Raw genomic sequence first — 72089 nt, forward strand, 5'->3', positions numbered from 1 at the left:
TATAAAGTAAAAAAATTGAATGTAATGTCTTTATTCTTTTCCCTTTATGACCCAGCAACAATGTTGAAAATTTTCAAATATAATATTAATATTTATTTGAATTACATGTTTAATTTCCTTAATTTTATAAAGGAATTAACTTCAAATTTGTGGAGAATATATTAAGAAGTTTAATAAATTTAAAAATAATTTCAAAATAAAAATAGATATAATTACAATAAAAAATAATAGATTAAAACTAGTACATCATGAGTCGTGTCTTTAATGTTTCATCTGTACACATAATTATATTTTCTAAATTTTCTCATTAGGTAAATAGATTCTAAACTAATATGTAATTAATGATTTAAATTATTTAATTTTAAGAATAATTTGAAGTTCGAAAAATCAATCAAATTAATTGTAAGTTAAATTAAAGAATTCTAGAATATTGTCCGTAATTGAAAACTAAATGTGCGTTGTAGACATCAAAATTTCTAGTGAATTAAATTATCACTAAATTGGTCTTTAAAATTGTAACTTCTCAATTCAACAAAATTTGGATTTGACAAGTGAGGAGTCATACACACATTTGACATGACATATATTCAAAAGGTGACACGAGGCAAAATTGGGAAGAATACAAAATTTGATCTTACAAATAAAATTGAATTTTCCAATTGAAGTCTATATATATATTCTCTTATTGACGATTTTCCTTAATGGATAAGGCAAGTTACTAAAAATCAAGGAAAAAAAAATCTTTGAATTAAGCAAATCAAATCTCAAGGATTTCAATTTTAATTCCCAATTTCACCTATAAATAATGGTGACCTCCTTCAATGAGAGGGATTCAAGATCAACAAAATAGTTCCACGCAAGACAAGAGGTTTCATAAATAAAAAAAGACTTCACAAAATCTCCTTACAAGTCCGAGAAATCATAGAAGAACTATACACGTGTTTTTCGCCTTTCAACAAAGTAATTTGAGAATAAGCCACATTAGGCCCTTGATTGATTTTCAAAACAAATAAAACATCTTCATCATCTACACACGCGATCTTTGTTGTTCAATGAGTTCATTCAAAAAACAAACCACTTGTGGCCCTTGATTGATCTTTGAAATTAAGAAAATGTGTTCATCGTTTTTCAAATTGTGATCAAGGTGGAAGAATTGCAGGAAAATATTCTTTTGTAAAAGAATATTATCATAAATCTTCAGCAAAGATAGCAAGCGAGCACACTTGTTTGTTGAAAACAACGGAGACATGCAATAATTACTAGCTAGTCATTACCTTGGCTTCTTTGGGGGCAAAGAGTCAAAAGTCTTTATGGTAGGGAAAAACACTTTTCCATAATAAAGGACTCTAGGAATAAGTTCCCCTCCTCTATTGTCGATGCCAACTCCAGCACTAACTCACACTTTAGATCACCAATTAGAATGTAGAAAGAGAACAACTCATTCAGCCATTCCGACTCTTTTACTTCTTCCTTCACAATGACTATGCTGGTAATGACAATGTACATTACATCCATAGAAGAACAATTTGTTGAGAGGACCCATGCCATTGCCAAACTCACCAAGACTATCAAGGAGAAAGATCTGGAAATAGCATCCCTCATGAGCAAGATTGAGGCATAGACACAAAATACAGTTGAATCAAGCTAAGGACTTACTCTCCGAAGATTATGTCTCTAGGCAATGCACCAAATGCATTGAAGTTAGTGCAAATCGAGGGGTAAAACCTTGAATCTATCTTGGTAGCGTCACTATCTATCCAATAACTTCAAGACATGATAACTAATACCATCGAAGTGCAATATGGTAGACCCTCATGAAGTACACTCATGTACTCTAAGCCTTACACCAAGAGGATTGATAATCTACATATTCCTATGGATTATCAACCTCCAAAGTTCAAGTCATTCGATGGAAAGGGAAATCTGAAGCAACATGCTACCCATTTTGTCAAAACTTGCAACGATATAGGTATAGAGGGTAACCTATTGGTCAAACAATTTATTCAATCTTTCTAAAGGAATGCCTTTGATTGGTACACTAACCTTGCACCCTAGTGTATTGACAATTGAGATCAAATGAAACACAAATTCCTTAACTACTTCTATAGCACCCGAAAAACTGTAAGCATGATGGAGCTTACTAATACCAAACAATGGAAAGACGAGCCAGTTGTTGACTACATCAATCATTGGTGTTCCTTGAGCCTTGATTGCAAAGATAGATTATCTAAGGTGTCTGTTATGGGGATGTGCATACAAGGCATGTATTGGGGTCTTTTGTACATTCTTCAAGGGATACAACCTCGCACCTTCGAAGAGTTGGCTACACGAGCAAATGACATAGTGTTTGTTATAAAAAAAAATATAAGTGAAAACATGTCTATTAAAAAGCTTGAAGATGATATTATTGGAGGTCAAAAACGTTACCAATGACTTGTATCCTTTGTGCAACTCCTAATGCATCCAATTCATGTACAATGTAAGAAATATGGTTGAATGCCTAAATCAATATCAATACATAAAAAAAGATTACAAGGGGATGACTTTGTGACATCAAGTCTTACTTTTAGGGGCTCAATCCCAACAAACTCCTACTAAGCCCAAAAGCAAACTAGGTGTTGTAGAAAGAATTACTCCACAGTCACATCACCTTTCTTAACTATCTCACAAAGCAAGTAGTACTTCCTCTCTATGTGCTTTTTCTTCAAGTTTGGTTCTTTAGGTTGTGCCACTATCCCATGTTATTAAAATAATAATAATAATATTAGACAATATAGCCAAGGAACTATCCTTAACCCAAATGACTTCCTTTATTTTTTCAAAAGTAACAAAAACCACTTAGAGAATTCACATACCCAAAGGTAGACCTATGAGAGTCCTTATCAAATTGAAAGTCTAATTCCCGGTATCTAATGAGTATCAACTCATCGCAAAGACTCACAAACATATAATCCTTCATTCTCCAAAGATACCTGACTATATGTTTGACATCCACCCAAAACTCTAATCATGAATTAAACTAATATCCACTCATCATCCCTACAAGAAAGCAAATATCTAGTCTAGCACGTAGCATCGCATATATAAGGCTACCCATTGTAAAAGTAGACAATGCTAACTTAATATGATTTCTCTCCTTAAATCTTCAAGGACATTGATCCTACGAAAGACAACTCCAAACCTAAAGGATAACAAACCTTTTTTAGAGTTCTGTGTATTGTACTTAATTAAATGTTTCTCAGTGTATGTCACATATGGCAATTTTCCTATTCTCGTAGTTCCAAAGAATCTTAAACCCAAAACTATATTGTATCACTTCTAAATTTTCATCTAGAATTGAGTAGACAAATAGATCTTAATTGATGAAAATATGCCTATGTCATTCAAAATGAGTATATCGTCATATGTTTACAAGATCTAAGAGCACTACCATGCTTCCCAACGCCTTCTTGTACATCCAAGGTCCTTTGCTATGAAAATGTCTTGTTTTTGTATCTCATTCATGAGATGCACCGCAATAAATAGGAGTACTTCGATGGATTTGAGTGTGGCTATTGTTGAAAAGGTTTTCTATAGTTGAAACAAAGTTTCAAAATAGAACCTTTAGTTACAAACTAGCCACATATCCTTTATCTAGTTTTTTAACAAGGCAATCTTGATAATCAAATTATTTATAAAAAAATTGTACTTTTTTTCTTTACTAAGTTTTCTCCAACTAGGTGATTTTTTTCTTAATAAGGTTTTAATGAAGCATATTCTTGTGATCATCTTATTATGAAATAAGAAACTTGTTACGGAAATCTATTAAAATGGTTGATCATTTGATTTTTGATACATCTCAAATGCTATTGTAAACTTTCTCTAAACTTTCTATAAAAGGGAAACCTACTAATGGAATAAATATGTTATTCCCACTATTTCTTCCTATTTTACAATAAAAAATAATTTTGTAAAATAAGCATTAGAAAACATGGCTAAATGGGTCCCTTTTTATATAAAAAAAATATTGCAAAAGAAAAAAAATTGTGAAACAAAGCTAATTTAATTAAGCAAAACAATCAAGAAGGGAAGTGAATTGGGTTATAAATTTTTTTTCAAAAAACATTTAATTAAACAAGTAACAGTTTAATAAATGTAAAGAGATAGAGTTAAAGAGATGCAAACTTGGTTTTGTAATGGTTTGACAAATTCCACCTATATTCGCTTCTCCTCAACATCTTTCCTAGTGAGGGTTCCACTATATCAAGGCTTCAATCCAAACCTTGAAGTTTACACTTAGATTCAATGGCTCCAATGGGCACATGCCCAATTCCTTCAAGTTCAATACCAACTTGTAGTTCCACACTCAACCTTACTTAAAAACAAGAGTTTAAGAACACTTAACCTAGCACAATAAATGTTTGAATATAAGAGAAGATAGAATGAACACAAGGATGCACTAAGAATGAATTTACAAATGAGAGTTTAATGCACCAAAGAGAAAAGATAATTTTGAATTATCAAAATACGTAGTTAGAGAGTTTAATACAGATACTCTCATAACAATAAAAGAAACAAAGCTCTCTATTTATAGGTTTGCAACCTCGAACACCTAAAAATGCACCAACTAGCCTTTCCCAATTGAGTTTTGGTTTGATCGGTTTACTGGCCATAATGACAATTAATGCATAGTAGGTGACTATTTGTCCTTTTTAGGGTTCGATAGGACCTCGACCAAGAAAGGGATTACCTCAATTGGGAAAGATTTTACCTTGACTAGGAATACAAGCTCTTTAGAAGAGAGAGAAAAAAATTTGCCCCTTGATTAGTCCTCAATAAAGAAATGATAACTTGTTGAACTGATTCCCAATCAGTTGAGTCGGTTCAGTCCACCCTTGATTGATTGGACCTAAAAAGGCTCAAAACCTATCTTTTTTAAATCAAAAACCTTCTAACACTTGGGCAAAACCTTTAGGTACCTCTATTGGTCAATCGAGGATCAACTTACCTAAGGTTTTTGAAAATATACTCAAGTTTATATAAAATATGATCTTTAAAGTTTAGTTTCAAGAAAACCGAGTATGAAATAATGCAAGAAAATGTAAAAATCCTAGGGTGCACCCAAGTATTCATTTTACATTGAGTTCTTAAACTTGAATCATTTTCATGCACTTTTGACTTTGCTTTCCTTGATTACTTTTAAGTAACACATGTCTTTTATTGTGATTTTCTCTATTAATACCTGACATTTGTCTTAATTTAAAATTATTAGCACACTTAACAATGATTTGTTATCATACATACATAGGAGAACCCTTAAGCTAACAGTCTTTTCATTTTTATGATGACAACTTGGTTATCTAGGAGGAAATGAAATCCCCCCTCAAACCATGCATATATAAATCAAATATCTTAAGCTCAAATGATGTATATAACAAGTATAATATAGAATGATCAAACATTTATATAGGATAAAAATAAGAGCATGATCATACTATGATATCAAGAAAAAGATAATGACAATTCACAATCAAAAGATCATATCAACGAATAACACGTAATCCAAGAATGATAATCAAAACATCCATTGTATAAAAATTCAAAGCAAGCGATGATCATCCATAAAAAAATAAGAATATCTCATGTTATCCAAATGATAATTAGCAAGTCAAGTAACTAAACCATCTAAAATTAAATCAATACGACCAAAACAAGTAGAATATTCAAGATGTATATGACATGTATGACTTATCAAGTGTATATTCCTATAAACCTCCTAGATATGCAAAATGTCTCCCATTTTGGCAACATAAAAAAGAAAGTAGAGGGCACCACAACCAACCATCAAGGCTATCGAGGAGGTAGAAGAAACACCAATCGAAAAAAAGCCTCAATACTGATAAGACTACCCTAATCTAATCATACTATGTTGCTACCTAATCCTCATGTTGATCTATACAAGTCCCAAGATGCTCAAGTTGTGAAATGAACCCTACCTATTATTGATCCATACGATCCTCGATTAAGTAGAATCGACAATCACTAATAACAACAAGTTTCTCTATACACATGCCCAATGAATTGATCTAGGCTGACAAGTCCATCCAAGGAGCATAAGTAGCAAAAGGGGTCTGAGGATGTCAAATTTCAATATAAGCATACTCAATATAGGTAGGCCCAATGGACAATGCCTCAGTGTAGACAAGCTCAGTACATATCTACTTAGTAAATACCCCCTCAACAAACTAATCTACCTTAGCCTGAGTGGTCTATGAAGATGATGCTTTGTCTACAATGAAGCCTTAAGACTTAGTGCCAACACCCCGATCACCCTACTTGTCACCACCACCCCCGATCGCTTGTATCTCATCATCATCTTCAACTCTCGAAGGTGGAGTGGTGCCAATCTTACAAACCCAAGAGCCATCAACAAGCTTCTTGAACTTCATCCTATTTTTAAAAGTTATCCTCAAAAATTAATGTTTGAAAAAATGTTTGCTCAACAAACCAAAAGGTCCTATTTGTGTAGATTATTTTCTATTTTAATTTTCAAAGAAAACAAAAACTAGAAAAAAAAAATGTTTGGATGTTATAAAATATGAGATTTTATCTGATTATGAGAACTTGTGGATGATCATCTATATTTATGCATATCGCTTTGTGACTTCCTATAAAAGGGGAGACTTCTAATGTAAATCGATTCAGTTGTCTTCCATTCTACTTCCTTTTTTTTTTTTTTAGGGTTTTTGTTTATTCTCTCTTCTTCTTTTTTTTTCATTCTTTTATTTTATAACACATTATCAATTTAACACTTTGAGTATGTAGAAAAAGAGAAGAATGTTCAGGATAGAGAAATAGAAGAAACCATCTATAAAATTTCTTATAGGTATATAGCCTTATTTTCTTCAAATGAAATATGAAAAGTAGTATGCATTGGATTCTATTATTATAATTTTTATTTATTTTATCTCATGGTCAAAAGCTATGTGAATCATATTTCATATAATCAAGCTAAAAACTTGTAATTGTAGATATTTTAATTATTTAATAACTAGAAGTTATATAGAAAAATTTTCATAACCAGAAATTATGAAAAAATATGTACAATCCTCATAACCAGAAGTTATAGGGTAAATTACAAGATTACAAATACATAGCCAAAAGTTATACATATGATCTCCAATTACTTTTTAATTATATTATATAATTGGAAGTTATATAAAACAACATTATATGACCAAAAGTTATATAATGAATAGTTCATAGCTTGAAGCTATGTACATATCTATGCAATGAATAATTCATAACCTGAACCTATGTACAGATTAAAAATTACAAATACATAGCCAGAAGTTATGTATATAACTCCTAATTATTTTTTTAAATTATACAGTATAATTGGAAGTTATAGGAAATAATATTATATAGCCAGAAACTATAAAATTAATATTTCATAGCCTAGAGTTATACACAAATTTACATAAAAAATAGTTCATAGACTGAAGTTATGTACAAATTTGCATATTTTCTTGTTTTAATTATTCATAGCCTAAAGTTATGATGAAAAAGTTAATAAATTAATAATTGTTAAAACTCGTATAGCCAAAGGCTATATGAAAAAAAAATATTTTATTATAAACTTATATTATATAGCCAGAAGTTATATAAATATTATTATTCATAACCTAAAGTTATAAAAATGAGAAAATTAATATTCTTTGTACTAATCAAAGGTTATGCCAAAGTTGTTAATATGTACTTTCTTATAGCTAGATGTTATACATAACAAAATTATTAACTAACAATTTTGTACAACTTTATGAAATTCATATAACCAAAAGTTATAATGAAATATATTATAATCTAAAGCTATGATAACAAGTACATAGATAATATTTACATATTATCAAAATATTAATATTTTGTATATCAAGCTATACAAATAGGTAAGTGCATGATAATTTTTTTTATGAACTCCTATTATTTGAAGTTATATTGTCATTAGTAGAAATTTTTACATATAAATGTGGAATTTTGGATTGCATGAAAGTATAATATTTATTCGTATGTTAGAGGTGATATTTTGAAAAAAAAAAATTATTCTAGTTTTTTTTTTAATACACAATAATCTTTTGATATAATAGTTGAGACTAATCTTAATCTTTATTTTCCAATATCTAATGTAAAAATATGCTTGTTTCATATAAAAAGTTGAGATTTTTGGATAATATATGTACTTGTTGAGAATATAATAATGAAATTATTTGGATTTATTTGTTGAGAATATAATAATGAAATTATGTGTTAAAAAATTTGATTATTTGTTTTGGATACATGTGAAATATATGACTTGGTCATATGATTAATAATTTGATTTTTCATGTCAATTTTCTTTAAGACATGTTTTTATGATTGAAAAATTTTGAGTTGTATAAAATAATATATATTATTGTATATTGTCATATATGGTATTTTTATTAATGCAATAATTTCATTATTTAAGAATAATTTTGAATTTACAATAGGTTGAACTATTGTTTTTAATATATTTTGTTATATCTTTGGCTTCCTAAGAAACGTTGCAATTGTTTCTTATCCTTAATCTCATTAGGAAACTTATGAGTAAACTCTATTGACCTTTGAATTAAGGTAATGGTTCCTTGGTAGATATGATGACCAAGGAATCTAATCTTGGTTCCTGAAGTATACCTAACCAACTTCTCTTGGTTATCATCTCTTTGCTTAAGAATCCCACCATAACCTATGTTTGAAGCATCAGTCTTAACAATCTTAAAGGCTTCTGGATTGGCTAAGGCTAAACATGGTAGGGTCTTGACTCTGACTTGACAATTTTGACAATCTTGGTGTGTTCCTCATTCCAAGGTACTGGATTCTTCTTAAGTCTTTGTCTTAAAGGGGGCACAAAGTTGGCTTAGATCCTGAATAAAGTCTGACACATAATTAATATATATATTTGTAGTGTTTGAATTAAAGTTTTGAGACATGGTTTAAATCATGATATATTCTCTTAAAATTTTGATCTATGAATTAATTTTTGCACATTGATTTAGATCATAATAATATTTGAATAAAATTATTGATCTATCACTACAATTAGTTTGATTATTAAAATACTTCCTAATTATTTCATGTATAAATTACTCCACACTCATAAAATCAAATGTGTAAGATATTTAAGAAATATATAACTTTAAATTATTTTTTCTATATTTTTTTGTGATGTTATATATGTTCTTGTTGCTTTTACAAAACTTATTGAGGTAACTCATCATTGACGACTAGTATTTTTATGTTGATTTTAACTCTGCTTCTATAATAATATTTCTTCAACTCTATAAGTATGAGGTCTTTGTGACATGTTTTATGACTTGTTGTTTTGATGAAACTCCTGTCTCATTAATTGTACAACATTGATGACAAACAATGTTAATACTATATCAGGTGATAGAAACCTAAGTAAAGACTCTAGAATAGTTTATATTATGTCACTAGTATTATTTGATTTTATGTGAATGACACTTTATACTATACTAGTTCTAAAAAAATCTCGTAAGACCAACTTGGTCCCTCGGGGTAAATGATGATGCATTAATTCATTGTAAAGTCATATGAATGTATAGTACAAAAACCAAAAGTTTTTATCTAGTGACTAGTCTACTTATAAACTTGAAATGTAGAATGACATGTTGTGCAAATTATCATTTTGATGAGACAATTTTACTGTTGTTAGGAGAAAAAGAGTCAATTCCAAAATAACGATATGAAATTATTTGGAATGCATTGACTTTGACTCATCTTGATTCTCATATTAATCAATGTGAACTGAAAGTTCAAAAGATTATTTATTTGCAAGGACTTGCAAATCAACTACCAAATGCTTTCATTGATGTAAAAAAAAGTGACAAAATCATTTTCATTGATCGAGAATATTTCAATCCAAATTGATGTCCCTAAAGGACAATTAAATAATGAGTTGATGTCCCTGAAAGACAATTAAATAATGAGTTGACATCCCTTAAGGATAATTAAATAATGAGTCTAAGGCACGTTTGAAGTGTGGTAGACCCTAAAGAGGCAAACCCATTCCCTAGAAGAGGAAAACACAAGGAAAGATATATGAAAGGTGGCACTCTTGAAGAAGTTGCATATAAAATGGGTTATTAAAATAATTGATCAATCTCAAGCAGCCCCTGAAGAGGCACAATTTAAACAAGTAGCTCTAGGAGAGGCATATATTTTACAATTAGTTCTTGAAAAGGTACAAGTAATTGATAATGATGAGATCTCAATTATCTACTTATATATGGAGAAAAATGGGATTGAAATACTCTTATCATTGACAATATATTTTCTTTCCAAGTGACTATTGACATCATAAGAAATGATGAGGATCCCAAACCAAAAACTATGGATGAATGCCAATATAGAAAAAATTGGCCAAAATGGAAAGAATATATCTCAACAAAATTAAACTCATTAGAAAAATGAGAAGTATTTGAACCTGTAGTCCAGACACCTGAAGTTGTCAAGCTTGTTGGATATAAATGAGTATTTATAAGAAAGTTTAATGAGAAAAAGGAAATCACAAGACATAAAGCGTATATGACTCATAGCTCAAGGTTTCCTGCAAAGTCCTGATATTGATTACGAGGAAACATATTCTCCTATGATGGACGCAACCATATTTAGATATCTAATTTGTTTAGCAATCTTATAAGGACCGGATTCACATCTCATGGATGTCATTACTACATATTTATATGGATCTTTAGATAATGACATATATATGAAAATCCTTGAAAGATTTCAAATGCCTAAAGCAACTAATTCAAAATACTATAAGATATACTCAATTAAGATACAAAGATCCTCGTATCGATTAAGCAACCCAAAGGTATGTGGTACAATCACTTCAATGAATATTTGAAACGAGAAATATATATGTATTAACTTATCTGTCTTTGCATATTCATTATGTTGAACATTTGCAACTATTATAGTATATGTGGAACATTTGAATTTTGTTGGAACTTCTAAAGAGCTTACAAGAATAGTTGACTATTTGAAATGAAAGATCCTAAAAAATAAATTTTTTCTATATTATTATTTTAAAATAATTTAGAAAAATATTCTAATATAATTATTATTAATCAAATAAATGATTCTAAAAATATCCACTTATAATAATCCATAGTTTAATAAATAAACAAAATATTTATACCCAAATTTTGAAATAATGTTTGATTTTAAATATATAAGAGATAATGCTTTATTCATATTAATATTTTTATATTTTAAATCTCGTATTATTTTATATGGTGTGCTCCATGATCCGTTTGATATTTTGTGATTTTATTCCTATTTCATTTTTTAGAAAACAATTTTCACTTTTATTTTTTAAAAAAATGTAAACACCAAATTAGTGTCACTTTTTCCATTTCTTGAGCTTAGTTTTTTGAAAAATAAAAATGAAAAAAAAATATTGTGAAAACGGTATAATTGATGTTCAAAAGATTTGATCATATGATAATCTAGTAAATCTATTCACAAAAACATTTTCATCTACTAGATTGAAAAAGTTAAGATATAACATAGAATTTGGTGATTAAGAGATCTACTATTGAAGTGTTAAAAAAAAAAAAAAAAGGCATCATTATGCCTACATAAAGGGGAGCATATTGATATGGATACATTATACTCTTTTTTCTTTGGTCCCGATTGTGTATGCCCTACCATGTTTTACTAGCAAAGTTTTTTAAGGAACACAACTATAATAATTAGATCATTTAAAAAATATTATACTCTTTTGCCCTTACTAGAGTTTTTTCTACTAGGTTTTTCCTAACAAGGTTTTAATGAAATATCAAAGGAGGAATGTTTTGAAATAAGAAATTTGTGCCCAAACATATTAATTTGAAATTTTGTCATATCTCTAGTACTCTTATCATTTATTAAATTTCATTCAAACTTAAAGTAAAAAAAGTATTTGATGAAATTTGAAATTAATAGAGATTAAATACATTTAACCCAAACATCAGAAGATGTAATTGAAATCAACCCGAAAGAATCTTGTAAGTGTGATTATTTAATTATTTTAAAAATAAAAATAATTTTTTTCCTAGAAAACCAAAATTTTTAGTTTCAACTTCTACTCAATGAAGGCTATGGCTGCTAACGTTCTTACTTCTTAGAAGATTTAAAATTCATATGAAGTGCAAAACAACCTCATTACCTTGATTGGAAGATTAAAGAAAAAAAAAAAGATGAAATTGACATTCTTTAGCAGGCTAATGATCATCAACAAGTAAGCCCCAATATTCTTTTTATGTAGAAATGCTCTTGGATATATTACATAATCTCCATTGCTAATCCTTTTATCTAGGATGGAAATATGGGAACTTATTTCTGAAAATTCTTTTTGGCAGTTTGATATTATGCCATGAAAACATTTTTGAGAATAGTTTCTAAAATCAATTTCTAGGAACATTCTTCAAAATTGTTGGAAATTATTAATAATAAAAACAAAATTGTAGGACCTTTTTAAAACTATCCTTGAAAACTAGGGATGTAATTTGAACTCAATCTGATTTGGAACATATTTAGGCAACCCTTTTCACAATTTGGATTAAGAGAAACACTAACCCAAATTTAATTTTGTTGAACTTGGATTGAACTTATATTAGAAATTGGGTTGGATTGAGGTTCAAGTTGAACTTTACAATCCTATTGAAAACAATTTTCTAACTTAATATACATACATATATATATATATATATATACATTTAATAACAATATATCTATGTTATAAAGAAAAAAAAAACTTTTTTTCATTCTAAAGACATAACAAATAAATACTTAGTCTATAAATACTTTATCTCAGTGTTATTGGTACCCTCATATATCTTACAAATTGTGCATGACCAAATATAATATTTTTTATCAACTTAGAAGATACAATTCTATAACAACTTGAAGACAATGGAATGCAGTCAAATATATACTATAATATCTTCGTGGAATAAATGACATGATTATTTTATTTGAAATAAGCAAAATCTCAATTGTTTGGATATGTGAATATGGATTGTAAAGCTTGATCTCAAACAAGGTATATAACAAATCATAGAGATTTATCAAACAAATAATGGTAGTTATCTTTTCAAATTATTTAAAGATACTCCGCAATTCATGAAGCAAGTCATGAATATGGCTAAAGTTAGTGATCCAATATATTCAATAGATCATATGGGCTACCCTCCATTACAAATAATCTGACCAAATAATATAAAGATAATGTTGTTTGTGTGGCACAAATCAAAGGAGGCAACAAAATTAAGTTTATCCCTATTCTTTTATGCTCATGAGCTCCAAGAAAACGGTAAAACTAGTATTCAAAAGATCTTATCATATGATAATCTAGCAAATCTATTCACAAAAGCATTTCCATTTGCTAGATCTAAAAAATTAAGATATAACATGGAATTCGGTGATTAAGAGATCTAAGTGTAAAAAAAATATATATATATATATATAGCATCATTATGCCTACATGAAGGTGAGCATATTGATATGGATACATTATACTCTTTTTTCTTTCGTCCCGATTATGTATGTCCTACCATGTTTTACTAACAAAGTTTTTTAAGAAACATAATTATAAAATTAGATCATTTAAAAAATATTACAATCTTTTGCCTTTACTAGAGTTTTTTCTACTAGATTTTTTCCTAACAAGGTTTTAATGAAATATCAAAGGAGGAATGTTATGAAATAAGAAATTTGTCATGAAATATCTCCTCCTACTTTTCTATTAAAAAAGGACAACTAGTAATGGAATGAAATAAGATTCACACCCTTTTAATTTATTTCTTCCCCCCTTTCTTCTTCCCATACAACAATTTCATATATTTTTTTAGACAACTTGTTGGCAATGCTTATTTGGAATACAAATTGTCTTTTTAGAATAATCTAATTAAAAAGTGAAAACAGATGCATAAAAGTACACATTATCTTTATGAAAAATAAATAAAAATACATATTTTCCATATTTAAATTTACAAAGAATTCTATTTTTGGGACAATTAAAATTGTTCTGAAAACAATTAAAAATCACTTTTAAAATCAATTGTCAAAAACTATTTTTAAAAACCCATTTTAAAAAATACTACCAAACTGCCTTTTAAAAACTATCTTAAAAAATATTACTAATAAATCTTATTTTTTGTTTTATAGGACATGACAACATGAAAAATAAGTAAAAACCATTCCTAAAGGTACCTACCGTCTTTGTTTCTCTTTGTTTCTCATTGTTTCTCAAGTCTCAAAGTTTGCTAGCGATTTTAGAAAATGTTTCTAACATTTTTAACATTTAAAAAATTTTATCTTTCAAGTATTAGAAAGATCATAATCGCTTCCAAGAATCGATCTCAATCAAAAGGACGAGAACACCTTAAATAAATAAATATATATATATATATATATATATATATATATATATATATATATATATATATATATATTTAAAAGTCACCTTAATTTGGGAACAAATCTTCAAAAAACCGTTCAGTCAAAATGTGTCGGTGCTTTGAAGTCTGTACTAAAAAGCAGAAAACTACTTACAAAACCAATTTCCAAGCAAACTCCAAGCTTTCCTCATTTCCTCCTTCCTTCAAACATGGTTTCTATGATCAATTCAACAAACACAGTTCACTACTAGAATTTCATGGCAAAAATTCCCAAAATGCCAGTCAAATTCAGAACTTCAAAATTTTCTGCTCTTATTCATTCCAAAAAATGGCTGAAGGAAGAGATGGAAGAAGTAAAAGGAAAAAAAGAAACCGTATATGATGGGAAAATCACCCAACAAATCAAATAAATACACCCCCAAATCTTTTTGGGAGCCCTGGAACCAAAATCATCTACAATCAGCACCAACTGCCTCATGGATGGACTTGAAACCATCCCTTTCCAAATATTCGGCCAGTTCAGCCTACAAAACAAATGAAGACCATAACGCGTTAAGAACACTAGACAGAAAAAAGAATCACATAACACTGAGGAATGCATTTGAAATATCGTCTTAAAAGTTTAATCACCTATGCTCATCATGGGTGTTAGAACATGATATACTTGTGAGTCGAAATCATAATAGCTTAAACTTTCAAGTAAATTAGTAACTCAACATGGTATCAGGCATCTGGTTAATTGGAAGTCTCAGGATCAAGTCCTCCATAATTTATTTCTTTGTTTAATCATCTCTAAATTACAAATTTGTGATTTGTATGTTGTCAGTGCCTCCCACATGCAGGTAAAGGCCTAAGGTGAATGTGAACCAAATCCTATTAACTTAGGCTTTTAACTAAATTGGCAGATTTTGAAATCAACTGATGAATTTCACAAAGAAAGCTGCATCTAAGCTTCTGTTCAAATCAATTCTTCGTAAGGTATCTGAAATTCAGAACAAATTTTAAAATGTTGTCTGTATACTAACTGCCTCAGGATAGATAAGGTCTAAAACTTAATATTTCTAATTATTTAGTTTACTTGATTGAAATATTAATATTTTAGCTCATTATGGTTTGGCTTTCCTGGCTAGTAGAAGAACCTTAGCTGACCTCACTCTTGTGTTAGGTATCATCCAACTGATGTCTATATGACAGTGGTAAAGAGTTTCCAATTCCCAACTCAACAAAGCTAAGTTTCTGGATGTAAAAGAATATCCCGTCAATCCCACCTTGGACAGAGAAGATTCCATTGCCACTGGTTATTTTCTCATCACCAGACTCAGCTTTTTTTTTTTTTTTTTTCTTTTGATCAATAAGCAGAAAATTGTATTGCAAAGAAGCACTAAAATAGCGACCCACCGAATTACAGTATAGAGAAACTCACTCCCTTACAAAAGGACCCAAACAACAAGGAAAAAAACAAAAAACCTTTTCCCTCATCGCAAACACACCCAATCTATAAAATCTATTAAGGTCGAAGGACCATCTTTTATCCACAATTTGGTTTCCGACCAAAGTAAATACACAAAAGAAGCTTTCAACCTTTAAATGGACAACACTCCCTTCAAAAGCAATTGTATTCCTAGCCTTCCAAATGACCCAAAACAAGCATAACGGTCCCACTTGCCACGCCACCTTCCTCTTCATACCCACAAAAGATCCCCTCCATCCTAAAAGGGTTTCCTTTACCGAATAAGGAAAAACCCAAGAAACTCCAAAAAAAAAGGAGTAACATCCACACTTCCCTTGTTTTTTCACAATGAAGGAGGAGGTGGTCAATCGACTCCTCACACGTTTGGCACAGAAAACATCTATTTGCCAAAGTCCAACCCCTCTTTTGTAGACGGTCCAAGGTTAGAACTCTTCCCCACGAAGCCTCCCACGCAAAGAAGATTAATTTGGGCTGCACACAAAATTTCCAAATAATCTTCGAAGGGAAAGAGGCAAGAGACACCGGCTGCAAAGCCCTATACAAAGATTTTACCGAAAAAACCCCATCCTTTGAGTCCATCCACCTCACCCTATCCTCCTCATCCACCCTAACCTTCTTCCCATTCAAGCAACAAAGCAACCTTCCCACTTCTTCCAATTCCCAATTATTAAAAGGTCTATTGAAACGAGGAGTCCAACTTCCCCTCCTTTCCCCCTCAGCTGTCCAAACTTCATTTACCCAAGCCTCTTTGGACGTTGCTAGAGCAAATAATGAAGGGAAAACCTCACACAAAGGGGTGGTTCCACACCACTTGTCTTTCCAAAACCTCACCTTCTTACCATCCCCCATTACAAAGCCAAAAGAAGGGGTTACTAGATGTCCCATCTTACTTATAGCTTTCCACAACCCAACTCCATAGGCCTCCCTAGCCTCACAAGATCTCCACCCTCCTCTTTCCTCCTCGTATTTCCTTCTAATCACTTGGTTCCAAAGGGCCTTTCTTTCATTTTCAAAGTGCCAAACCCACTTGCCAAGTAGAACCCTATTGAAAGTCCCAAAACTCTTAACCCCCAACCCTCCTTTACTTTTGTCTACACACACAATTGTCCACCTTACTAAGTATGGTTTTTGCTGAAGAGCCCCACCACTCCACAAAAAATCCCTTTGAATCTGCTCCAATCTCATCCTAACCACCCTAGGCAATTGGAAAATAGACATAAAATAGATCGACAAATTGGACAAGGTACTTCAAATTAAGGTAATCCTCCCCCCTTTTGAGATGTACTGTCGTTTCCACATAACCGAGCTCTTTCAGAATCTTTCTTCTATTCCATCCCAAGCTGCAGTAGATTTAAAAGGAGCACCCAACAACATTCCTAAGTAGGTGGAAGACAATTTTCCCACCTTATAACCGAACTCATCAGCCAACTCTTCCACATTCTCAACTCTACCAACCGGAATCAGTTCACTTTTTTCCAGATTCGCTCTTAACCTTGAAATTGCCTCAAACCACATTAACAACCAGCACAAATACGTCAACTGCTCCTCCTTTGCCTCACAAAAAATCAACGTGTCATTAGCAAACAATAAATGAGAGACCTGGACCCCTTCACCCCTTCTTCCCCGAACGAACAAGGCGTCAAAAAACCTCCAGAAATGACTCTCTTCTGCATACAACTAAAAGCCTCCATCACAACTACGAATAAGTAAAGCGAAAGGGGATCTCCTTACCTTAAACCTCAAGCTCTGGAAAAAACCAGTAGGGCTTCCATTCACCCTAACTAAAAACCTAACAATGGATAAACACCACTTTATCCATCTACACCACCTTTCCCCATCTTCTCCAACACCACTAAAAGAAACGACCAGTCCACATGATCATAGGCTTTCTCAATATCTAATTTGCATAGAATCGCCCCTCTATTGCTTTTCAAAATGGAGTCTATTGCTTCATTAGCAATCAGCACTGCATTCATAATCTGCCGCCTCTCCACAAAAGCATTTTGAGACATTGAGATTACCTTAGCTAACACTCCCTTCATTCTGTTGGCCAGCACCTTAGCTAACCACTTGTACAACCCTCCCATCAAGCTAATTGGCTTAAAATCCTTCAAATCCTCAACCCCTCCTTTCTTAGGAATCAACACTAGAAATGTTGCATTCAGACTTCTAACAAAACTCCCAATCTCATGGAACTATCTGAAGAAATTCATTACCTCCTCCTTTACAAAATCCCAAGAAAACTGCCAGAATGCCATTAAGAAACCGTCAGGGCTTGGCGCTTTCTTTCCGTAAAAACCTGACAGCACTCCAAAAACCTCCTCCTCCGAGAAAGGCTTCTCCAGCCCCTCCACATCCATCTCTTCTAGCCTCTCAAAATTCAAACCATCTATACCGGGCTTCCAATCACCAGGATCTGCCAACGGACCTTGGAATGCTCTACTCACCTCCTCTTTGATTTCACTTTCCTCAGTGAACCACCTCCCATTCACTTTTACTCTAGTTAGATGACTCCTTCTATGAGCACTAGTCATCTAATGAAAAAACCTTGTGTTTCTATCCCCCTCTTTCAGCCAAATTTCCCTAGACTTATGCCTCCACGACACTTCTTCTAAAAGAACCCACTTTTTATACATCTCTCTTACCTCCTTCCTAGCTTCTTCTTCTTCCAAAGACAAAGAGCGAACACTCTCTTCCTTATCCCAAAAATCCATTAAATGTCATGCCTTATGCTTCTTAGAATCAATCTGACCAAAAACCTCTTGATTCCAACTTCTCAGAATCAGTTTTAATGCCTTCAATTTTTCTGACAAAATGAAGTTGGCCGACCCACTAACTTGAATCCCCTCCCACCACTTTCTCAACACCTCTTCAAAGCCCTCCTCCTTCAGCCACATATTCTCAAATCTAAAAGGTGTGGGCCCTCTCCTCATTCCTCCCCCATCAAGAAGAATCGGAGAGTGATCAAAAACCAGCCTAGCTAGAACAACTTGAATGGCCCCCTGAAAATGAACTTCCCAATCTTCAGAAATGAGGAACCGATCAATTCTCGACTTTAACCAATTATTAAGACCTTCACTCCACGTGAACAGCCCCCCTTGAAGAGACAAGTCCCTTAGTTCTAAATCCTCAACCACCTCTGAGAATCTCCTCACTGTCGGGGACAAACGGCCTCCTCTACTACGCTCAAAAGGGAATCTTATCATATTAAAGTCTCCTACTACACACCACGGCTCATTCCACAAACCTCTAATGGCCCCTAGCTCACTCAAAAAATCTCCTCTCCACCTTCACAGTGGACCCATACACTCCTGAAAAAATCCAGCAAAAACCATCCTCACAATTCTTAAAGTGACAAGAGAATGAATATTTACCCACCTCCATCTTCTGCAGCACCCTATTATCCCAGAACACCACAACCGCCCCGCCGCACCCCTTGAATTCAAAGCCCCCCACTCCAAACATCTTCCTACCCCGAGACTTCTCACAACTCCACTAGTCATCTCCTGAGTTTTTGTTTCCTAGAGACACACTAAGTCCACCTTCTAGGTTTTAATCACATCCTTTATCAATTTTCTCGTCTCTATCATTTAGCCCCCTTACATTCCACGAAAGGATTCGAAGCCTCATCTAACACACTACTGATGACCCCAATCCCCTCCTGACCCACTGTAATTTACCGACCATTCAAGTTTCTTCAGCTTGCGGTCAAATCTCGATGGTCTCTGTCCTTTCCTCTTTTTTCCGCTTACCCTCTCAAAACGGTCTCTTCTTTCCCTCATTCTATTAAGAAGTGTTTAAAATCTCACTTTCAAAACCCTTAGTGGGCATTCCCAAACAAAGACAAAACTTCGCCAAACAATTGTACCTCCACGACTCCACATCCTCCCTCTTTTTCAACCCTTTCATCTCTCCCCTCTTTTAATGGGAAAGATCCGCCAACAACTTTCTCACCGAGCCTTTCTTCCGCCGAACACACACTCAGAGGACTTACCGTCAACTCCCCTTCGGTTTCCTTCAAAAAGGCATCAACACCTTGGCTCTCCTCTACCTCAATCAAAGCCCCCTCCACCCCAGAGAAAGAAGAAGAAGAAGAGACTCGTCCCCCCCCCAAATGCAAACAAAAGAAGGCTCAAACAGGGAATACCTGGAAACTTCCTCCAAAAGGCACGCGTCCGCTAGGGAAAACCTTCCTGACGCCCCTTTCTCTACTTCAGAACCATCCCACCGGCCAGAAGCTCTTCTACAAACCACCCTTCTAATCGCAGTCGACAAAACGAAGCCCTAGCCTCTTTTAAAGGTTCATCCAAAAAGGCCCTCTGAGGATTCGAAGCCCAAATAGCTCCAACACTAGTCTGCCCCTCTTTCCAAACCGACTTGGGCCTGCTGTCCACACAGCTCAGCCCATCCCATAGAATGTTTGAAGGGTCGTCACAAGAAGCCCGCTCCACACCTATGCTGGGTTGCCCCTCCTCCCAACATGCCTTGGGCCCGCTTGTCTCCCTTTCTTTCAAAGCCCAACCCATTCTAGAACTAGAAATGATTGCAGGGCCTTCACACTCCAGGCCTAAGTTTCCTTGGGCTTGAACAACCTCACAAACGAGCTTGCAACCAACAAGCCTAGCAGACCCCTCCTTCTCACTTAAGCCCACCCCTCCACTCCCCTTTTCTCCAGCCTCCTTCCCAAAGCCTGAAAATCCATCAGTTGAACCTACCGTCCTGTCTCCATCACCTTTTTCTTCCCGCGCCCCCACCCCCACTAATTTCTTTCTAACTAAACCTGCCCCATCAGCCTCTACTGCATGCCAACTCTCCTTCCCCATACCACCGCTACTCCCCGCGCATGAGCCCACATCCCACTCTTCCCTAACCTTTTCCCCCTCACTCCCTTTCAAGTTCTTCATCGGCACCACTGCAGAGATCCATGGCAGCACCTCCCAGCACAACTGGATTGCATAACAATAAGAATTCACCACTAAATGCATTTTTCCCGGAAAAAATTTCCCCCCATTCTTCACCAAAATTCTGGCCCATTGAAGCTGAGAACAACTTTTTGTTTCATCCACCTCAACAAAACCTCCACAGCAGTCATCAATTCTTTTAAACATCTCTCCACTCCAACAGTGAAGCAGAAGTCCCACCACCCTCACCCAAAATTCTTTTCCTTGGCTTCCTACCTGCAAGCACCCCGCCTCCTCACTCCATCTCTCTAAGTGCAGCACTTTATCCTTAAAGCATCATGTCCCCCTCTTTAACACTCTCTCTGCCTCCTCTTCATCTTCAAACACCAGCAAAAAGAAAGGTCCTCCCAGCTTCAACACTTTCACACTTTTTTTAAGATTCCAGCTGCGCTCCCCCCATTTTCTAAACGAAACCATCTCCGTCTCCACCACCGACCCAGCTTATTAGGTGAGCCAATTCACAAGATGAAACTTATATTATACCAGAGCTGTAAGACAAAGTTGAGAACAAACTACTAGTGGCCCCAAAGGAATTTGATTTAGAATTTCACCCTATGGATCCTAAGATTGGTTCAAGGAGAATCAGAAGAACGAAAATTTCCCAGTTCATAATGGATCTGTCCGTATTTCCATGTCAAAAGTTAACCCAATTAGTTCACCCCTGCAAAGCCACACATCCTCAACAGATAGATTTTGATAACCTACATCCTTAACTCATAGATAATGCACAAAGCTGAAAGTCATCTGCACATAAAAAATAATCAATTATAGAATGACATTTAGGATTACTCACCTTGATCTTATTCATAAGTTAGAAATATGATGCAGATGACTGTAATTGAATTAAATTTCTGGCTTTGCCAACACCAACTACATATCATGCTCGGATTCTCCAACTTCACCTTATGTACCCGTGTCGACATAATTTGCCATAGGTGTGGGCATGGGATCCTAGTCAGATACTTCTAATTTGCTTAAGTTATGGCTGTTTGATTTTGATGTGTATTATTTTTTTTAACTTTCCTAGTGGATTATTACATTGAAAAAAGAGAGAGTTTAAGAATATTAATGGATAAGAAGAAAGATAAAAGATAAAAGAAAAAATAAAGGAAATTCCTCGCAAAGATATCTTACTTTTAATTGGTTTTTCCTTATTCCATTTATAACATCCTGTCCCCATGTCCATATCTAAATTCTGGATCCATTTTATCTGATTCCATGTATCCTAAATTTGGGAGTTCAAAGAATTTGACTCCAAGATATGCACCTGCCCTCAAGTCCAAGCAACATAGCCAACCACTAATAGGGATGGGAGTTGTGAAACTGAAATCAACCCTACAAGATCTAATGAGTACACCCAAGTCCAAACAACATAGCCAACTGCTAATAGGGGTAGGAGTTGTGAAACTGAAATCAACCCTACAAGATCTGATGAGTAGAAACCAACTTTTTATGTTATTCTTATCATGCATGGCAATGAAGGAAAGTCATGGCTGAGAGAGCCATCTTTCATTCAAGTGATTTTGTGTGGCCATATATGATGGAATGAATCCCATATAAAGATTTTTCACCAGGGAACATAACCAAAAAGTTTCTTCACACAAACCCCACAAAGGCAACATGTATACACATATAATAATTAAGTTCTCATAGATTTCCTTGAAACCCCAAAAATTTAGAAAAGCATCAGAGTAAATACCTTTATTTGAGGAATAAGGGCAGGACCCTCATAAGCAAACTGTGTATAAAGCTGAACAAGAGTTGCTCCTGCTCGTATTTTTTTATATGCATCTTCACCACTGAACCAAACATATCAAACAAAGTTCAAAAAAAAAAAAGACTTTAGAAAAGGTGAATATATATATATATACACATATGACCCACAGCTGTCATGATGACAAGGTTGTGCCGATATTTTACCTGCTAATGCCCCCACAGCCTATTAAAGGTATTCTTCCCTGGTAAAAATAATTAAAATTTTGCATCAGGGATTTATGCATGACAATTTAAATTCACTGGAAAAGGAAAGGAACACAAAGATCGAACAATGAGCAATTCTTCAAGCTGATCCAAAGGAAAATGATAAACTAACATCATCACTACAAATACGAACACAACAGCATCTATGTTTAAGGTGACCCTTTGTCACCTTATTTGTCCTGGCATTGAAGACGCTCAGTTGTATTTTAAAAAGAGTAGAGGAAGGCAGTTTCATTTCAAGCTTTAAGGTGGGAGGGAGGGGTGGTAAGGGGATAGAGGTACCCCACCTCTTGTTTGCAGACAACACTCTATTTTTTGTGATACCTGTGAGGAGCAATTGAAGTACTTGAGCTGGTCATTCATATGGTTTGAAGCAGCATGATGTAAGACAACCCTAGGATGGTTGCCTACACTCAAATAGGTCGGCTAGAGTTTTTATTTTTACAGTGTAAGATGAGGAACAAGGAATAAAGTTTATGATAGAGAAAGAAAAAAACAAAAAAACAAAATAGAGAAAAAGACGAAATGACAAAGATGAGATGGAAACCTTGAGTCTTACCAAGGCCTTCTAGGAGTCTCATCTAGAAGAAAATCAATGGAATCTCACCATTGAGGATTACAACACTTGCAATAAAACAACATAATATTATTAACATTAATCAATTCATTCATTTGATTAACATTGATTAGCCTTATTTATAAAATTATCTAAAAAATTCAAAGTCTACTAGGATTCTAATAACTCATTATGATTCTAATTCTAATTGTCTTATAACCTAGTTAGCTAATCCTAATTTAACTCCAACAGATATTAATACTAATTTAATTCTAACTAATACTAATACTAATCCTAATTTAATTCCAAGTAATATTAATCCTACTTTAATTGCAACTAATACAAATTCTCTTTCTTGATGTATATCTTAGAGATCCATCCTCATCACAACATCTGGTTGAAGATTATTTTGGAGAAGAGCGTGTTAATTCTTGTAGGGAAAGTGCCTACTATAAAGGGATTGGCAGCTTTTTTGGGATGTAGGGTGGGGAAACTCCCAACAACCTAACTTAAGACTTCCACTGAGGGCCTCTTTTAAGTTAGTGGCAACTTAGGATGTGGTAGAAAAAAGGTTCCACAAAAGGCTCACTATCAGGATGCATCAATACCTTTCCAAGGTAGGAGGCTTAAATTGATCAAAAGTAATTTCCCAAGCTTACTAAATTTACTTTGTCTTTTTCCTCCTTCCAAAAAAGTCAAGTTTGAGGCTTGAAAGATCCAAAGAGACTTATTTTGGAAGGGGGGAGCCCTTGCAAAAAGCCCCACTTGGTGAAGGTCAATTGTCTACATGGAAAAGAAGAAAGGAGGGTTGGGTATTGGGGACTTATCCATGCTCAATAAATTGTTGCTAGGTAAATGGAAGTGGAGGTTTGCTACTGAAAGGGAGTACTTGTGGAGGCAGGTTATAGGACAGTATAGGGAAGAAGTGGCGCTTGGTGTTGCAGTGTTGTGTGGGAAGACTACATGGTAGGCTTGTTGAAGGCTATTAGTAGTAGGTGATGGAAAAAAAAAAAAGTCAAGTTTTGAAAGGATTTTTGGTGCAGGGACTTTGCCTTGAATGATGCATTCCCCACTTCGTATGCCTTGACCAATTCCAAGGACACTTGGGCGGCAGAGGTACAAGAGGACTTTGAGGGGGATGATCATTAGGGTCCTTGTTTCTAAAGAGAGTTCCATGATTTGGAGTTAGAGGTGGTTGGAGATTTCTTAAGGATCCAAAAGCATCCAGTGATGCAAAACAGTGAGGAAAGGTTGATTTGAAATAACTCAAAAGGAAGGAAAATTTTGTGAAAATTTTCTACACTTTTCTTAAGCCAGAGGAAGAAGGTGATTTCCTTATGGAAGTGGTCTGGAATTCTAGGGTTCCTATGAAAATAGCATTCTTTGCATGGGAGGCTGTGTGAAGGAGTATTTTGACCTTAGATAGGTTGAAAAGGAGAGAATGGTCTTTGGCAAATCGTTGATCTCCACAAATGGAAGAAGAAACAACTAATCACACCCTCCTTCATTGCGTCAAAGGTCTTGTGGAACCTGCTATTTTTGCCTTTTGAAGTGGAATGGGTATTACCAAGGAAGGTTTGTGGGGAAAAACCCAGAGGGAAGTGTGGAGGCAGCCCCACTGTGCTTATTTTGGTCCTTATGGGAAGATGGGAATAGCACGTCTTTTAAAAATCAGGGACAGTTCAAGCAAGCCCTCAAAATGTTGTTTTCATATGCTCCTCTATTGTTCACTGAGAAGTCCATGGATGCAAGCTCCATTTCTATTCTAGATCTAGTTGACTAGTTAGGATCCATATAAAGGAGGGAAGATTTTTTGTTTCTTTCTTCTTTTTTCGCTGTTTTGATGTCCTTGTATACCTCATGTCCCCTGTATTTTGTTGTGCCTTTATTTTATCAGTGTTGTTGATATAATTTTGTTTTCCTGTCAAAAAGGGATTACAAATACAAACAAGACTAATAGAGCCATCCTCTATAGAAACAAAAAACTCAAAAAGGAGAAGTGAATTAACCTGCTCATATATGTACAAAGAACCTCTAAAAGGGCATTAAAATCAACTCATAAGCGTAAACAATACAAGAACTCACAGTATCAGTCCAAGAAAAAAAAGCAACATTTTGGGTACTTAATGTGCGAATGAATGTTGCTGATAAACAAGCCTATGGGTACTTGATGTTAAAATGACTGATGCTATAAACAAGCCACTTTTCAAAGCTGTGTATACTCAATGATAAATGCGCCGACCTTGGTGAAAAATCCATGCATTCAGATGACTAATGTCAATAGGCTATCCGCCATGTGGCAATAACTGACACACGGCAATAAAGAAAATGAGAAGCGACATAGAAATATGAGCTTGCAGTTCAATTAGCAAAGCTATTAAAGTGGGGCCTATCAGACACCATGCATGGAATAAGTGTGCCCACTAGGTACAAGGTATACAATGTGGCCAACAACCTCTTTATCCTTACACCACTGCTTGATGCCTGCCCAGATCTACTGCAATGACTGAGAAGTCCTAAAATCTTCTAGACATGATAGCAAGTTTTCTTGGTTGTGGTTCTGTGACAGACAACCTCAATCCATTGAGATTGGCTTCAGGTTGTTGGCATGATAGCAAAAGCAAGGACTGACTGGACTGGCTAAGTGTCCCATCTCATAGCCAAGGTAGGCCACCTTATTGCTTCAGTCTTTTAAGGGGAGTCCAGGAGCAACTTGGATATAACTCAAAAGTAGAACCAAGGCCACATGTCCAAACTCAAACTCAGTTCTGTTATTTTTCATTTTTTGTGTACTTTTTGTGATAATTAAAAAAAAAAGAGTAAATTTCACTCACTTACTTGAGGTTTAAGCGAAATATACTTAACAACCATAAGTTTGAAATTTCATCAAATACCTCTGTTATTTTAAATAAAAGGGTGGTGAGTGAAAATAACAATGAAAAGGGGAGGGGAGATATTTGATCAGATTTCAAACTCATGGTGGCTAGGTGTATTTAGCCCCAACTTCAGGGGATTTGAATGAAATAAACCCTTGAAAAAAATTAAAATTAAAATCAAATTCTGATAATAGTATTGCATGTAGTCATTATTATAAGGTACATTATATGTTACTAAAACAACACAAAAACATCAATATCTAAAAAAAAAAGGGAAAGAAAAAAATTCAAGGCATATCTATTCAAGTCCTGAAATGACACAACTCATCAAAATTCTAAATCATGAAGCAGCCTTTTGAAAGGAATAAAAATTATAGAGAATGAACAAAGAAAACAAATTATGACAATTCATTTACTGACAGATAATGCTTGTGAGAATTTTGGGAAAACCTTTTATAATGCAGGCATCCAATCCTAACCAAAAAAAAAGTAGCCTATGTTTATTACAGGACAATTGATGAATACGAGAAGTGCTGTAGCTGAAAAGAATAGCCAACATACCCGTGTCAAAACATACATCTCCTTCAACATATTGGTTGAGAGATTAAAGAGAGGCTTTCCACTTAAGCCACCTGATTCCTCAGCCACAGGGTTTTGCCTGACAGAATCTGGTCTTGAAATGGTGGTATTGGATATGATCTAGACAAAAAAAAATGTAAAAACACAAATAAATTGCATTTTAATAATACTTCTGTGGAACAACTGGAATCTGTACAAGCTGATAAAATCTTTGCTGGACAAAAATGGACTAAGGTTACTTCTCACACTGGTAAAAATGCCATGAACAGATTTAGAATATAGAGTGTACATCTAACAAGACATCAAGAATCCTAAGCACCAAATGGTTCTAATCAAAGCTACAGAGCGTAAATAGTCTAGGTTTGTGGAAAAAAATACCAATCCATCCAAGCGAAGAGCAAGAGAAACCTACAAACACAGCAAAGAAAGTATAACTACTTTGTATGCGGAAGTGAAATATCTATATGTGTGTGTATGTGTGTGTATGTATGTGTGAGTGTGTGTGTGTGACGAAGCACAAGCTTATGCATACCGCCGCAATATCTTCAAGGTCCTCTTTAGACAAGTCTGGAGCAATTTTCACAAGCAATGGAGGTGGGCCCTCCTCACCCCATTGCATTTCATCACGAGCACCTTGAACCTTGATGGAAACAAAAGATCTAAATTCAATATCAGAATATGATCAAATGGATAAACAGAACATTAATTTTCTGCCTGCGGCAAAATACCTTCTTAACCAGGTCCTTCAATTGTTTTCTTCCCTGAAGCTTCCGCAATCCAGGGGTATTGGGTGATGAAACATTGATAACCTACGAAAAAGTACCACATAAAATTGTAAGATTAGTAGAAAAAGAATTACTATACATCAGGCATATAAAAAATAAAAAATACTAAAAATATTAAGATCATGCAAATGGTAGGAGAAATTGTTCAGAGAAATAACATTTAAAAGAGATGCAAGAATATGGACAATCCACTTCATGATTAGTGGCTCTAGCAACTAGACAGCACTCAACCTCCATCACAGACAAATAAATGGAAATTTCTCAAAGGAGATGGGAAATCTTCCAAAATCCTGAAAAAGTTGGATCTATTAATAGTAGTTAAAGAATCTCCCTCCAACTATAATCTATTCCAACACAAAATGACAAACTTCTCTGATGCCTTTAAGATGGACTAAGATCCGAAGTCATAGAAATCATAAACAACCAGCATACAAAAAAACCCACAATATAGCCTCATGGTCTGATGTAGGACAACCCTAGGATTGTTGCTTGCAATCAAATAGTTGGGCTATGGTTCTTACTTTTTAGGGTTTAAGGAAAGGAACGAGGAATAAACTTTATAGTAAAGAAAAATAAAAATAAAAAATATAGAAAAAGACAATACGAAGAAGAAGAGATAGAAACATTTAAGTCTCACTAAAGCCTTCTAGGAGTCTCACTTAGAAGAAAATCAATGGCGTCTCACTATTAAGAATTAAAACACCTAAAAAAAACAATAATAATATTAATAATAATAATATTTAATCACCAATCAATTACTTTGGTTTACATCAACTAGCCTTATTTATAAGTTTCTCTAAGAAATTCAAAGTCTATTAGGATTCTAATAACCTATTATGACCATAATTCTAATTCTCCTATAAATTAATTAGCTACTCTTAATTTTACTCAAATAAACACTAATTTTAATTTAATTCCAACTAAAACTAATGTCCATCCTCATCAACCCCCCCAAATTGAAAAAAAAATTGACCTTAAGTCTTAGTGATTTTCCATGATCAAAACTAAAATCCTGAGCAATATCTTCCAACCTTTTTCCCACCCTTTTTTTCTTCATCAACTCTACACCACGTTAAGATAAGATCTCTAGAACTTCTTCAATTTCATGCAAGACAACTACCAAATTTTGAAAGACTCTCCAATGTTGTGAAACAAATTGATAGTTCACAAAATAATTGTGTATTATCAACAAGCTTATGGTAAGTTATATGTCACGAATAGGAGGAAGTTGATTAGATAATTCTACAATCCACAAGTCATCAAGAATATTACGTACTTCTATTGGATATTCCTTCGCTTTTTAAATTCATCCACTTTTCGAGCCATTAGAGCAAAAATAATTTTTGTTGCCATGCTCTCCTTTTCAAATTGACGCATAGTAAGCACCTTTTTTGGTTATGCCCCCTCCAGCTTCTTAATTAGGAAGACTTCTTTCATTAGATAAAGGATCTTACACACATTGTGTATGAGTACATATATTTTTGTAGCCATCATTTGAACCCTTCTATCAAAAAGTCAAGGTCTTCCAAGCAAGATATAACTTACTTTTATTGGTAAAACCTCACACCATACTAACTCTTCAAAGTCATTACCAAAAGAGAATGTGACCAAGCAATGAAGACTTGTCGAAATAGAGGTGTCGTTAACCCATGCTACTCAACATGGATTTGGATGTTTCTCTATTTTAAGGTTTAGCTTCTCAACAAGCTCTTGCAAAGCCATGTTCAAACTACTACTTCCATAAATGATCATGGTAAATAACCTCCCTTGACAAGAGATATGTGTATGGAAAATGTCGGTCCCTTGTTAATCTTCTTCTCTTTTCACCTTTTAGACAGCTAACAAAGGTCATACTAAAAGACAATGGTTTTCCGTTATACCATCATAGTAATCACATTCTTCACTAAATTCATCTTATTGCAGATCTCTTCTTCCTTTGGATAACTCTCCAATTCAAAATTTGGTTCTTCAACACAAAAGTGTAAACCTTTGCTTGGGCATACAAAAACATAATGACCATGTCCACTACACTTAAAGCATAAAGGAGTTATGCCTACCTATTTATCTCCAATCCTAATTGAAGTTTTACCCTAATTAGCATCTCTATTAGGCACATTCGAAGCTTGTTGATAGTTGTCCTCGCCATCTACATGGTTAGAAGTTTGGAATTTTCTTGTGCTTAATGGTTTGCTTGTTGTTTGGTTGGAGAAAATGCTCCTAATTTGTGAGCTTGGACGTTTAGAACCTCGAGAGCCCTTCTTCTATTTTAAGGTCTAGTTGATATATATATATATTGTTGAGTTGTAAATAGAATAGGAGAATTATTTTCCTATTATGTTAGTTTCCTATTTCTGTAAATAGATAGTTTTATGATTTAGGAATAAGTTAGTTTCCTGTTATGTCTCTTGTTTCCTATTTCTTCTCTTGTAATCTCCTATATAAACTATGTATAGTCAATCTAATAGACAGAACTTATTATTTTTCATCTCATATTTCGTGTCATGGTATCAAAGCTGTAGGTTTTTAAGACTTGGGCATCATTCTGACCTTCATCGCCATTTTTCTGGCCCTCATAGCTGGATTTTTTTTTTTATTCACGTGTTCTTTACAAACCTACTGGAACTTGTTCAATAGTGAAGAAATGGAGAAGCTGAGAAGCTTGTTGGGATCTCTTGACAAACCTACTAGAACTTGTTCTTTGGCTCTTTCAAGTACACCTTCACTCTCTTTTTGCATAAATGTCTCACACAGGGTTTATGATGACTCTTGGATAATAGACTCTGGTGCCACAGATCATATGACCTTCAAATCTCAACTTTTCCATACCTATATCCCAAGCCCAAATAACAAGAAAATTGCAGTGGTCAATGGCTCTTGAGCTACCGTTGCAGGTTTCGGAGACATACATCACACCTACTCTTATTCTTAAAAATGTCCTCTATGTACCAAAATTGTCGGCCAACCTTGTTTCCATTCAAAAGCTTACCCATGATCTTAAATGTTATGTTATTTTTTTCCCTTCTTATTGTGTTTTTCAAGAACAAGGCTCGAGAAGGAGGATTGGACTTGCAAAGGAAAGGAGCGGTCTTTACCACCTTGAATCATCTTAGAAAACTAGTAATAATTTGGCGTTGTCTTTTCTCAGTTCCTCAAATAAAGATACCATTTGGTTGTATCACCTACGTCTAGGTCATCTATCTTTTAGGGTTTTAAATGTCATGTTTCCTCATTTGTTCCAAGGATTAAATATTTCTGAGTTTCATTGCGAAACTTGTGAATTGGCAAAACATACTCGTGTATCTTTTCCTATTAGCAATAAAAGAAGTTCTCATCCTTTTCATTTTATTCATAGTGACATATGGGGTCCTTCGACTATACCTAATGTTTCTAGGGCTCATTGGTTTGTATCCTTAATCGATGACTGCACTCGGGTTACATGGATCTTTCTTCTTAAAGAAAAATCTGATGTTAGCATTATTATACCTAATTTCCACTCAATGGTAAAAAACCAATTTGGGGTTAAAATAAAAGGCTTTAGAACAGACAATACTAGAGATTACTTCAACCAGATTTTGTCACCCTATTTTTAATCACAGGGCATTCTCCATGACTCATCATGTGTTAACACACCCCAACAAAATGGAGTAACCGAGAGGAAAAATGGGCATTTACTCAACACAACCCAAGCCTTACTCTTTCAAGGGAATGTTCCTAAGTCTTATTGGGGGGAAGCTGTTCTTACTGCCACATACATGACAAATAGAATTCCCTCACAAGTGTTAGACAACAAAAGCCCTATAGAGATACTTAAGAGTTTCTATCCACACTTCAAAACCTCAAATGGGCTCACTCCTAAGGTATTTGGGTGCACTGCATTTGTTCATGTTCACAACCAACATAGAGACAAGCTAGACCCCCAAGCCATAAAATGTGTCTTCCTTGGTTACTCATCCACTCAAAAAGGATACAAGTGTTACAATCCCTCAGCCAGAAAATTTTACATCTCTGCAGATGTCACCTTCACAGAAAATAAACCTTTTTTCCTCAAGTCCTCTCTTCAAGGGGAGATTTCAATTATGGAAGATAGTCCTTGTGAGTCCTTTGAACCTCTTGATCTTCCTCATGTCTCAACCCATGGTGATGAAGAACCTGAGTCATCTAAGTCAATCTCACCTGAGTCACCCAATTTTACCATTGAACCCGTGTCATCCCTTGTTCCAGCCAGTGTCACTGGCAATTTTCCACAGTTTCCTAAGGTGTATTCAAGGGAAAAAGTCATTCCAGAACAAAAGCATGTCCAAGAATCAAACTCAGACCTTGGGAATGAAATCACAGTAAGATCAGACCCACCTTTACATACACAACCTGGTGAAACTTTCACTGACTCAACAGACAACCTAGACCTAAACCTTCCCATTGTTGTCAAAAAAGGCACTAGAAAATGCACTAACCGACCACTCTATCCACTATCACACTATGTGTCTCTTAAGCACCTACCACCAGCCCACAAGAATTTTATTGTGAGTCTAAACACCACTATCATCCCTAACAATGTTTCTGAGGCATTGACAAAAAGGGAATGGAAGGATACTATGAGAGAGGAGATGAGTGCATTAGAAAAGAATAAAACATGGGAGATTGTTGAAAGACCGAAAGGGAAAAACATTGTTGATTGCAAGTGGATTTTCACACTGAAATATAAAGTTGATGGATCTCTTGAGAGACATAAAGCAAGATTGGTAGCCAAAGGGTACACTCAAACTTATGGAGTTGATTATCAAGAGACTTTTGCTCCAATTGCAAAAATGAATATTGTAAGAATCCTGTTGTCACTAGCTGCCCACTACAATTGGCAACTCCTACAGTATGATGTTAAGAATGCATTTCTTCATGGTGATTTAGATGAAGAGATTTACATGAACATCCCACTGGGATTTGAGGGAAACACAGGTAACAAGGTGTGCAAGCTGAAAAAGGCCCTTTATGGGCCAAAACAATCTCCTAAGGCTTGGTTTGGGAGATTTGCAAAAGTCATGAAAGAGTCTAGGTACAAACAAAGCCAAGGTGACCACACTCTCTTCTTTAAACACTCAGTTGCAGGGGGGGTAACTGCTTTTCTAGTCTATGTTGACGACATCATAGTGACTGGAAATGATGAGAGAAAAAAGCATGAAGTGAAGCAGACATTAGCAACAGAGTTTGAGATAAAGGAACTAGGGAAACTGAAGTACTTCCTCGGTATTGAGGTGGCATATTCCACACAAGGGATCTTCATCTCTCAACAAAAGTATATGATTGATTTATTGGCAGAAACAGAGAAGATTAGGTGTAAACTAGTCTCTACCCCAATGGATCCAAACCACAAGTTGGGAGAAGCTAAAGAAGAACCAGTGGTGGATAAAAGAATGTACCAAAGGTTGGTTGATAGGCTCATATACCTTGCTCACACTCGGCCAGACATTGCCTACTCGGTGAGCGTGATCAATCAATTCATGCATGATTCAAGAGAACCTCATCTTCAAGTTGCTTACAGGGTGCTGCATTACTTGAAAGGCAACCCCGGGAAAGGAATTTTGTTCAAGAAGAACAATACTCTTGCTCTAGAAGCATACACCGACGCTAACTATGCAGGTTCCCTAGTGGATCGAAGATCAACTACAAGGTATTGTACTTTTCTTGGAGGTAATCTGCTAACATGGAGAAGTAAAAAAGCAGAATGTGGTAGTAAGGTCGTCTGCAAAATCAGAATTTAGGGTCATTGCTCAAGGGTTGTGTGAACTACTTTGGCTAAAGATTATTCTAGATGATTTGAGAATCAAGTGGGATGGTCCTATGAAGCTCTATTGTGACAACAAGTCAGCTATCAATATTGCTCATAACCCTATACAACACAATAGGACAAAACATATTGAGATTGATAGGCATTTCATCAAAGAAAAATTGGAGGAAGGAGTAATGTGTATGTCATATGTTCCATCAGAACATCAATTAGCTAATATCCTAACAAAATGGCTAAACAATTCAATGTTTCACGATCTTGTATTCAAGCTGGGAATGGAAGACATCTATTCCTCGGCTTGAGGGGGAGTGTTGAGTTGTAAATAGAATAGGAGAATTATTTTCCTATTATGTTAGTTTCCTATTTCTGTAAATAGATAATTTTATTAGTTTTCTATTTCTGTAAATAGATAGTTTTATGATTTAGGAATAAGTTAGTTTAGGAATAAGTTAGTTTCCTATTATGTCTCTTGTTTCCTATTTCTTCTCTTGTAATCTCCTATATAAACTGTGTATAGTCAATCTAATAGACCAAACTTATTATTTTTCATCCCATATTTCGTGTCATATATCTTAGCATCATCCACAATATAAGTGTGTGCAACTATCATCTCGAACTAAATCTCCATTCAAAATCCAATTTTACAATAGACTACAAGTTGAGCATCACTTTTCCGCACTTGCTTCTGAATGCTTCCCTACATTCTTCAATTGACTTAGTACCTTGTTTAAGGGGAAAAAATTTTGTGTACATGAATTGTTCATAGTCAGTGGGAAAAAAGTGCTCCATCTTCAACGTCATCTCATCCCATGTGTCTATAGGTGGTTGTCTAGTTCTATAAAGCTGATTCTTAATATTATGCCACCACAAATGCGTTGCTCCTTTCAACTTTGTCTTCACAAAATGAACTTTTCTACTTTCAAACATAGCATAGCAATCAAAGTAATCTTTCATTGACACAATCCAATCAAGAAAAGCTATTGGACTTAATTTTCCATAAAATTCAGAATTTTTTAAGGCATACATTTTTTGTCACATCATTATCTTGCTCAAAGATTTTGCCCTTTGTTTGATTTTCGTTCATAAAATTGCCTTGTTCGTCACATAATCTACAAGGTGATTGTCCAAATTGATGGATGGAAGTCTCATCTTCAATTGGGCGATTTTCTCAAGTCTTTTCTAATAACTTCATGATCTCATCAAGTTTGCTATTTAGTTGTATTATAATAGCATCTTGATGGGATTGTTGTGTGGAAAAAATTTCCTATAAGCATGTTGTAAAAGCATCTTGATTGTTAGAAGTATTTTTTGAACTCATGCTTGCATAAGTTGCTCCGCTCCTCAATTGCATACACCTTCAGGCCAAGAACTTTTGCCCTAATATCAAAACTGATGTAGGACAACCCTAGGATGGTTGCCTACAATCAAAGAAGTGGGCTAAGGTTCTTATTTTTTAGGGTTTAAAGAGAGGAATAAAGGATAACGTTTGTAGTAGAGAAAAATAAAAATAAAAAACATAGAGAAAAAAAAAATACAAAGAAGAAGAAATAGAAACTTTAGAGTCTCACTAACGCTTTCTAAGAGTTTCACCTAGAACAAAATCAATGGAGCCTCACCATTGAGAATTGCAACACTTGCGAAAAAACTAATATTATTTAATTACCAATCAACTACTTGGTTTACATCAATTAGCCTTTAACCTATTATGACTCTAATCCTAATTCTCCTATAACTTAATTAGCTACGCCTAATTTTACTCCAATAAATGCTAATCTTAATTTAATTCCAAACTAATGTCCATCTTTACCATGGTCTCTTAAGATTCTATGTCAATTTAGCACAGGATTTCCTTAGGAGTGGCGGTCAAAACATAACTTTGTCAACCTCAAACAGATAATGGAAACCACCACTCCACTTGCTTTAAGCACACACTCCTTTCCTCTTAATCTTAAAAAGGCACCAAATGGATTCAAGTTCCCTCCAAGTGCCCAAAAAGATCACACACCTAGACACACCGGTATCCTAATTCTGGCAACATAGTTCCAACACATAGACAAAATCAATATGAGGCAATCACTAGATACTTAAACCCCCCCTCCCCGCTATCACCGATCAACCACCAAGAAAAAAGGAAAACAAAAATTCACAAGAGACCTTGCATGAAACACCCAACTAAAGGGTTCAAAAGTACCTATATTAGATTTCTTTTAAATATAGGAAACATGAAATAGTATTAAGGTACAGAAGAAAGCCCAAAAAGAAGATATTCTTCAAAGAAAGATAAATAGAAGAATCCAGCATTCATACATAGAACACAACAGAAAAGCACAACCTCAAACCTACGAACCTCAAGGAGTGTTGAAGTCCCTGAAACTTCTTTAGATAAAGTGACTTCTCTATTGCAAGATTCCCAGCTTATCTAGGCCACCAACAACAAGGGGAAAATGCAACCTTACCCAAATCAAGGATCAGATCCATCTAAAGAATGTATGTCCAAGAATCTCCACATCATACTAACACCTACAAATCACCATAAATGGATCCGTTTTCCCCATCCAAGGGGTATCATAAAAACCTTTAACTAAGGCTGATTTTACTTTAACAGCAAACCTACTCCCAATCATCTAAAAGAAGGCCCAAAAAAGATCACCCTTATGATCTATCCAATTAACAAGAATTTCCCAATCAACATACATCAAAATTAACCCCAAGACAAGCTGAAGGGGGCAATAAATTACACCCAACATCCCCTTCTTTGATTGGCTCAGAAACAACCTTTCAATCCATGATAATCATACTGATGGTGAAGCTAGCAAACTCTTTAGCAACAGACCTAATTAGTTCTCAAAAAATCAATTTTGCCCCACAGCCCATTGCTATGTCTCTGCTTTCTTTAGATATCCCATGGATTTGTCCTAGACATCCTTACCAATAGGAATATTCTCTGATAATATACATACAGGTATATATCTATGTAAGAACATTCTCCACCAAAGCTCAAATGAAATAGAAAGATAAAAACAAGAGATACTTTGCACTCTCCCCATTTTATTACTGAGTACATTAATCAGGGCAGAAGATACTTTGTAAGCTCCCTGAATGAAGCATGTCTTCCAACCAGATGTTGATAGAAGCATGCATGCCTTAAAACCTTCCTCTCTTTCCCACAACCTGATCTCCCAAAAACCCCAATTTTATTGTGGACTATTTGTCCTCCTTGATCTTGTGGTCTAGGGACAAAAGAGACATATGTCAATTAAAAGTGAGTTATCTACATTGGAACCTAGCACCAGTAAGTTAGTCATGAATGATAAAACCAACTCCAATATCATTCAGAAAAAATTAAAAAAAAAAAAAAAAAAATCAGAGTGACTTTTGAGTAGGATCAGATTAACAGTAGCATGTCATCTTGTTTTTATGTTTTAAGACCTTTAAATACAGAAAAGTGTTATATACACTGCAACTTTAGCAATCAAGATACATGTGCAAACAAGGGAGTGCATCCATCAAGTTGCAAGCGAGCAGAACAAACAAATTTTCCATGTCCAAAATCAAAGAACTGAAGTCCACTATCTTTGTTGCATGCAGGAAATCCTAAGACTAACATTAAAGTGAACTGAAGAAAGAAAAAATTTCTACCAAGTAATCAGCATACTGGGATAATGAATGAACCCCTTGTACATAATCTGCAGCAGCATCTTCACTTGTCTTATTCTTTCCAAGGTTGACCCCAAGAATGCCAGGACCAGCTTTTCCTCCATGTTTGACTTCATCCTTGGAGGAAGATGAAGTGCTTGAAGTTTCAGCCAACTTCCTCTTACCATGCTGAATACCCAATCGTTTTGCAACAGCAAAAATTCCTTCACTGTTGAAGCCACAGCGGTTTATGATAGCACTGACCACAAAAACAAGCAGTTTGACAGCCCATAAATCAGAGAAGGAAACTTTGAGAGGTAGGAAGCAATCATAAACAGAAACTTGATAAGTTGGAGCACCTTCAACAATGTCCCTATGTTAATAGCAACTTGATTCAACAAGACAGTGCATCATTTCATCTTTTTTAGTTTGTAAGACAAACTAAGTTGTAATTTAAATCAAAAATATGATAGCATACATTCTTACCCTTCATGACGCAGTCTGAATATACGAGGCTTTGGATTACCCTCCTGTGGAACAGGGGTAACAGAACCAACCTCTACAAAGCCAAAACCTAACCCAAGTAACCCTTCCACAGCCTCAGCATTTTTATCAAAACCTGCAGCAAGGCCTACAGGGTTGGAGAACTTTCTTCCCCAAACTTCCAGTCCCAATATTGATGGATCAGGCCTTTTCTCTCTAGGAACCAAACCACGAGCAGCAGCTGAGACAGCTAGCCTGTGAGCAACTTCTGCATCCAGAAGGGCAAAGAATGGATTCACAAGTTTTGTTGCCGAGAAAAGCCAGCCACTGCAACAAAGTTTATTACCAAAGGTTACACATCAATTTCAAAAGTCAAATCACAAATAGATTCATTTCATGAAATAACCTAATTTAGAATTTTACTTCTCAGATTAAGAAGGCTTAAATTGAAATACAGACAAAAGTTCTTTTAAGGTGTCAACTTTAAGTTTAAAACAGATATATACATAGTTTTTAAAAACTTAAGAAACAATGATACATACATTTTATATAGAAATCAATACATATTTCAATCCATATCTTTTTTTAAATGTATCTTATAATACATATACAATACACGATACGTGATATTACAATACAACGATAAATACATCTTTAACTATTTTCTATAATTTTAAAAAAAATCAAATTAAATTTTTAAAAAAATCAAATTAAATTTTTTTGTTAAAAGAATTTATTATATTAATTGTTTAAAATATACCAAAGGATTAAAAATTGATCATTAAAAGGAGAAATAAGTAAACAGTCAAATGTTATATTAGAACAAGTTTACTTTTAAAATGAATATTAGAAATTTTCATTTCAATAGTTTGAATGTTGACAATGAAAATGATGGTGATTAGTGAATAAAATTTTTTACTTAGTATATTAGCTTTATTAAATTTCTTTTTTTGGTGAAAAAAGAATGATGACAAACCTGAAAAGTTGGAACTTTGAAGATGACACATAAAGATATGCGTGTGCATATATATATATATATATATATATATATTGACAACACAATAAGTGCATATGTCTAGTTAGAATTTGGAACTAAAAATCATAGCTAAAAATTTTGAAGTTTATTTGTGTGGATTATGTGATGAATCTATATATTAAAGTCATATTTTCTTAATTTGAACTTATCAAAACTTAACATTCAATGTTTTCATATGATATGACATAGTTTAATTCTTTAGATCCTACAATCTTCCATAAAATTGGTTATATTAACAGTGGCGAAGCCAACAAATGGCTTGAGGGGAGCAAATGTAGCTATTAATTTTAGGAGCAAAAAAATGAACAAAAAGTATTTGTAGTCTAGTGTTAACAAAAAGGATTCTTTACCAATTCATGAGAAAGGGTTCAAATCCCTCTATATTAATTTTGTTTTTTAAATTTTCCCTCTAGGGTGGAAAACGATCTCCCACAATGTAAATGGAGCCTGGCTCTCTTCTTGGACAGCCTACTGATTTCATAGTGAGCCAAGAGGCACATCCAAGTAAATGAGCATCCTACATTTGTAGGGAGATCCAGTATCCTCTGGATCGAATGGTAATACTTCCATGTCATCATTTGAATTAAATACATGGAATATTTTTTGTCTTAAGGATGAATCACTTATAAGGATAAGGACGGACTTCAACATTTCGGTGTTTTAGCATAAATTGGCAATTTCAATTTTGCCTATCAAGGTTGATATGCAAATAGATTCCTTTCTTTTTTTTCTTTTTTGTTTTAATAAAAAATTCTTATAAAATGTTTTAGAAGTTTTTTCTAAAATATTCCTCTTCAATCAACATATACTCCAGGTTTCAAGGAAGGTACTATGACAGGCATTCAGTACAAACTATATTGGTTTAAAATTACTAATTATGTGCTGTATTAATATTTTCCATAACATCATGGCTAACATTGCATGCATGTATCTGTCTCTGTGCCTGCATCCTATTGGAATTCCACCATCATAGTAGAGGAATAAAACAAAAGATCAATGAGAAGCAGACAAAAGAATCTTCAGTGATTCTGATCAAAGTGTATCATTTGGAGATCCAATGTAAATACCAGAAAGTTGCTTCATCCACGGTACTCACATAAGCTCCTCCTGCTATGAGTAGGCCAATAGCAGCTCCTGTGAATAACCTCCCCTGCAGTTCAAGAAACAGCATTTACAATCAAACCAGATTCCAGCACATGTAGTATTACTGGTGTTTTAAACATCGCCCCAAACTAAACAGAAAAAAAGGAGAATGAAAGAAGCAAGCAAACTATAAAATTTAAGCCCACATTCCTCCAATATAATGTGCACTGAAGATCATTTCAAGGCAAGAAAATTAGGACATTTAATGTAGAATTCATTCATGGTTGACATGTCAAACGGAATGCTAAAAAGTAGTACATTTTCCTCGTCTTATTCAAGATTGGTTGTTGCTTTAGCTAAAATATTTAGGTGCAATACTTAATAAAGCATGGAATGATGCTCTACTAGGTGTTGTCCCAGTTGGATGCATTGTACTACAACATAACTTAAAAAAGATCCATACAAGGATCAAAAGAAAGCACCACATCCACATTAAATAGAGAACAAAATCTTCTTAAGTTTCAATTTTTTGATAAGTTAAATCTTCTTAAGTTTCAATTTCACTCCCAAAAGACCCTTTTGCAGTTTTGTGCCCGAAAACTTTTTTCTAAGTGATGCCTTACTTGGCTCAAGAAGTTAAATAAGTCTACTAACATTATCTTAGACACTGCAACTCACTTAAGGAACTTAAACCACCAAATCTACATTAATTAATAGGGATGGCAAAGGGCAGGTTTCTCCAGGGGCATCCTTACTCTGGCCAGTCAGCTGAAAGAAACTAGTGACAAAACTTAACGGTCCTCTTCCAATTCCATATTATAGAGGACCTCATACAACAGATGGGGATCTACAGAATTTCAAAATATATTAAACTATTTAAAGAATATATAACATGGATACAAATCATTTTTTTCTTTAACAGGCCACATGGCTACAAGCAATAGGACCTGCCACTATTGAGATTCCAATTGAATTCCACAAAGTTCAAACAATAAATAACAAATTCAGAAAGACTAACGCTATATTTGGCTCCAAAACAGTATTAAGGAAAGAAAAAAAGTCTTTAAGGAAAATGATATTCTCATATTTGGTTTTATTATAGAAAATACAAAAGAAAATCAAATGTAATTTAGAAAAGTTAAAAACTTATGAATTTTGACATTATTTAATCTTTATATATAGAAGAGTTAAAATATATGAAACAAGTTTGAAGTAGCATATAAAAATAATTTATTTAATTTACATCTCTTTTATATTTTCCTTCACTTTTTCTTTCTGTGTACTTTTCCTCTCTAGTTTCTTTCTCTTGCATTTTTCCTCAAATTTTCTGAAACCAAACATAGCCTAAAATAACAATAAATAAAATCGTTGGAGACTACATAACCATAGATCCTACCCAAACTGTCAATGAAAATTATAAGAGAACCAATACCAATAAATATATAGAGCAATCTTATCATGTTACAAGGATTTTAGAACATGCTTATCCAAATATAACACATGCACTTAATTTTGCAAATGTTTACTCATAATCCCATCATGTCTTCAAGAAATAACTTGGTGAAACCCATTCATAATTTGTAAATTCTACATACACTGATAAGTGACTTGCAAACCAAATATCCAGGATAAAAACAAAACCAAAAAACAACAAAAGAATATAATAGAGCAAAAAGAAACCCAATAGCAAACATATATATAGGGGTTAAAGACAGTTTTGCAATGTGTGAACCATATGTACATTATCAATACCATTCCCATTTTTCAACACATAAGCAGTACTTATCAATGCAATATGTTATCTACATAGCAATGGAATTTACAAACTGCTTCTCCGCTTGAACACGATAAATTCCCTTAACTTTGAAATATTTAACTTGCAATGCTGAGTTGTTGGAAAAAGCAAATTCCTCTAACCCATCCTAAAACAAAGAATTTTTCATAAATGTTTAATAGGCAAATTTGAGATAGCAAAAAAGGAACGCAAAACAAGTACACTTGATGTGTACAAACACCACACGACAACAAAAGAAAACAATAGGATTAGATGAAATCCCAAAAGGAAAAAAAAAAAAAAAAAACACTCCCAACGTGTGTATGTATAGAGAGAGAGAGAGAGAGAGAGTACTTTCTTGGAAGAATGGGGGATCTTCTTGGGCGGAGGAGCGGTAGGAGTTTGGGCAGCAGAAGACCAGTGCCGGGTGGCTCCAAAACCGCCCGATTTCACCTTATTATACAGATAATCTCTCCATATTTTGCTCGAAACCCTAACCGCCATCAAAGCTCCCTCCCTTTTTTCCTTCTGTTAACCCTATAGAAACCTTCCCAAAAACTCACCAAATTCTCCAAAAAGTTTCAATTTTTATTAAATATCAAGCAAAAAAGGAAGAGAGAGAGATAGGAGATAGGTTCCCCGATGACTCGGGAGACAGAAAGAGAGGTGAGGAGAGGTTTTAGGCTTTTTAGGAAAAGCAGAGATTCTCCAGACCCAAGAGAAAGGGAGAGAGGGAGCGAGAGTGAGTGGGAGGTGTAGGCGAGCCGTCTCTGCAGCCCTCATTTCTCGCGCCTTTATATGAGATGCCGGGTCGGATGCATCTCTCTAACGCTAGTTTCTCGGGCCTCCGCATGTGTTTTTAGGTTTGTGTCGGGTGGGATCGAATGGGATTATAGTGCCCTACCAAAACGAGACCATTTTGAATTTCACGAAACACTCAACTTCATCTATGAACTTCCCCATGTACTCATCTTAAAAATGAGTAATAGACTTTCATTTGGTAAAGCTCATAAAAGGCTTCTCATACCTTATATAAGCACATCTCAAGTAAGAAGAAATTCTCTCCTCCCTATTATATAATATTGGGAGTAATATATTTCTCTTTGCTCTTTTTTGTGTTGTGTTTAATCTCATATGAATTACTAATTCTACGATCTTAAACTCGAGGTTATTATATAAAATAAATTTTTACATATTTATATTAATATTGATTTTTTTTCATTTAAATTATGTTATTTGTTGTCAACAAATATAAGCAAATTATTTGATTTTAATTATAATCAAAAGTTACACTAATGTTATCAATTTAGAACTCATGTAAAATTTATTTTATATTGAAAAATGCATTAATATTATTTATTAATTTTTGTTTGTTGTATGTAACCAATTCTAATAATATTATTTTTTTATATATCTAAAGTTATTTGATAATGTCAAATCACACAAGACTTGAATTTATGGCACTTGATATATGAGGAAAGAACTATTTATCTTGTATCTTTGATGTTAAAATCCATCTTGATGCAATGAATCTTGGAACTATAATCAAGGAAGAAAATCCAATATCTTTGCAGGATCGCGCAAAAGCATTGATTTTCCTTTGTCATCATCTCCATGAAGGTTAAAAATATGATTATCTGACAGTAAATGATTTTTTTACTCTATAGAGTGATTTGAAGGAAAGATATGGACCACTAGAAAACTGTGATTCTCCCAAAAGTTTAATATGATTTGATGCACTTTGAGGTTGCAAGATTTTAAAATTGTTGGTGAATATAACTTTGCATTGTTCAAAATCGATTGTAAATTAAAGTTGCGTGGAGACAAAAAAAAATCACAAAAGAAGACATGTTAAAAAAATCTTTTATTATGTTTCATACCTCAAATGTACTCCTATAGCAAAAGTATCGAGAGCGTAGATTTACAAAATATCTCAAATTAATATCATGTCTTCTTGTTATTAAACAAAATAATGAGTTTTTGATGAGAAATCACTAGTCTTGTCCAACTAGGTCTAAAGCATTCCTTAAAGTGAATGCAATATCATCCCAAACTCGTGGATGTAGATGAGAACGAGGACATGGTTGTGATTATGGAAGGAATTGTGGATACCATGGTGCTCATGATAGTAATTCCTCAAACTCCCAGAGAAAAAAAAAAAGTCTCATTACACCATCAGAAATGGAGCAATACTGAGGTAAAAACAAAAAATTGGGAAGTATATATAGGATAAATCTCCCAAAAACCATGAGAATAATTACTACAGATGTGGTACGAAAGGGCATTAGGCACATACCTGTTATACGCTCAAATATTTGACTGACTTTTGACCAAGCATCAATGAAAGCAAAATGAAAAGAGATAGAGATGAACTTCATCAATAGTGATGGATTGGATTGAACCTACAATGACATTGATTTATTTGGAGGTCTTAGTGAAAAAACCGGCTATTTAATAAATAATGAAAATACTAGCATTGATTGATGTTACTTTATATATCAATTAATATATTATTATGTCTTATATTTACATCTTGTCATTACATTTATATTGTTACTTATATTATGCCTTGTTTTTTCAAATATTAGTTATTTTTAAAATTCATGTGTTATTGAGTTTGAAGATGAATGAGAATGATGTATGCCTCACAAACTGTACAACCACGCACACAATTCTTTAAGATAAAAGATGTTTCATTGAACTGACAGTAACAAAAGCTAATGTAAGTACCATATCTAATACTATAGACTTGGTTGAAGGCTCCGGAAGAGCAAATATAATGCTACCAAATAAAACCAGATTCTTTATAAGTGATGCTTTATATTCTAGCAAATCTAGAAGAAACTTGCTTAGTTTTAAAGATATCCGTAGAAATGGATATCATATTAAAAATATGAATGAAGGTAATGTAAAATATCTTTACATTACTTCTGTTATTTCTAGCCAAAAGCTTACAGTGGAAAAACTCTCAGATTTTTTCCTTTGGGTTGTCTCATACAACTATAAAGTTTATTGAGTCATACGTTGTCGTGAACTAGAAGTACAATGACTTAAAAATTTTTATCCTTTGGCATGATAGGCTAGATCACCCATGGCCTTCAATGATGCTTCGAATAATAGAACACTCACATGGGCATCCACTGCAGAACCAGAAGATTCTTTTGTCCAATGAATACTCATGCGATGCTTGCTCACAAGGTAAATTGATGGTTAAACCATCTTTTACTAAAGTCATATGCAAGTCATCAATCTTTTTAAAAAGAATACATGGGGACATATGTGGGCTTAACTATCCACCATATGGACCATTTCATTATTTTATGATCTTAATAGATGCCTCTACTAGGTGGTCACATGTTTGTCTCCTTTCTACACGTGATGTTGCCCTTGCTAGGCTCCTTACACAAATGATCAAATTATGAACATTATTTTTAGATTATCTAATCAAGATAATACGTCTTGATAATGTTGACGAATTTACTTCTCAAACATTTATTAACTATTGCATATCAGTTGGAATAAATATTGAGCATCTTATTGCTCATACTCATACTCAAAATGGTTTAGTAGAATCCCTTATCAAATGCCTCTAATTAGTAGCTTGACCATTACTAATAAAAACCAAATTACCTACTTCTACTTGGGGACCTAGTCCGCATTCAACCTACAACTTACCATAAATACTCTCCTATACAACTTGTACTTCGAAAACAACCAAATATCTCTCACTTATGAATCTTTAGTTGTGAAATATATGTACCAATTGCACCTACACAATGCACTAAAATGGGTCTTCAATGAAGACTTGGGATTTATGTAGGTTTTGATTCTTCGTCCATCATAAGATATCTTGAAACCTTGATAGAAGATGTTTTTACAACTCGCTTTACAGATTGTCATTTTAATGAGAGTGTTTTCCCGTCATTAGAAAAGCTAATTCTAGAAGAACATTGAGAAATTACTTGGAATGCATCTACTATGTCTCATCTTGATCCTCGTACAAATCAATGTGAACTAGAAGTTTAAAGGATCATTCATTTGCAAAATCTTGTAGACCAATTACTAGATGCATTCATTGATACAAAAAAAAAAATTAATAAAGTCACATATCCTGGCTACAAATACTCTAACACAGGTTGATGTCCTTGTAAGATAGTTAACAAATAGATTTAAGATATGCTTGAAGTGTGGTAGACCTATTAACTCAAAGGATGTAACTCCCCAAAATAGAAGAACACAAGGAAAACTTGGCACTCTAGAAAGGACAATCACAATGATTAATCAATCTAAAATTGATAAATTTATAGCCCTCAAGGAGACACAAATAAAGCAAAAAATCCCTGAAGAGGCACATATTGAACAAGAAATCCCTAAAGAGGTATGAATTGAATAATGAGCCCCTAAAAAGGCATAAGTACTTGAAAATTATGAGATCTTAATAAGTTATGTACACATGAGAGAAAAATGGGATTGAAATAATATTGTTATTAACAATATTTTCACTTTCCAAGTAACCTTTGATATCATAAGAAATGATGAAGATCCCAAACTATGAAATGTGGAAGAATGTTGACATAGAAATGATTGGCCAAATTGGAAAGAAGCTATGCAAACAGAGTTAAACTCATTAATAAAAAAGAAGTTTTTGGATTTGTCATCTAAATTCCTAAAAATGTAAAGTTCGTTGCTTACAGATGGATATTTGTACGAAAACGTAATGAGAACAATGAGATTATAAGATATAAGGTGCAATTAGTAGCATAAGGTTTCACATAGAGACCTAGCATTGACTACGATGAAACATACTCTCCTATCATGGACGTAATCACATTTCATTTTTTAATTAACTTAGCAGTCTCAAAAGAGTTGGATATGCATATTATGGATGTTATTACAACATATTTATATGGATCAAGGATAGTGAAATATACATGAAAATCCCTTCAAGATTTAAATTGTCTGAAGAAATAGTACAAATCCTCGTAGCATAGACTTAATCAAATTACAACAATCCTTATATGGATTAAAATAATGTAGACGCATGTGGTACAATCACTTTAACCAATACTTGTTAAAAGAAGGGTATACAAGTAACTCTATACGTCCATGCATTTTTATTAAGAAATCAGAAATTGAATTTGCAATTATTACAGTGTATGTTGATAACTTCAATCTTGTTAGGACTCCTAAATAGCTCATAAGAACAACAAATTATTTGAAAAAAGAATTTGAGATGAAAGATATTAAAAAAAAAAAAAAAACAAAGGGCCTGTTTGGTTGTTGTTTTTGAAAACTATTCTTAAAAATGGTTTTTGAGAATAGTATTTGGTGTTTTTAGAAAAAAAAAAAATTGTGTTTGGAACTGAATTCTGGAAAATTGTTTTTGTTCTAAAAAAAATGTTTGGTTGAGTTAATAATATGTTTTTTTTAATTAATAAAGTGTTTTCTTCAATTAACTTGATATTATAAATATATAAATAATTTTCAATGCATAATTCATTTAAATTAAAAAAAATCATTCTATTTTGAAAATTTTACACCAATTATAATTTTCTTAAACAAAGGATGACTTGTAACCATGTGTAACTATATTAATTTCAATAATATTTGTATTTGTACATATGCTAAATTTCATAATCATTTTGAAAACATTTATTTTAATCATAAATGCATCGTACTAATACATGTTTTTATTAAAAAAAATCATCCAAATTATATGTATACTAACACAATCAATATTGACACAAATAAATACTATAAGTATTATAATACCAATATCATATTTTAATATAATATATTAAAGTTGCAAAAGTTTATAAATGATAATTTTTTAGTTAATATATACATTCACTTAGTAATAATTAAAATAAGAAGAAGAAATATGATAAATAATAAAATAAAAACACACGATGATGTTATACCCACAACAACCAATAAGTAGAAAATGACTTTGAGGATTTGTTGTAGGCATTGGGTATCGTAAGTCGGTAACTAGTTGTTGTGGATCATACTCGTCAACCCATATCAAGCAATGGGGATATTCCTACAATACATAAATTGTTAAAAAAAATAAAATAAAATATGATGTATATATTTCACTAACATCAATGTGTTTTCATGTGATAATTAAATATACTTACATGATATAATGGACTACGATAAAACCAACAACCATTATTTTTCTATGTTTTCAACATGAAAATACACATCCGTCCACGCCATAATAACACATGAGTATTTTGTTCATCCTACTTTTACAATTATAAATCAAATTTATAAGCAATATTTAATCATTAGAAATTATAACATACATCACATAATACTAATGAGAACTAATTAAGTTAACAAATATATATAAATTCTAACAAATAATTCAAGTATTGATAAATATTTAGAATTAAAAACAGTACAAGTCATGGATTGACATTGATATAATTTGCCCACATCACTTGAGCAATTTGATTCCTACAAACTGTCATACCTGTTGCACTCTCATATGATAAATCAATTGAATGACTTGTGCTGCATGTGCTCTCTTTTTCACATTGGATTGAAAGGTTTTCTACATCATATTCTCCAAACAGTTGATCATTTCGGGTTGATAGACGAATCCAATAATGAAAGGTATAACATGCAACAACAATTGATGGTTGTCTACTTGGCTTATAACAAAGCATCATCCTTAATATTGGAAATCGTGTCTTCAAAACACCAAAACATCTTTCAAAGATATTACGAAGGAATGAATGTCTATAATTAAAAGGTTCTTTATACTTGATAGGTTGATTACGTTTGCCTCGATATTCTTGTGAATGGTATCGCTCACCTCAATGTGGTGGCAAAAATCCAGATGTACAAGGGTAACCAAAATCAACTAAATAATATTTTTCTTCACTTGGCCAAGGAAAATTGACTTTTGGTCTAGTCAATGTATCAAAAAAGACACCTACATCATTTGCTGTTCCTTCCCAACTAGTATAAACATATGTGAACATCATGTCAAAATCACATATAAACATAACATTTTGTGTTATAATTGCTTTTCAACCCCTAAAACTAGTTTGTATATCAGCCAAGACCCATGCACTAACATGGGTGCTATCAATTGCACCGATGCAATCCTACAACAATAAACATTTATTATTATTAAAGAATTAAAACAATGATTATGAAAACCATTTATGTATATGAAATTCACATTTATAAATCTTTTTTTTGTAAAATCTTACCTTAAACCATGTAAAATATTTAGGATTACTAGCAACATATGAAGACACATCATTAGCCATATTGCTAGGACGTATGGGAATTTTACTTAATTGAGATAATGCACATCTAACTTCTTTAAAGTGTCGAGTGATAGTCTATGTGGAGTATTGAAAACGGTCTACTACAACCCTTATTCTTACATTATGTCCTACTATTAGTAAGAACATAACAACTGCCACTTCAATTATGACTAATTGTGTATCCTGTAAGTTTTCATGTCTCTTAAGATGATCACAAAGGTTAAAAAATGTTTCTTTATCCATCTGAAATAGTTCATAGCATGTTTGAGGATGGCCATCTATCATATCTCATATCTCTTACAAATTGTGCACCACTTCACATTAATATCCTATGAGGTGTCTTGCAAAAAAATATTTCCTCATACTCATTCATTATATGAGCAATAAAATTTTTATTTAAATCATCGTCCTCTTCAGAAAATGAAGTTGACTTATATAGTGAACCACTGCTTGTGTTGTTATCATCCATTGGTTACTACACAAAACAAATTTACTCATAATATAAAATATCACAACATGAACATTAAGGTAGATATAATATAAGTTTTATAACCATAAATAACATCCATACAATGAAAAGCTAAAGAACACGGTAAAAGATTCTAACCAAAACTGAAATAGTACATATTACGATGTCATCATAATAGTCATTCATCCAAACACTCACATTTAAAGCTTATCAAGCTAGGTATTTTTCCTCTCATCGGGCTTATTCATAAAAATCTTTCTCCACTTCGGCATTGTGAATTTCTCAACAACTTCTAAATATTTGTCATTATCAAGCAAGTCAATGGTCTGTAAGGCTGTCATGTACCTTGTTATGCTAAAATCATTAATACTCACACTAGTAGCTTTACTACTAGTTCAACTTTTATATCTCTTCATTCTAGCCAATAATGCTTCGGTTCTAGCTTGAGATGTCTTTGTTCTATCCTTTGATGCCTTAGCCCAAGCTTTTAAAGTATCTCCCATTTCATTTAATTTGGACTCTTTCTTACCTCTATGCTCTAATAAAAATCAATTGTACGCTTTCCAGAATGAGTGGTCACTTCTCTCAACATCTCTGGTCGTAGAGGATCATCAGGGATCTCAATATCTACATCCACATGCACTCCACCATGTTCCAAATTGTCATCCATCTCATCCTCATCATTAGTGTTTGGTGGATCTTGGGTGGAAGAGTAGTGGAGGGCATAGTTGTTGTTGACGGATTAAAGATCAATCCTAGCAAATTGTAGTTTAGGCATCCCTTTGAGTGAAATCTTTTTGCATTTGGGTGTGCTTAATAGAGAAAAAAACCCACTCTTAGTGTATACCAAATATTTAAATTAAAAAATGATTAGTTTAGAAGTTATTTTTACTCGAATGTAATTTTGTCAGGTTTCCTCTAGAGCATGCACTGTGTTAGTTTCAATATCTTAACCAAATTCAATATGCTTTAAAAGATCATAGAATTCATGATGCATTGCGCGTAGTCTATGAAACTTTTGTTTAAGCTACTTCAAAATTGAAATTTATTTTCCCTTAACTATTGACCTTAAGTAAGATCCTTCTTCATGTGTTGGTACTAAATGTACCACTATCTATGTTGTCTTTATTAACTTCATTTAACATGATGTCAATAAAGATTTTCGCTATATTACCTCCCCATGTTCCTATGTCCTCAACATCTATTACCTCAGTTATCATCTGTACAATCCCAACACAAATAAGAACCCTATGAGGAGACAACTTTTAGAATCACCAATAGAATTTAAGGGTATATTTGAATGAAAATTAATATTGTTGAAGTATAGTAAATAAAAATATGAAAGAAAAGTAAATAAAAATAAAAATAGATTTGATATTGATTAGATCATAGATACTTTATTTTATTTTATTTTTATAAAATTTAAAATAAAATATGAGGAAAAAATGAAAGAAAAGTAAATAAAAATGATAAGAATTTCATTAATTTAATATTTTATTAATTTTAAAATAAAAAGAATTTTTTTTTATTTTTTATAATAAATCAAACATGGCAAAATCATTTTTATTATAATTTTAATTACATCTAATTTATTATAAAAAAGAATTTAAAATGATTAATTTTAGTTACATTTGATTTTCTTTTTATATTTTATAATAAATCAAACATGAGAAAATCATTTTTATTAACATTTTTTTTCTTAATTTAATCTTTAATTTTATTGAAAATTATAGTATCTTCTGATAAGATGAGAGAAAAAACTTTAAAAAGAATTAATTGCTTGGATATATAGATGGAGGATATATTTCAAATTCATATAAAGTTAGGTCACAAATAGGGTATGTGTTTAATTGTAATGTTATTATTATTCCATGACAGTTATATCGTCAGATCATTAAAAAATATTTGCATTTAGGAAATATTGCGGCAAAGAAATCTTACTTGCATAATAATTTATTATTATTGATTTATTATCAAAGATGATTTATTATTAATTAATTTATTGTCAATAATAGATGAATACAAATTTATTAATACTATAATAAATTTTTTCTTTCAAATTTTAGATTCATTAATTTAAAATAAAATCTATTTTTAACCTTTTTTAAAAATATATAAATATTAATTTATTATTAAAGATATGAGATGAAAGAATAATAAATGCTAATATTATCTAAAAGTATTAAAGTCATAAATTTAAAATTGAGCTTATATTTTTTAACCCTTTAATATCCATAGGAAATTATTGAAAGATGCATATGAAATATTATTAATTTATTTATCGTCAAATATTTCAAATGAGGGTCATCAAACATTTTATACTTAAAAAACCCTTATGATAAATTTTATTCTCCTTTATATTCAACAAGTATTAATATTATGTAATAAATGTGTATTTATTATAAAAAATAATAAATAATTTATTATAAAATATACATGAATATGAATTTATTGTTAATTTATTCATATGAAGTATTAATATTACGAAAAGCAAATGAGAAAATGCAAATAATATAAACAAATATAATAATATTAAATATTAATATTATATAAATAGATGAGAGAATGTGAAGAATTGTTTATTAAAAAAATACATGAATATAACAAGATAATAAATACTAATATTATATAAACAAGAATTTGGAGAATTATTTATGATAAAAAATGCATGAATATAACAAGATAGTAAGTTTTAATATGATATAAACAAGTGAGATTCAATTTATATTTTTTAACATTTTAATTTCAAATATATACAAATTTATTTATTTATTATTAAAGATATCTTTAATATGAATTTATTAATTCAAAATTTACTTGTAAACTCTTTTACTTACAATTTTTCGTATTATATTTTATAAAATATTTCAAAAATTATATTTTATTATCGATGCACATATTTTTTTTTTAAACTAAACCATAAACCAAAAAAATAAAATAAAAATTATTAATTGTTGTTTGAGAAAATGCTTGAAAGAGATTGTGTTGTGTGACATATAATGGTATCAATGTTGTTGCATGGGTCAAATGGAAGTTCCCATCTAGCTCTCAAGGGTTGTGATTACTACTTAAAAGATCATATTTTAGATAATAATTCTCATGAGTTTTACATCTTTTGAGTAAAAATTATGCCTAAAACACTCAATTAACATGTTTTTGCCCTTGCAAGAGTTACTAACAAGTTTTATAAAGTTTTGGAGTCATTTCAAGGTATGATTTTGATAAATTTGTGCCAAAAGAGATTAATCAAATTGAAGAGAACAAATAAAGTTGATGATGATCCAAATACACAATGAAAGAAGTAATGTAATTGGTTTGGACCAAGCTTTAGAGCTGAATTGAAGGTGGTGGAGGTGGATTAAAAATGAAGAAATGGGAGAAATTGCAAAGAGGAGTTGAAAAAGCATGTTTTTCGATTTCGCATGATCATGCGAAATTTTCGAATAATCATGCGAAATGAAACAGAATGGGTATTGGCTGCAGCATACTAAGGAAAAAGTGAAAAACAATTTCGCATAATCATGCGAAACGCTCCAAGAAGACGAAAATGAAGTTGATGGATTCTCCACTTCGCACCATCGTGTGAATTTGTTGGAACTCGTGCGAAACTGTAATTTTTTCCAGATTCCTTGTTGAAGAAGCCTCCGGAAGACCTTTTGGATGATGCCAAGTGTCCACTTGGCCTTGGCCTATAAATAGAAACGTGATTGACTCATTTAAAAACTTTTGATTTTTCCTAATTGTAGAACTTTTCAGACTTCTTCTCTCTATATAATTCTCTAATTTCCTTCATTTTCTCTTATTTTCTCTATAGCCAAACATGTCTTATGAGATTAAATCTCCAAGCATGAGTGGCTAAATCTCGTTTTTCTCGGAATAGGGAGGATTTAGAGGCAAGATCTATGGTGAATTAGAGAATTGAGCTTGAATTGCAAAGGTAATTTGATCCAATTGATTGATTAATTGAAATTTGAGGATTTTTCTCTTCAAATTGTCTTGAGTGATTACTACAATGCAAACTAGGTAGATTCATCAAATTCTTAATGCTAGATTTGATGAGATTGAATAGTTGCATTGTGTGAATCATTGGAAGATAATTTAAGATGAATTGAATATATAATTTGAATTGATCTCTTGGATTAGATTACCTAATTTGAAGAGAAATTAGATCTAGACCTAAAGCTAAATAAAAAATCGGTTTAGATGAAAATTTAGGTTTTCAATCTAACTTGATGAAAATTAGATCTCAACATCTATTCACCATGGAAATTGCTTTCTAGAAAATCCTAACTCCGAGAATTTCACCTCTTATTAATTTTCTTCTATTTTACACTTCATTTTCCTCTCAATTTGAAATCACATTTATTTTGAAATTTTATCATGTATTTTCAAATCAATTTCATTTGATCACAATCATTTCTTATCATCTCATTCAAGCCTTAATTACCAAGAATAATCCATCCTTGTGGACGATACCTAAAAACCACTATACTATAGTAGTTTGTACTAAAACCACTTTTTGATCTGGTACAAATTGTTATAGAATAGTGAATTAGGTTATAAATTTTGTTTTGATCCAATAAACGACAAAAATACGAGCGATCAGGTTGGTTGGCCGAAACTGTCAATAGTGTCTCTTCGTCTAACCCACTCGAGATGCGGATGACTATGCTCCTTATACAAAAGGATGTCTGAACGTATTGTTTAGACACACTCTTTTGATACGTAAGTTAGTAATTGATTTGGGCAAACAAATGTTCTTTTTCAAAAAGAAAGTGCATACATTTCTTGCTTTCTGTGTGGCTATTTATGTTTTTTCCAATGTAATGCATTTTCAGATGCCTTAATAACACCTTAATTGTGCTTAATTATGCGATACTATGACATTGACTGTCTATGCATAACGACTATCTTGCCTTGATGAGCCACCAATAATGGAATGTTTTCTTGTAACAACTACATTTATTATGAAGTGTGCCTGGTGCACAATATGTGCTTTGAAGGTGAGTTTATGCTTGGAAGTCAATCATGCTCCAGATTTACTATTTCTGTTTAAGGATTGCCCATCTGTATCCTAGTTTTGAGATAGACGGATTAGTCACAAAGCCTTAGGGCCTTTCTAGTAGACGACTGCAAGGGCATTCCCCAGACGGCCGCAAGCATGAATGGTTTCTGGACGACCTTGCAGAGAGGGTCCCACAATGCCCCATAAGTCTTACAGCTGAGCCTGGGTAGGAAGTAAACAACCAAATAGAAGAGTTGTATTTTCTGAGAATTTGAAAACTTTGGCGCCAAGCTCCACTTGTCCAATTCTCATTCATTGTGGGGTCACATCAATCGAGGCATTGTGTCAGGCAGTGCACCCATTGAGGCGCCTCAATCCTAGCAGCCATACTTTATATAGGTTGGTTACTTTTTGGGAGATAACCCATTCTTTTGTCATTTATTGTTTTTTTTTTTTTTGTTCTACTCTTCTCCTCACCATCGACAATGCTTTGGCTTTTCATGGTCACCATCTCTGACGATTTGCTACAACGTTGCTTTTTAGGTATATGTTGCTCTTTTGCTCTCTACTTTGTAATTTTCTTCATTGTAAAACGTTGTGCGACCTTGCTGGCACTGTGAACACAGTTGATGTTCGCATCATCTGTTTGTCTAGATCTGTTTTGTGTCAACTTCATTGTGGTGTAGGAGTTTATTTTCATGTTTTGTAAGCATTCCGTTGAGTCTTGTAGCGTTCTCAAGCTCATGTGAGGATATTGCCTGAGGTATTGGCTCAATCTAAACATGACTTGAGTAGTAAGTCTTATGGTTGGGTCGTATAGGGTAGGAGACGCATCGCTTCATACACAATGAACATAGCCCTTAGTTCGGTGTCCCTTTAGGTCATCATTGTGTCATTAATTAGCTTTTTGTTGTGCAGGTGTTCATTCGACCTTTTGTTCCATTTGCAATCATGGACAGGAGTGGATTCATATCCACAAGCGGCAGGTCTCAACGTGGAGAGTCTAAGTCGTCTCGATTTAGTTATTCTAAGAGGAAGTGCCCGATTGGCAAGTTGTCTGAACAAGAATCTTGTGCTTGCTTCTATATCTCTGACTCAATCTTCATTCAATTAGCAGACAGAGAGGCTTCATCTATAGACAAACTTCATCATAACATGGTTTACTTCACTAAGGAACAATTTGCAGTGGGACTTCGATTGCCTATCTTGTCTTAAGTGAAACAACTTCTACACTTTTCTAAGATTCCACCTACTTTTATTCATCCCAACATCGTTCAGATCCTAATGGGATGCAGTGTCTTGGATGCTCCATACCAGCTAGACCTTTCTTTACTAGAGGTGTCGTTTGTCTATATAATCAAGATGAGCCCCAAAGAACGTTTTAGCTTATGGGCTCACATCCCATCCTTGCAGTTCGTAATCGGACTGTCTGACTCTAGAAAAGGCTATCAAAAGGACACGTCTTAGTGTCCAGCCCATGGAGTGGATCAATTGAGGGTCCAGATAAGTTTTTCAAACCTACTCGATCCCTTGAGATTCCAAGTATTAACCGTTCATGAATTGTATATACTTGGGCTTTTTGCAGGTTGAATTAATAGTTACTTTATATGTGCAGGCAATGAGAGACGAGGCCACTTGGTCGAGTGGGTGGAGAAATCATCATTCACTCATCTCAACAAGTTGTTCAAGATTGATCAGGCATAATAGAATCACAACGTACTGCTTATTGAGAAGAACTTGAAGATGGTTCTTGCACATCCAAAACTGTTTGTGATCCCAGTCTTCCCTTGGCTTGCACCGTCGACTCCAGTGTCGGGCAAGCACTTCGTGCTAAAAGGATTGTCCTTTAACGAGGTTGCTCAACTTGCAGGCGTTGAGGCGCGACAAGCCCGTTTGGACACTTAAGAGAAGAAGCGTCAAGAAGGGAACTTGCATCAAGCTCCGGGCTCATCTTCCCGACTAGCGTCAAGCCCTATCCCCAACTAGCAAAGACACGTAACGCTACCCATCTGCAAACACAAGAAACTATAGTTAGTCCGAATAAAACCCTTGGAGCGAAGGGGGCTAAGCAAAGTGATACATTCAAATCAGTCGTGTCGCCTATAATTGAAGAGGCGGATGAAGAAGAAGACGAGATGACCATTAACCTACAAGTTGATTTTTGTGAGAAGCAACAAAAAAAATTGTCCAAGGTCATCGAAGTTAGGCCCTCAACTAAAAAACAGAAGACGAGCCGTGAAAAAGGCTTGTCTTCCAAACTCGTTGTCATACCTCCTACAACGCCGATTCATTTGTTTCCACTTGTGCCCAAGGTAGTGGTTGTGGAAAGTATCCTATTTCATGGGCTGGGGGAGACAATCAGTATATTAGGCGATGATTCCACGCCTAGTGCACAATCTCCGTTAATTGCTCCTGCTGATGTGCCAAACCGGAAGAGCTAGACGTCTTGTTGGAATATTTCCCCACATTCATCGATATGGAGCCTCCAGCCTCCCACATGAATGAGCTCTTCCTGGTTCTAGAGAGGATCCTAGTGGATGTAACTACTGACCACTCATAAAACTTTATGGCTTGTGTCCTACACGGGATTATAGATGCAACCATCGAGGTTGTCATGCGTTAGAAGGACTGCACGACCATGCAAATGACGAAAGTGGTATGAATCTTGTCATTCTCAACTCCTTTCATTTCTTTTAGCTTGTCCCCATGATTCCTCATTGGTTCGGGTAGAAGATCGTGGCTGGGGTCTACAATCTGATAAGACAACATGCTCATCTCTTTGAGCGATTGCAGACGGTTGAGAATATTAGAGCATACATGACCCAAAATGTGGACGACCAATAGGAGTTGCAGGCCCACCTAGAGGCCACTAAAGTAGCCAAAGCTGCCGCCCGAAAAATGGCCAAAGAGTAGACAAGTGTGTTGAGAAAATCCAAGCTAGAAAATGAAGCCCTCCAAGCTAAGATTCGATGGCTAAAATCAGACAATACTACCCTAAGGACTTCCAAGGCAAAGACAAAGGAAGCAAGCACTCGGTTGAAACTGGAGCTTGATCAGACTAGGGTTTGCTTCGCCAAAGAGAAGAATGAGTTGGAGGTGGCCTACCAACAACAAGTTGATGACATGTTCTTCTACGACTATCATTGCTGTATGAAAAGACATGACATTACTGATGACATTCTCAATATTCCGTCAAACGATGAAGACGAAGCTATGCTAGGTGAAGGAGCCGGGCAAAATGATGTTTCGACCATGAAAGAAGGCTTCGTAGCAGCCGCCGATGATGTTTTAGAGACCCTTTGAGACTGATATTTGTCTTACTTTTGGTCGTTTTGGTTTTTAGTTGTAAAGATGTTGGTCGTTTTTTGCTTTGTTTTGACTTATGTTTCCTTTGGCAATTTTATACAAACTGGAACTTTTATGCTCTAGCAGTAGTGTATATTCACCTTGCTTCATGCTATGTGTTTCAAGTATATTGTTTTGATTTTCTTCATATTTGGCCTTAAGTTGCACTAGTTGGCTTAAGTCGTTTGGGCTTTCTCCCATATGAGCTTATTACTTGGCTGCACTAATGCTACTTTGGCTATGTCCTTAGGTCGACTGGATTTGTGGCTTATGCCATATTGGCTATGTCATAAAGATATTGTCATTTGGGTCCCTCTTATAGGGTATGAACTGGCTCGTAGCCGTTTAAGAATTACATTTAGTTTGACTTATGGCCACTTGCAAAAAAGGTATACATAACTTATTTATTGATAATATTTTTTTAGATTTGCCATATTCCAAGGGTGGAGCAGTGGTGTGTCTTCCATTGTTTTGATCTTCTTCATATTTGGCCTTAAGTTGCACTAGTTGGCTTAAGTCGTTTGGGCTTTCTACCATAGGAGCTTATTACTTAGCTGCACTAATGCTACTTTGGCTATGTCCTTATGTCGACTGGATTTGTGGCTTATGTCATATTGGCTATGTCATAAAGATATTGTCATTTGGCTCCCTCTTATAGGGTATGAACTGGCTTGTAGCCGTTTAAGAATTACATTTAGTTTGACTTATGGCCATTTGCAAAAAAGGTATACATAACTTATTTATTGATAATATTTTTTTAGATTTGTCATATTCCAAGGGTGGAGCAGTGTGTGTCTTCCATTGTCTGTAAATAGTATGCCCCTAACTCTCCTACCTTGCTTACAACATATGGGCATTTCCAATTAGGCTGGAGTTTTCCGTCTCCTATTTCGACTATGTTCTTGAAGACCCGTTTTATGACCAAATCTCTTAGACGAAACAATTGTGGTCATGCTTTCTTGTTAAACTAAGCCATTGTTTTCTGATGGTACCAAGCCATTCGAATAGCTGCGGCCTCGTGTTCTTCATCTGCCTAATCCAAATGCATTTTTAGGTGTACACCATTAATCTCTGCTTTTTGTACGAGCGTTTTGATGATAGGCATTCCTATTTTAGTCGGGATAACGATCTCCATGTCGTACACTAAAGCAAATGGGGCAACTCTTGTTGGTCGTTTGGTAAGCCTATAGGACGTCGAACAATTTGTCTACCTATTTCCCTTTTGTCACTTCCAATCGTTTCTTTAGAGAAGTCAACAATGTCTTGTTTGTCGCCTCTTCTTGTCCATTACCCTGTGGATATTGAGATGTCGAATAGAGGTTTGTGATATTGAATTTCGAATAAAATGCTCGAAAGACACTACTATTGAATTGCGGCCCACTGTCCATGATGATGACATAAGGAATTCCAAATCGGCACACAATATTTTTCCAAACGAATTTTGTTATGTCATTTTCTTTGATGCTAACATAAGCCTCAACTTCCACCCCTTTACTGAAATAATCAGTAGCTACGAGCCCAAGCTTTTTTTGAGTCGCATAGATTGGTAATAGGCTGACTATATCCATAGCCATTCCCCATTGGGCAAACGACCATGGGCTAGTAACCAAGCTGAGGCAGTTGGAGGGCAGACGGGGAATTGGTACATGTTTCTAACACTAATCACATTTTTTGACGTAGCTTTTCGCATCGTTTTTCATAACAGGCCAGTAGTAGCCTTGAGAATAAGCTCGATGTGTTAACATTCATCCTCCTAGGTGGTTGTCGCATACGCCTTCATGCAACTCAACTAAAACATATTGAGCTTCCAAATCGGTCAAACATTTCAAATAAGGTCCCCCAAATGACCGTCTATAAAGTTGATTATTAATCAATGTGAAACTGGCAACTTGGATGCAAAGCTTGTGGGTTTGTTTTCTATCCTCAAGGACTTCACCAGTGTGTAGCTAGTCTATGATACTCTGCATCCATCCTAAATCCATTTGGATGATGTCGTTTACCTGTTTTGGTGCAATAGAAAATGTGGCCTTAACATAGACTAGCAGTATTATGGACTCATTTATTGGCAAAACGGTAGTTACTCCGGCAAGTGCATTTGTCTTCCCGTTCTCTTCTCGTGGAATATGTGTAATGCTTCATTTGTCTAGCATACTCAAAAGGGTTTGCACCATAGCGAGGTAGTGAGCCATACACTCATCTTTGGCTTCGTATTCATATTGAATCTATCCAACCACTAATTGGGAATCGCCTATGATTTCCACTTTTGCTGTTGCAAGCACTAATGCGAGGTTGAGGCCATCTATCATTGCTTCATACTCGGCCTCATTATTAGATGTTGGAAAGTTAAGACAGACAAATTGCTCAATCTACTCCCTAGTAAAGGAGTATAACATGAGCCCTACTCCAACTTCTGATGTTCTTAAGGCTTTGTCTACATGAAGGATTCACCATTGTTTGTGTGTATCAGTCTGTATTTGTTTTTGAGGTAATTCAGCTATGAAATTAGTGAGAACCTACCATTTCAGGGACAATCGAGGTTTATATTGTATTCTATACTATTCAATAGTCCATTTCACATCTGTTTGGATGAATCAGGCTTGTGTAATGTGATCCTTAGTGGTTGACTTGTCAAAATTGTTACTTGATGAGCTTGAAAATATGGACAGAGCTTTTTAACAGCAATGCGTAACGCCAGCGCCATCTGTTCCACTTGAGAATACCGGGTTTCGATGCCTACCAAAGCTTTACTCACATAGAAAACGGGTTTTTATAAGCTATTCTATGCATTTCAGAACATGACAAGCTAACTGCGTATTCTAACACAACGAGATACATGTATAGTTATTCGCCGACCTCAGGACTACTCAAAATGGGAGATTCGGTGAGGTAGTGACTGATGGCGTCGAAGCCGCATTTACACTCATTCGTCTAACCAAACGTACATACTCTACTCAAAGTGGTGAAAAAATGATAGAGTTTACCGGTGAAGCTTGTTATGAATTGACCCAATGCTACTAGACAGCTAGTGAGTCGCTGCATTTCCTTCTTTTGGGAATGAGCGGGAGTCTTGAACACGGCTTTTACTTGGGTCGGGTTTACTTCAATCCATCTTTAAGTCATCATAAAGCCAAGAAATTTCCCCGCGTTAACTCCAAATACACATTTGAGTGGGTTAAGTTACAAGTTATATTTTCGCATCAACCCAAACTACTTTTCCAAATGTTGTATGTGTTTTATGTGGGTTTTGCTTTTGATGACTATGTAATCAATATACACCTCCACAGTTCGGTCTATCAATGGTTTAAAAATTTTCATCATCAGTCTCTAGTATGTTGCTTCTGCATTTTTAAGCCCAAAAGACATGACGTTGTAATAGTTTAGTCCCTAGGATGTGATGAAGTTTGTTTTCTCTTTATCCGGCTGGAACATAGGAATTTGGTGGTACCCATAGAAGATATCTAGGAAGGAAAACATCTTGTGCCCGGATGTTGAATCAACTATTTGTTCAATCCGGGGCAAAGAGAAGCTATATTTTGGGTAAACATCGTTTAATTCTATGTAATCCACACATACTCGCCATGTTCCTCATTTCTTTGGGACTCCCACAACATTGGCCAACTAGTTTGAATGGGCGACCTCTAGGATAAAGCTAGTTGCTGACAACTTATCAATTTCAGTTTGAATGGTCAATCCTAGTGGAAGCATCACACTTTTTGTCGTACGGGTCATGCATGAGGGAGAATATTCAACTTGTGAGCAGCCATAAAGGGGTTAATCCCTGACATGTTTGAGTAAGTCCAAGTTAAGATATTCGCGTTCCGCGGGAGCATGCCTTCCAAGTGAGTGAGTTCATCCTTAGTTAGCAAAGAACTAGCGCTCGTCACCTAATTTGCATTGTTTCATAAAAGGCAAGGGTTGCAAAGGGTCGACTACCGGAATATATCTCTTCATTTACTGTTGTAATTGCTAACGGTCCCTCACGTATGATGACTTGGACTCATCTTCAGTCGGGTCCTTCTGCCCGGTTTCTATAGTCACCTGGTAGTATTGCTTGGTGGCCAGTTGGCTACCGTGTAAATCCACTTGCCCAACCTCAGTGAGGTAGTTTACATTTGACAATATGTAGAAGGGATGACTTTCATTTTGTACAGTCATACCCATCCCATAAAAGCATTGTATGGTGATAAGTCTTCTACCACTGAGAAACGAACATTCAAGATGACCAAGCCGGCTTGGACAGGTAGAACAACATTACCTAGGGAGACTGTTGAGGCTCCATTGAAATCGATCAGGATGCGGCATGAATTTTCTAAGGTAGACGAAGAATACCCCATTTGCTTATAGACTGATGATATCTACAAAAGGTCGATGGAGCTGTTTGGATCAATCGGGATTTTGCACACGTCAAATTCATTGACTTCTAATATTAAGACTAGGGTGTCCTCGTGTGACAAGATCACCCAGTTGGAGTCAATAGGAGGGAAGGTAATAGGACCATTGATCGATCAGACACTTTCGTTAGTAAACGTACATTGAATGATGCTCACTAGTTCCCTTATAGAAGCTGTGTAAACCAGCCTTCATCTCTGCCTTCTAGATTGATACTTATCATCCATGGGTCCATCGTGGATATAATTGATCACTGCCCTAGGCACCGCAAGAGACGGAGAGGCCCATTCTGTTGTCTCTACTTCATCTTGTCCGTCTAAGATACGAACGTACTGCTTGAGGTGTCCAACCTTGATGAGTTTTTCCACAAAGTAGTATAGATTCTTGCACCACTCCGTGGTATTTCCATGCTCTTTATGGTAGGAGTATTGTTGTTTTTGGTGTCTATAGGTTGAATCATTTTTTATTGGCTCTAGCCATTTGAATTCGGATAACTCTCAAATTAAAAGGAGGAGTTTTTCATAAGAGATGGTCAGTAGGGTGAACCTTAGGGGTTGCTACTGCCTTCATCCCCCTTGTCTGGACTGGTTGTTCAGGGGATTTGAGTTTCTAGCTTTATTATTCTTTGCAGGTCGGTTCGTGACTAGAATCTGCTGGGAAATTGTTTGAACATCATCTTTGAGCATAACATATTTATTCGTCCGTCTGAACAAGTCATTCATTGAGGCGGGTGACTTCTTGGCAAGGGATTCGAAGAATGGAGTGCCTGGGCTAATGCTCAGTTTGAAGATCTAAAGAATAGCATCCATACTGTAGGACTCGACCTGGAGGACTGCTTGGTCGAATCACTTCATGAAGTTCCTTAACGATTTGTTTTCTTACATTTTTATGTTCTATAAGGTGTTTATGTTATGCTTCTAGTGCATGGAACATAGGTAGTGGCCAATGAACGCCTCAGAGACATCACGAAAAAAGTTGATCTAGTTTTAAGGGAGTTGGTGGAACCACAAGAGTGTCAGACCATGTAGGGTGGCCAAAAAGACTTTGCACAACAGCACATTGTTGTCGATGTCTAACATCATTAGCTGTCTATAGTGCATAAGATGAGGGTCGAATGGCATGGAGAGCATATCATCTAACCTCTGGTTGATAGTGTCGAGTGGGGCCTTAGTTGTGCGATCGACACTGCTAGCAACTCTGCATGCAGTGGCAAGTAGTTTGGTGATGCCTCCTATTTGGGTTGACCTAACCAAGCCCTCAAGGCGTAGGAGATGTGTGGGGATGCCTATGTCCTTTGGTCTTGGGGCCCCAGATGGGCCCTCATGGCGTCAAACAAACAAAAGCCCTATTGTTGCCCCATTTTTCGCTTTCCTATGGTGGAATTAGTGGCTTCATTGGGCTGAGATTGGTTTGTTGATGGATAAGGTGGTTCAGGCTAGGTAGGAGAACTACCGGAGGACAAGTCATCTTCATTCACATGTTGAGACGACTCAACATGCCATCGGGATGAGCGTGCCACCTGACTACAAATCTGTTTTGTATTGGTTTGCTGAGTAGGAGAACAACGACTCTGCAAGCGATGCATCTCAACCATTCGAGCTCGTAATTCTTGGTTCTCTTGCCTCAACGGTTCAACCTGTTAAAGTAGGGACTACATGCGACAATCATTCTCTTTTTGCTTTCTTTTCATTCTCGCTTGCCAAGCCTAGAATCGCTCAACCGTAGCGGCTGACTGGGATGTAGGAGAAGTGTTGGCCATCGTGTTTCTTTGCTTTTTGTGTCGTTTTCCACATATGGCGTCAATGTTGTTGCACGGGTCAAATGAAAGTTCTCGTCTAACTCTTAAGGGCTGGTTGGTCTGACGGTCAATAGTCTCTCTATCTAACTCACTTGAGATACGAACGGTTGTGCTCCCTGCACAAAATGATGTCCGGATAGATTGTCCAAGCACGCTCATTTGATGCCTAAGTCAGTAATTGGTTTGGGCAAGCAAATGGTCTTTTTCAGAAAGAAAACGCATACTTTTTTTGGTTTCTACGTGGCTATTTATACTTGTTCAAGTGTAACACCTTTTTAGATGTCTTAATAACACCTTAATTGTACTTGATTATGCGATATTATGGCATTGACTACCAATGCATAACAACCGTCTTACCTTGTCTTGATGAGCCGCCAATAATGGAATGTCTCCTTGTAATGGTTACATTTATTATGGAGCGTGCCTAGTGCACAATCTGTGCTTTGAAGGTTAGTAAATGCTTAGAGGTCAATCGGGTGCCAAGCTTGCTATTTTCATTTAAGGATTGCCCATCTGCATTAGTTTTGGGACAAACGAACTAGTCACATGGCCTTAAGGCTTTTTTGGCAGACGATTGCAAGTGCATTCCTCAAACGGCCACAAGCACGAATGGTTTTTAGACAGTCTTGCAAAGAGGGTCCCATAATCAACATATTTTCAAAATAGCTACCCTTAAGAATCTGTGGGACTTTTAATCCAAATAAGAAGATATGGGGTTAAAATTGATTTGCTTACTATAATTCCAAATATTCTCCCATTGCAAAACTAAATGGAGAAAACAAATGCATGCCCATATGATAAGGAATGATTTGGATTATCAAGTGTTAGTTCATGATTATTCTTTCATATTGATATGTATTATATAAATCCAATCAATTATAAGTTGGAAATAGTTTTTTTTCTTTTTTAGTCAAAGTGACTAAACTTTTTTATTTACATTTTTTCATATTATAATAATTGATATGTATTGTTTAATTGACGTTGGAAATAATAATTTTTTTGCTATGATTTAGTAACTTTAACTCAATAGCATCTTATCATAAATTAGTCATTATGATATTCATTAATCACTAAAATTAATGAATTACTTTTAGATGATTATTCAAACTTATTTCACTTCATAAAAATTAAATAGTTTATAAATATATGAATTTTCCATATATGTTGTTTTCAAACTATATATGTGTAGTTTGAGACCAATTCATTTGTAGATGATTTTACAGCTCACACCATTCATTCCTTTTTGACATTGATTCATTCCTCTATTTCACAATGATTATTATTTTACCTTCCTTCATCAATATGCTTTTTGTTAATATCTTTTCTTCTTTCATTTAATTTTAAATTATGTTCCATTATCCGTTGTCTTTTCCTTTCAAATTAACAATAGTAAAAAAAAAAAATGGTTGAAAAATAAATAGTCGTGGTAACATTTTTCAAAGCAATTAGGCATATATTTTAAAAATCTCAAAAATAGATCATTTGCCATGATATAACTTAATATCAAATTTTAAAAACAATAATTTATTTATTTAAGAATTAAAAAAAAAGTGCAACCCTATAAAACTAATTTTGTGTGTGAAAAAGAATAAATTGAATAAAAAAATTAGATAAGTATGGACGGTGAATAGATTTTATAAAATATTTTTTGCCTTTATTTTTAATTTTATTTAATGTTATAAAAGTAATTTTTAATAAAATGATTTAAAAAAAATTGTATTTGACATTTTATTAAATATCTTTTTTAGTAGTGAGTTATCTTTGGTTTGATTTTGAGATTTTAAACATCTAGATTTGAATTGTTATGTTTAATCATGTGGTTACTAATTTATGAATAATTATACTTAATTTTTAATAAAACTAAAATTTATTTAAATATTTAATATTTTATTAGTGTTGGGTTATGTTCTATTTGATGATGAGATATTTTAAATGTGACACAAATATGAAAGAATTTGATACAACTCATTAATAATTATTAAAAATTTAAATTTAAATTAATTTTTAACATTCTATCTATGAATCAAAGCAGAAAAATAGAAATTTAATGTCTAATTATGTCTAATTTAACACAGAAATTGAATACAAAAACACATAAATTGATATTGAAATAAACTTTTGTATTAAAAATTATACCTTAAGTACAAGAGAGTTGATGTTTACAAACTAGCTTGTTGACAACAGAAGGATGAATACAAAGGAGGAGATTTTTGGAATAATGAAATAAACAAAAGCTATGAGGAAATTTTGAAAGAACACTCTTGAAGGCTCTGATCTTCGCTTTCTCCGCTCTCTCATGTGATGATCTTGATGTCTCTATTTATAGAGAAACTTTGACATACTTGAATCTGATTGAAATCTGTAGAATTGAAGCTTGGTGAAATCCACTGTCTTGAAACATGTTGAAATTCTCATCTTGAAGTTTATCTTAATCAGTCTTGAAAAGACTTGTTTTTGTCTTCTTCTACCAGTCTTATCATATTTCTATTATTCACACCTTTTCAATTTTTTTTTTTTAGATATATACAAAAGTTTAAAGAGATATTTATCTAAGTTGACCCATAGGTCCACCATAAATTATTTATTCTAAATCTATAGCAACTACTAATGAAGCTTGACATTTGCTTTTCAAAGTTAGGAATTCTGATTGAGTTGACCCTTGAGAAGAGCTTGTTGAATCTTTTGAATTTGTTGTTCCTAGCCTTGAAACTATTTGCAAGATCTTTTTGTTGACACATGAACTCTTGATTGAATTTATCCCACCATTTGATGTTGAATTCTATGGAAAGAGAAAGTGGAAAAAATGAAGAGGTTGTTCTTGTTTCTTTATAATATTCCATGTAAGAATCCATGGAATTCTTAGTTTGGAACATAACGTCAGGAGTCTCGGTTGACTGATAGACTGCATTGAAGTCTTACTCTTGTAGAAGTTAAATTTTTCTTGAATCTCATGAGAAAATATGAATTCTAGTAAACCGAAGAAAGTCCACCATTTTTTAAACTAAACAGGAATTTGACATTACAACCTCTTGAAAATTGAATAAACCATGAATGTTGGTAACTTTGTAAATAAAACATATTGTACCAAACATCCATATAGTCTATGTAGTTATAAGTCAAATGGAAAGGTTGACTAAATGTTTTGAAAGTGAAGGGTTTTTTTTTATATTCCAATTAACAATGGTCATGACTCTAAGAATTTGATACTTGGAAAATGCAATCATTTGAGGATTATTTTTATCAATATTATGAGTAATCTCAACTAAATCAGTATCAACTAAGATAAACACATAAAATTGATGAGGTTTCAAAGGATCATTTGAATTGAAATTGACTCCCTGAGGAAAGATGTAAGGAAGGATTCTTGGGATTTCTTCAAAATTGAACTCGGACTCAATGAAAGCAATTTCTAATGTTTTGGGTTTTTTTTTTTTTTCACATATTGACTGTTTGAAAAAGAAAAGGAAGAATGAATGGTTGGAATAGTACTAGGACTGGATTGACTCTAAATAAGAAGACTTTTAGAAGTTAATTTAGAAGCTTGAATAAACCTTTTGGAATGTTGAAGAGGAGGAAAGTCTAGGCTTAGGACTTGAAAGGAATTTGATGTTTGTATTGGAAATGAAAGACAGATATTTGGAACATTTGAAGTCATAAGATATGAAGCTTTGGTTTTCTTAGATGATGAAAGAAGTTAAGGCCTAATGAGAGTACTCATTAGGATGGAAAAGGATCCTTATCCTGCAAAAACTCCCGAGTAAGGAAGTCAGGAAGGGAATTTAACTCTCATTTAATAAATTCAATTTCAAAATCAAAGCTTGAAAGTAAAGCTTGTTAGCTTGCAAAAATTTATTTTGAAACCAAATTTTTGACATCATTTTGTAAAATATCTTTTACAACTTTGCAATCAATTTTTAAAAGAATTTTTTTTATTAAAATACTTTGAAAGTTTGAAATACATAAAACTATTGATAAAACTTCTTTTTTGATAGTTGAATAGTTTATATGTACGCCCAACCAGATCCCTAAATGATATCTAACTATATGCACTTAATTATTGTATTCTTGCTTTAATATGCCTCCATAATCTAAATTAGATGCATTTAATTCTACAATGAGTAATGCATTGAGATGAGGGATGTTAATGCATGGTAAATGTTTGACTCTTTTTTAAATTTCTTGAACTAACTTAATATGATTCTCAGTCCATGCAAATACATTTTTCCTAAGCCTTTTATATAAAGGTTCGCAAATGATTCTTAAATCTTTGAAATAATTAGAAACATAATTTAAGCAACCTAAAAATCTTTGCAATTGTTTCTTGTCTTTTATTTCATCAGCAAACTTGTCAGCAAACTCTATTGACCTTTGAACTGGTTTTGTTTTACCTTGATAAATCTCATGTCCTAAAAATCTAATCTTTGTTTGGAATAATTTCATTTTTGGAGTGGAACATGCCATTCAATTTGCTTTGATTACTTTGAAGAACTTTTTTAAATGCAAAAAATGTTCTTCTAATGAATCAGAGAATACTAGAACATTCATCAATATATACAATAATGAATTGAAAATGGGAGTTAAAAATATCATTCATAATATTTTAAAAGTCAGAAGTGACATTTTTAAGACCAAAAGGCATGACATTCCATTCATAATGATCAAAAGGGACTGTAAAAGCAGTTTTGCATCTATCTTGCTCTTTAATTTGGACTTGCCAAAATCCTGATTTCATATCAAATTTTGAATAAACCACAATATTATGAAGTCTTTTGAGTAAGTCTTGTAGGGTATCTTATCCATTATAATACTTTATTTAAAGGTTTATAATTAATAACTAATCTAGGTGCACCTCTCTCTATTTCAACAACATTTTGTACATAAAAGGTGACACAACTCTAAGGAGATTTTGAAGGTTATTTTTTTTTTTAAACTCAGTTTTCACATAAAATTGATAACAATTTTTTTTTTAATTCCAAAATGAAAGAAAAAATAATAGATAAATATTATTTATCTTATATTAAATTTAGTATATTATTTATATATTCAATTTAGTAAATAAAATTAATTAATTTTATAATATATATTTATAATAATTGTATTATTGTATGAGTATAATAAGGAATGGAAAACTGGATTTTTGAAGGTTTTTTTTTGTTTGTTGAAAATTGTCTCTTCAAGAGATGATTTCTCACTTTTTTTTTTTTGAAATCATGTCTTCAAGAGACGATTTATAAACAGCGATACCATATTTTTATATTTTATATTTTATATTTTTTATCCATTATTGGAAAGAGATAAAAAGATTGTTAGAATGCTAAGAAATATTGGATTATTAGAATGCTAGGTGTTAATCCTTCACATAAAATATAAAAAATAACTACCGAAAATTCTGAAAATAAATTGCCCCCATGCAGGATCGAACTACAGACCTTCAGTTTACAAGACTGACGCTCTACCACTGAGCTATAGGGGCTGTATGCCCTATGTGGATACTTAGAGACAATATTACTCCTTTTCTGGTATGCTTCTTACCTCCATGTAGGCTTTTTCTCACTCTGTTTTCTTATAAGGTAACATAAAATTGCATTTTAATTGTTTTCAACACTTTTCATATTGCTCATGTCACATTTTGGTTGGTCTCATAAAAGCATAATATATCTCAATAAAGAGCATATATTAACCATGAGTAACAATTTTTAGCAGTTCAAACAATATCAGTATCCTTTGATTAACCGTCCTAAGTATCCCAATTTCATTTTTTTACTTACACCTATTTTAATCGACCTTATTGTTGTCAAATGGCTATCCTAACAACCACTTATGAAGATCAAAAGTTCAGTAAATTTTGGACAAAGTATCTTAGCCTCTTTTTAAATTAACTTTCCACCCACACATGACCATTCTTTATTTATACATCTGTTGATGCTAGAAGCTCTTTGCTGAGAAATAAATATTTTTAGTACACCAATTTAATATATATATTTTTTTTATAAAATTGCACCAACCTGCCTAAGGACTTGGAGAAAAATGGCACGCTTCAAAACGACGTCGTTTCATATGTGCTCTAACATTTTGCCGCTGCGACTGGCAGAAACCGAACGTCGTCGTTTCGATCTCCTTTGAAGTTCCGAGGCAAAAGCTAAACGACGTCGGGTAGTAGCAGCACCTGGAGTAAGAGCCATGGCGTCGAAAGCAGGGATTAGGGTTCCAGAGATGGAGAAGATGAGCATAGAGCACCTCAAGGCCCTCAAGGAGCAGACAGATCTCGAGGTCAATCTCCTCCAGGACAGCCTCAACAACATCCGCACCGCCACCTCCCGCCTCGAAATCGCCTCCGCCGCCCTCAACGACCTCTCTCTCCGCCCTCAAGGCATCTCTCGCCAAGACCCTAAACGCTTCTCGTTTTTGTTCCATTCTTCAATTTCTTGTGATCTGATGGTTGATGTGGGCGCTCTTCATGTTAGGGAAGAAGATGTTGGTGCCTCTCACGGCGTCTCTTTATGTGCCTGGAAAGCTCGATGACGCCGATAAAGTGCTGGTCGATGTTGGCACTGGATATTTCATTGAGGTCAGTTGGTGGATTTTTGTGCTTGTTGCTGTTGATTCGGTTCTTATTTTCTGTGAGGTGCAAAATTGCTTGTTTTGGGTACTGTTTCCTTGCCGAGAAAATGAGGGAAATGAAGGAAAATTTTGAACTTTTGTGTTTTTTTATTTTTGGGATTGCATGACTGGTAGATTTGTTAGTCTTTGAACCAAGATCCTTTTTTTTTTTCTTTTGTTAAGTTTGAGCTACAAATTGGATAGTTCCAAGTAAAGTTCAGTTGCCTAGTAAATGCCGGGAAGGAAAGGAGTTAAAATTTTGGATTTTCATGTTCCATATCGTTTGGGATCGTACAGCTGACTAGGTTGTTAGGCTTCCTATGAAGTATTAACTTTACACCCTAAATCCTATTGCCTTGACCCTTTTTAAGTTATTTATTTTCTATTATTGTTTTCCTCTGATGATTGGGTTTTTTAGTAGTAGCCAGGAATTGGATTAGTATAGGTACCGTTTGGTTGCCAGGAAGATGTGGGGAAAAGAAGGGGTTGGTTTTTTATTTATTCATTTTTCTGGATATTTTGTGCAATTATGTTGTTTTGGTTTTTGGACTGGTGCAGATTTGGTTCCCTAGGTTTCAACGCTTCAAAACATATTTTGTTTCCTTTCTAGCACCCTGTTGTTCCTAAGCATTGGATACATTTTGGTATTTACCAGGAATTGGATTAGTCTAGGTACAACATTGTTGATAAAATGTGTGAAAAGAAAGGATTAAAAGTTTTTGAATTCTTGAAGTTTTATGCTGTTTTGGTTTTTGTGGTTGGCATGTTCAATATTTGTATTTATTTGTTCCCTACTGTTGTTTGTTGCTAATGATTGGGTTTTTTGGTCTGAGCTAGGAACTGGATTAGTTTACAAACTGTTTGTTACTGAGAAAATGCGGGTAAAGCTTACTCAAACTTACTCAAACTTTCTAATAAATGCGAGAAAATGCGGGTTGGTTTTTATGAAAATAAATTTATTAGGCTTGGTTCAAAGCTTACTCAAACTTTCTAATTGTTTTCTTTTGTGATGTATATCATGTATTTTGGGCTTTAGGTTTAGGGTTGGATGCTTGATGATAAAAACAAAGGCGAAAGATATATTTACTAAATTTGCATAAATCCGAGGATCAAATTTTTTTGCATGTATAAGGCACCTACATGTTCTAGGATATTATTAACTATGTCTTTTCTTTTTATTTATTTGATAAGTGTCTGTTATTTTTATTGGTTGGAGTAATCATCATTCACTTTATGGTCGTTACACTTTTACCTTCCCATGTAGAAAAAGAGATATTGTCTAAGACTTTCTTTTATGATATCGAACCTTGAAAGAAAACTGGGAGTTTCTTGGGAAAAACAACCTTGGAATTCTGAAATTTCGTTTCATAGGAAGCTGCATCTTTGCATATAAGCTTTTTATATTCTGGTAGCATTACCCATTAGATGCATGTTGATAGACTTCTCCATTTTTGTTTCTAAAACAAAAAATTTTGAAATTATGTTTGGCAACAAGTCTTGGCTTTTTGTTTTTTAAAATTTTGATGGAAAAAATAATATTAAAAAAATAAAGGTATTCCGAATTTGTTTAAACAAATTTTAAAATGTTAAATTAACATTCCTGACTCACTCGCATTTCATTCTTTCCACCAAGCAAACAACACCAATGCCTTACTTGTGAATGTAGGAAAATAATTAAAAATCATTGACAGATACTCACTCAGAACACCCTTTAAAGTATTACGTGGTAC

At 33.9% G+C, this 72089-nt stretch overlaps 2 protein-coding genes and 1 non-coding gene across 3 annotated transcripts in view; 1 reads left to right on the forward strand and 2 right to left on the reverse strand.

Annotated features, from left to right (window-relative positions):
- Window positions 1–14627: 14627 nt before the first annotated feature.
- On the reverse strand, window positions 14628–42391 carry LOC117923919 (dihydroorotate dehydrogenase (quinone), mitochondrial). The gene is made up of 11 exons (XM_034842408.1): window positions 41819–42391; window positions 39675–39757; window positions 37575–37898; window positions 37092–37347; window positions 27617–27697; window positions 27421–27528; window positions 27267–27296; window positions 26871–27008; window positions 22818–22855; window positions 22597–22696; window positions 14628–14989 (listed from the first exon to the last, which is right to left on the reverse strand). The coding sequence occupies exons 1-11, from the start codon at window positions 41966–41968 to the stop codon at window positions 14915–14917; spliced, it is 1383 nt and encodes a 460-aa protein (XP_034698299.1). The 5' UTR covers window positions 41969–42391; the 3' UTR covers window positions 14628–14914.
- A 26769-nt stretch (window positions 42392–69160) lies between these two features.
- On the reverse strand, window positions 69161–69232 carry TRNAT-UGU. The gene has a single exon. It is a non-coding gene; the product is annotated as a tRNA-Thr (tRNA).
- A 605-nt stretch (window positions 69233–69837) lies between these two features.
- Window positions 69838–72089, forward strand: part of LOC117923020 (probable prefoldin subunit 5) — a 4947-nt gene continuing 2695 nt past the window's right edge. Inside the window, exons 1-2 of the mRNA XM_034841284.1 lie at window positions 69838–70129; window positions 70224–70327. Coding sequence (XP_034697175.1) covers window positions 69940–70129; window positions 70224–70327 — 294 coding nt within the window. The 5' untranslated portion in view covers window positions 69838–69939. The remainder of the gene's footprint in view (window positions 70130–70223; window positions 70328–72089) is intronic.

This window comes from Vitis riparia, chromosome 10, assembly GCF_004353265.1.
Source record: "Vitis riparia cultivar Riparia Gloire de Montpellier isolate 1030 chromosome 10, EGFV_Vit.rip_1.0, whole genome shotgun sequence".
Taxonomy (NCBI): Eukaryota; Viridiplantae; Streptophyta; class Magnoliopsida; order Vitales; family Vitaceae; genus Vitis; species Vitis riparia.

Coding starts and splice junctions, on each gene's coding strand:
- LOC117923919 (XM_034842408.1), bottom strand. CDS start 41,968: ATGGCGGTTAGGGTTTCGAGCAAAATATGGAGAGATTATCTGTATAAT. Junction 39,758..41,818: donor TCCCCCATTCTTCCAAGAAA/GTACTCTCTCTC, acceptor CTTGAACTGCAG/GGGAGGTTATTCACAGGAGC. Junction 37,899..39,674: donor GTGGATGAAGCAACTTTCTG/GTATTTACATTG, acceptor ACTTTGTTGCAG/TGGCTGGCTTTTCTCGGCAA.